The sequence below is a fragment of the Dunckerocampus dactyliophorus genome, chromosome 3 (genome assembly GCF_027744805.1).
Source record: "Dunckerocampus dactyliophorus isolate RoL2022-P2 chromosome 3, RoL_Ddac_1.1, whole genome shotgun sequence".
NCBI lineage: Eukaryota > Metazoa > Chordata > Actinopteri > Syngnathiformes > Syngnathidae > Dunckerocampus > Dunckerocampus dactyliophorus.
Window position 1 is genome coordinate 24,387,614 of NC_072821.1, and position 72,089 is coordinate 24,459,702.

Sequence of the window (72,089 nt, forward strand, 5' to 3'; positions counted from 1 at the left end):
ATTGGCTATAATACCATCTATAACGCTATTAAGTCTGAAGTCCAATAGGCTTCTCAGATTGTAACTCAACGCTTATACCTAAAATAATATATCTTTGATCACTTTCAATGGTTGCAAAAATGTGTGTTAATGCTTCAGAATTTCTGGAATGAAAAAATGACAGAAATATTGTGTCTTTTGTACTACAAAAAAACAGCCTGTAAGAATATAATAGCTCTCTTTCAAGTCATACTGGATAAATACATACCTGAAAAAAAAAAAATAACATTAGCTATATTAGCAAATCCAGCTTTAACAAAAATCCCATTTTTCCCAGCAGTTTTTTTTGTGGCTTAACAAAAACGTATAAAAGTCAGAGTGCCCTAATTCTGGTCAATTTAATGATCCAATGAAAATGAGGACACCTTCATCACAAAAACCAGGACGGCCAGGGCAGGATGTGACAACAGGCAGTCACGTGCGGTAAGGTTCATGGATGGTGTAGCACTGACTCATGTGGAGTGTTTTTGATGTTAATACGAGGGCTGTCAAAAATAGCGCTTTAATGGCGGTAACTAATTTATTTTATTAATTACGTTAAAAGTTTTTGCACGATTAACGCACGTGCATCATGTCAAGCCACACTTCTCTGTTACGACGGCAGATGGAGCCACAATAGCATCGCCACAGAGTCACACAGCGTCTGCCACCCTCTAATAACTTCATTCTGACCTGAACACATCAACAGTAATGCAATTCCAACACCATATATGTAATGTAATGTATCTCCAACTCACAAACATGTCTCGAGTCAGCTCGTCCTGAACGACACGGCCTCATTGTCATGGGACGACAGCAAGGTGAATTCAATGACACTCCTGTATGTGTATGCGTAAATAAACAGAAAGACAAAGAAAAACATTAAGTGGATATTCTTCCCTTTCACTAGTGTAACTCTTACTGTGGAAGTAATATATCCAGAAATATATCTTAGAAAATTCAACTTAAGTTATGTGGTGTCTTTGAACGCAACCCTATATGGCTCATAATAACGTTAGTGTGATTCAAATGTTCCTGTACTAGCGTTAGGCAAATACATTTTTAGACGTGTAGTATCTTTTAGATTGATTGCAATTTTCAGTTCATTTGGAGATGTTAATACATGTGCGTGTGTGTATAAATATATATATATAGTATGTACCTGTATATACATATGGTAAATGGTCTTTCACTTGTAGAGTGACCTCCAAGTCACTCAAAGCGCTTTGACACTGTTAGCACATTTACCTACTGATGACGCAGCATCAGGAGCAACTGGGGGTTCAGTATCTTGCCCAAGGATACTTCGGCATGATCACAGTGGGATCGACCTCCAACCTTAAGGTTGAGAGACGAGACTCTCCCACCTGAGCCATATCGGCCCCTTACAGCCTTCTGCCCGCTATAGTGTTAAATTGAAATTATTGTGGATATACTGTATCTCTTTGGAGTGCAGATTGTGAATGTCCCATGTTGTTTCGGAATGCTTGACAGATCTAGTAACAGTAACTAAGAGAGGAGGGTCCAAGCGAAGGTCAATTAAGCACAACATCATCAGCCACGTGGGGAAAGAAGTAGCAACAAAAGGCAGGTATTTAAACAATTGTCCAATTAAAGCACAGCTGCAAGGCAAGACAAACAAAAAAAAGTGACATGATTCAGACTACTATCTATAAAAACACAGCCGTTTATAATCCTGGCGGCTATGCCAAAGCATAGCATTCTTTCCCATCATATCACTGAATTCAGTCACACCTGTTGGGAGGTGGCAGATGGTGCAGCAAAACCACACATCTCATTTGACATGCAGGAGGGCCGCAAACTTCAGGTTGAATACGTGTATATATATATATATATATATATATATATATATATATATATATATATATATATATATATATATTTTTTTTTTTTTTTTTTTACACATGCATGTCAAATGAGATGTAGTCTCCGTAGTCTCATTAGGAGCATGCCCCGACGTTGTCAGGCATGCGTACAAGCACGTGGGGGCCACACAAACTACTGAGAATCTTTTTGAGTTGCTACAATGACATTTTAGCAAAATGGACCAGTGTGCTGCATCATTTTTTCACTCTCTTTTTCGGGTGTCTATGATTCCCCCCTCTTTTCATTTTTATCAAATTATGTGGCATCATTTTGTTACTAATACATCACCCACTTATTATCACGAAAGATATTCAAGATCATTTTTCCCCCAGTTTAGATCTGATGTGTTTTCGAAGAGTTCCTCTAATTTTTTTGAGCAGTATATATATATATATATATATATATATATATATATATATATATATATATATATACACACACAGTATATATAAATGATTGTGTCCTGTCATTTATCTTTCTGTTAATAAAATACAGCAAAATGGGCATATTTCACACATAGTGGCAAATGGTTATTCATCATGATTAATTAATTTGAAACCAGATTAAAATGTCTTAATCATTTGACAGCCTTAGTTAATACAGGTTGCTCATTAAGAGGATAGGAAAAAGGAAAAAGAAGATAATAAAAAATGTTTTCCAATTGTTTTCAAATTCTTTTTAGTCCCATTTATTGATATTTTTTCTGCAAAACATTTGCGCTACCTGTTATCTGTATATGAAGTACAGTAATCCTTGAGGATTCTTTAACAGAAACATGCACGTTCAGTTAGTTGGAGAATACAATGACCCATGGATATGTGCAGTATAACCTATGGCACCCAAAATCAGCTGGGATAGGCTCCAGCTCACTCGTGACCCTGAACAGAATAAGTGGTAGAAAATGAATCAATGAATAAATAATTGACCTTGCCACATTGGGACTTGAGAGTCAACTCTGCATAACTCACTCTTAACATGATGTATATTGTAGCATGTGGGTTTTTTTTCCATTCTTCACATCTATCTTGCCAAACGCATCTAAAGCCCTGGTTGCTATGGAAATGAGATTCAGTCGGAACAGGCAATATGGCTGGTTTTGCAAAGTGCACAATGAACACATTTAGAATGGAAATCTTGTAGCTGCTGCACTGGTGAACAAACTGTGTCAGCCAAGATAAGACGCGGAAGATATCTTTCTGAAAGCCAGCAACTAACAAGGCAACTGACATAGCGTTTACTCCAAAATGGCGTCAAAATTAAAATGAAGCATGAGAATCAGATACTTCTAGCAGCACTCACAAATGTGACATTTATAAAGTATGAGGAACTCCAAAGAAAAACTTAAACACAATGTTAGTTTTATTTACAGAACAAAAAGCATACTAAAGATTGTCATCAACAGGATTCTTCGATGACCCCATAGTAAGACAACTAATCACGCAAAAGAGACAGACATACTCATGACTTTTTAGGTTTCAACAGAAAAGTTACCACAAGGAAAACTGGCTTGGGGCAGCCAAGCGTTCAGAGCAACGTCGCTTTTTAATCCTTCGATGTCAGCTCTTACTGTCATTGTGAGGGGAGGAGGTGGCCGGTGGCCGGGAAGTTTGGGCTTCCCTACTGAAACTGCTGCCCCCGCGACCCGGACCCGGACCCGGATAAGCGGAGGAAAATGGAATGGAAAAGTGGTTCTGACAGTGTTTAGGCCAGCAGGAAGGCCTTGCTGGCCCTGACTGTACACCACCGATATGTATAAAAATAGCATGTTGTGCTGAAAACATTTGGCTTAAAGTTGAATGTAAAAGGTTTAGAAAGGACAGCACAGTTTTAGCTTGCTCCTTTTTTAATAGCAAAGAAGTGACTCACATTTTCCTCTAGCTGATACCTGCTGAACTATTTTCGTTCAGTGAGTCATAAAACCACTGCTATGTCTGAGTACTATTCCAATGTAACATGTGAAAATTCACTGTACACATTGCAGTCAGCTCCATTGTTATGTCTATGTAATTTGATTGATGTACGCAAGGAACGCAAGGGTGGTGGTGGTCATTGTGGTCATTTCAACTCACTGACAATCAGAGGTCTACATTGTTGTACTAGTGGGAATGTTACTCCAGGTGGTGAAGATGGCTTCAGGGAGAGCTTCCACTGTCTGGAACTGATTTCCATTTTGTCAATTTCCCTTGTCATCCATCCCCAAATGTTCTCAAATGGATTCAGATCGGGGCAACACGCAGGATGGTCCAAAAGAGTGATGTTATCCCTCTGAAATAAGTCCTGTGCCAGGTGTGCGTTGTGAACTGCAGTGTTGTCCTGTTGAAAAATCCAGTCATTACCACACAGACGAGGGCCTTCAGTCATGAGGGATGCCCCCTACAAGATCTCCACATAGCCAGCTGCCGTTTGACAACCTTGCAAAACCTGAAGCTCCATTGTTCCACTGGTAAAAGCACAAAAGATTATGATGACGCCACCTCCACTGTGCTACGTGGAAAACATCTCAGGTGGGATCTCCTTGTCATGCCAGTAACACTGGAAGCCATCAGGGCCATCAAGGTTACACTTTATTCTCATCAAAGAATGAAACTTTCTTCCACCTTTCATTGGCGGCTGTTCGGTGCTCTTGTGCAAATTCCAAATGGACAATTTTGTGGCGTTGAAAGACACACATTTGAAGATGTTTTTTCTTCTAAAACCCTTCTTTCTCAGATGTCGTCTAACAGTAATTGGACTGCACTCGGCATCAGTAACAACCTTCATTTGGGCCAAGGATCATACCATGTTTTGATGGACAGTCAATCGTATCCTCCGGCTCAGGGCTAGTGAAACTGTTTTGGGTCTACTACTTGAGTTTTTTGTTCCATAATCCACAGAACCTTTTAAGAAGTGTAAAATGACTGTCTTACTGCATCCAACCTCAGCAGCAATGGTAATGGCATCAGATTACCTGACTGAAAATCACATTTGAATTCACATTTCTGCCAAGATTTTGGCTTTTAAAGGCTGTGGTCTTAAACTTTTGATCGGCTGATGAGCAGTCGATTTCAGTTCCATGGTTCTTTGCAATAAATTGCTTAATCAAATTGTGTTTTGTCTCACTCCCATTTCTTATTTTTGCATTTTGAAGCTCTACTTGGAACCTTCATATGATGCATATGATGCAATTTTTCAACTGGTCTTAAAATTTAGAGCAGGACTGCATGTATTTATGCATTCTTACTTCACTGAATAAAGTTTAGTTTCAAGATGTTGCTTGTGGATGGTTTTCTCACCCACTGAAATATATTTATTAAGAAGCAGAGAATACTCTGAGAGAGGGGGAACAGCAGGTGGGCGAATCGTGTGTGTCAAAAATAGACATTTTTATGTGCGTCTCACAAAGTTTTGCCATTCGATGGTGGTCCCAGAATGTGGGGATCAGCAAGAGGGATCTGGTTTCTGGTCGCATGTGTATGTGTATGTGTGTCAATGAATCCATAAACAGTTGAACACAATCCAGTTAAGATGTTCACAAGCATTTTGAAAAGCTGGTTTCAACCAAATTGCTATAATATGCGATAATTTGGATTTATTTAGTGTAGGCCTATGTAAATGTATTGCCTTGTGTGTTACTCAGTAATAGTGCATCCTGAAGCCCTTCCTATCATTTCATCTCTCTATCATTTTGTCCTTTAAGACTATCATAATTTCTCTCAAACTTGGCAGTCGAAGTGCCCCAAAGATGTCTGAGTCAGTCGAACAGTGTCCAGCAGCCAAAGGCTAGGATGATATTTTATTCTGTGGGTTCTTGGTGTACGGTGGACCACTGTGACCACCATGTTTGTTTGGCGCATTGTGAGGCTCTCTGTCCATTCACACACACACACGCACACACACGCACACACACGCACACACACAGTAATTCAAACTTTAGAAGGAAATGAAATACCAAGGGAACCATGCTTCCTATCGTGCTCCAACACTACGAAGTGAAGAAAATGTATTTCATTACAAAGACATGACTACAGTGGGATTGAAATAAGGTGACATTGGTTATATAGCTGTCAGAGAACATAGAATACTTGCTTCATTGCCGACCACCAGTGTTGCAGTGTTTGAGAAGCAGTGAACTGTTGAAGGTTTAATGTGCCCTTCGCCTGAGCCATAGTGCGATACGGACCATGAGCACTGTGGGGCTCGCAGAAAACATGACTGTCGAGTAGGAGCTCTTATTGCCAGTGAAAGGGACTAATTATACATGACAGCAATTATTAATACAAGCATGCTGTTGAAAACAAATTACTCATTGTGTGACACCCAAGGTTTCTTGTACAGAAAAGTAGGAAATTGGTATGTAAGTTAGTATGTAAAGTGTTTCTTTCTGTATTCCTACAGCTGCATACATGTAAATAATAGGCCTTATAACCCTATTTGTTTTTCTTTTACATGTTTCGTATACATACACAATGCTTATCCACCACTTCTCCTCACTAGGGTCGCAGGCTGACACAAGCAAGTAACCATTGATGGTAAATTTATTGACCTTCTTCCAACATAAAGTAATTTTAGGAAGTTACAAAAGCAAAACCAAAGTTGTGTTGTTTTCTCGAATGTACTGTATGTCTGCAGTTCTGGCCCCTGTTCAATAATGTAATGAAAACCATTAAATTACTCCTTTATATTGTGGTATATGAACTCACTGATCACATAATAAACGCTTCAAAAACCCAATCCTACAGGCACGTTCAGATTACACTCACATAGAGAAAGTGAGAGAAATCTGGGGAAGTTTCAACTGAAGCTCAGCTGGAGATGACTTTGGTCGTTCAGAGGCCGTGAACTCATCCAAAGGAGAAAGGCACCTTGTGCAGTTTGTCGCCACCTCTGCCCACCAGGGAGTCACTGAAGAGAGACACAGTGCACTTGTCTACTGCCCTTACTCATCAGCTTTGAAGTGATTTGGGGGAATGGTGTAAAAAGTATATCCCAAGGGACGAGAAGTGTGGTACTGCGATACTGAATTCTGATACTGAATTGGTGTCATACTCATCAGGGCAAGCTTTTTTTCCCCGGGTAGTTTTTAGTTCTACAGTGTTATGCTATATGTGTCCAGGACACATCAGAACTCCAGAAGCCTGCAATCTAGAGCAGAGGTTCCCTGCATATTAATTTTATAACAAATTGAAGGGGGAAGTTAAACAATTTACACCAGTATCCAAAGAACATAAATACATCCAACCAACGATAAAGCCTCATTTTCACCCTCTCATCCAGACACACACATACAGTGACAGGTGACAGTGCAGGGATTGGAACACCAATCTTCAAGATTAAACACTTTTAATGCAAAACATAACCATCAAATGTACTTATTTGTTTATATATATCATGCAGAGCAATGGAACCATTTCCTGTTCTGTCTCCTTCCTGCTCTGTGCTGTCTGCACTGTGCAGGTGCTGTGAGGCGTTCAGGTGAACTCGTAATTGTGAGTGTAATTGAGTGTAGATCTTGTGCAGGTTCACGGCCGAGACCGGAGACATTGGTCTCAAAAAGGTTGGTGACCACTGCTCTAGGATCATCCCAGAATCAGCTGAGAACTGTCTCCCTCCAAAGGGATGGCCCGTGTGTTGATGATGAATAAAGTATCTATCTCTGAGCCAGTGGTTCTCAAATGGTCTCAACTTGGGACCGACCTACATTTTTGTTAAACTCGCCTATATCATCTTTTGAAACATTACATGTCCAAAGTGCATTTTAGAGGAATTTATTAAGGCATTTTATTATGGAAATGAGGAAGAACATAACTGCATGCATACAGATAATAAATACATTAAAATGAAATAATAAAATTGTACTAAATAAGAGCACAAAATCTAACATTTTACTTATATTACTTCTCATTACTGTAAATGCAATATACCAAAGAGGAAGATGGCTAAAATATTGCAAAATTTTAATTGGCTAAAATTGGTTGTATATTACATTATTTTAATGTAATTTCTGTCTTGCTGTCTGCAACCCATCCAGAATGGATCCGCGACCCACTCCCAACTCACCAGTTGTGAATCACTGGACTAAGCCATTCGACTGTTTATCATCAAGGATAAAGATCACATGTTGGAACATGGGATCTCCTCCTCCCGGTAAGCCTGTCTCTCCCTCCCTTGCAACGCCCCTTCCATTGCGCAAGACAATCACAGGGATAAAAGTATGAAATGTTTTTTTTAATACATTTTTCATTTCATTCTTGGATTTAATATTTTTCTTACTGTATTTTATATGTCCTTCATGTGTTCAGTGTGAGTGACATAGGTTGGAATTTAGGTATAATTTAGGTTGCAATTTACACTAAATCTCGACTTACGCTGTTGTAGGAACAAAACTCGTTCGTAGACCGAGGACATCCAATCAGGAGGATCCTGTAGAACAGTGGTCCCCAACCCCGGGTCGCAGCCCGGTACCGGACCGCACAGAAAGAAAAAATAATTTCCATTATGTCTTTTTTTTGTGTTTTATTTTAAAAAGTGGCCGGATTCTCTCTTTTACATCCATCTCACTTGACGCATGTCCATTGTGCGTGTGCTAACTTTATCTCATGCCGCACAGATAGACTACTACTGTATTTTTACCATTTTTCTTTCACCTCATATTTGTTCTCAAATGCTGATACTATGTGGGAATGCATAAAGGTAAGTTTGGATGACTTATTGAGTGCTAATGTGCACATTTGTCTCAAGTTAATTCATGCTAGCGCACTGCCTTTTACCACACACGTCAAACAGTGATGTAATAATCTCTCTGGAAAAACTTGGCTGGAACTTGAACTGGTGGATGGTGGGTCGGCATTCATTTTGTGCTTTTAATTTGGTGTTATTCATGTCTTAGTTTTACACAATACATAATAAATAAGATAAATTAGATCGCTACCCCCCACCCCCCACCCCGGTCCGCGGGAGATTTGTGGGAACACAAGCCGGTCCGTGGGTCAAAAAAGGTTGGGGACCACTGCAGTAGAATACCTAACTATAACAATATCTATCTCAGATAATGTCTGAAAACCCACATTTTCTAGTGGGCAGCTTCAAATAGCTGCAAAAGTGGGAAGTTGATTTTTGTAAATACCTTTTTCAATTATTACCCTAGCCATAATATGTTGGAAATTTGTCATAACAAAACGCTGAGACACACTGATGTAGTTTTGGGTCAAGATGGCCAAAAGGGAGAGTTAAGGAATATGGAATGTACCAAGAAAGGACATGCTCTGATTGTGTTAAGTGGCCAGATAATTATCTTTTAAGGAAACCTCAAGACACGTGTGTCAGCAACTATTAAATTCAAAATATTGCCACCACCCACCTAATGAGGGACTCGGTAGTGAAGTCAACAGACACTTGCACCTGACACATTTCTGCATCATTAAAGCTTGTGAAATTGTGTGTGACTGTGAAGATGCTGTTGATGAGTTGAAACACCACAGAACGAACGTCTATATAATATGTGTTTCAAGGTGCTAGTGTGATTAACATGTCAGCAAGGTGGTTCTGTTTTGAATCCAGCTGAGACGCTAAGTTAATTGAAGACAGGTGCCTCAAACTTCCATCACTCTTTCACGAAAGGAACAGAGACATTTAAATTGTACTTAATTTAGTGTAGATCTCCACTGAAACAGTCTGGACATTGGACACTTTATGCTAGTTTGTGGTAATTTGTCACTAAATAGAAGCATGTTGTCTTAATTGAAGAGTCATACAAATATTAAGAGCTGAAGCATTCTTTGACTCTTTGGTGATATCCTCAAAATCAGGTGGCGAACTACTGATAGCTCACAAGCTACCTGTTGAAGACCCATGCTCTAAATTGTTCCCCTTTGATTGACTGGCAGCCAGTCCAGGGTGCACCTGGCCTCTCACCCAAAATCGGTTGGGATAGACTCCAACTCAGTCATGACCCTGAACAGGATATATGCTGGAAAATGACTGAATAAGACAATAATATGAAAGTGTGGTTGCAGAAATGTAATAATTGTAATTAAATTCAAATTAAATTAAAATCTGGCATGATAGTGTGTCTAAACAAATCATTTTTAATCATAAAAGTAGTTTAATTAATTAATACAAGGCCTGGGTACACGTACTATATAGTACAGGAAGTTACTGTTCAGTATCCTCGGCACTGATTGGCTCACCCTCATGCAGCATCCACCCACATGTTGTGTCTCTCACATATGCTTCCTACATTGTTGTTACAGAGTATCCTTGCTCGTGTAGGTGAGTCATTTCCGAGAACATTTATGTAAACTTCACAATGGCTTCTAAATGTGGTGCCTTTTCTATAGTCTTGTTTATCTCTCATTTCTGCCATATTTTCTATTACAGTACAGTATTATGTATATTGTTATATTTGTTATATGAGTGTAAAAGTGATTATTTGGTGTCATTTCATGTTTATAGGGCTCTAATAATGTTTTTAAAAAAGTATTTAGAAAGTTTTAAACAGGTATTCTATGCTCTAAGTACAAAAATATTCCATTTATTAACATTGATTCATATGTCACTGAAATTAATTTATCATGGTTGGCTCTGGAACCAATTAACCGCGATAAACGAGGGATTACTGGATTGTTTATGCAGTCATCCCTTGTTTATCACGGTTAATTGGTTCCAGACGCCGCCGCAGTAACTAAAGTAGGATTCAGTGTTAATAAATTGAATATTTTTGCAGTTAGAGCATAGACAACCATTTTATGACGTTCTAAATACGTTTTTTTTTTTTTTTTTTTTTTTTTTTTTACCATTATTAGAGCCCTGTAGACATGAAATAACACCCCATAAGTCACCTTTACACTCCTAATTTTCTTTGTCTACGCCCCACGGGATCACTGCAGGGATGCAAGAGACGGCTGCCGCTCATAGCATATAACAAGCTCCCAAGCAAACTAGCCTCCAGTTTATTTGTTCTAAACTTAAGAAAGTGTTTCAAACTGAGTGGGGAAGAAGGACAAAGTAAAAAGCCAAAAACAGACCACTTCCACACGGAATGGGAACCTCTTTTTCACTCTGTCATGTCGGACCTGCCAAGGCTGATTGCATGCAGTGTGAAGGTTATGTAATATCATGTCATGCTCTCATCAATGTGACATTATGATGTCACATTGACGCTATCATGACACTATGATGCCTAGTGACCAGAATACTACATATAAATTGTCTTTCAAAATTTTTAAACTAAAAACAGGCCATAGTCAATACAAAACTGCAGTCATATATTAATTATTTTTTGAAAAAACACGATAAAGCAAGGGAGTGATGTTCAAACTGCGAAGTAGCGAGGGACGAGTCTATATAAAAATCCATCCATCTATTTTCTATGCCGCTTATCCTCTTAGGGTCGCTGGAGTATGCTGGAGCCTATCCCAGCTGACTTCGGGCTAGAGGCCAAGCACAGGGCACATCTAGACAAACAATTCACTCTCACATTCATACCTATGGACAGTTTAGTGTCGCCAATTAACCTAACATCCATGTTTTTTTAATGTGGGAGGAAACCGGAGAAAAGACACATGCACGGGAGATTCGAACCCAGGTCTTGCCGATCTCCTGACTGTGTGGCCAACATGGTAACCACTCAGCCACTGTGTGGCTATATAACATATCATCATCATGTTTTCATCATTATCATCATTTATGTTTTGCTAAACACGGAATTCCTGGAAAATGATGCTGTGTTGTGAACACATACATACTACTAACAATGTCAATCAGCCATTGGATTCCCATACCTTCTCAATATTTGTTTATCTCAATTTGAACTTGCCTCTCATACATAATAAATAGCTTTTCATTTTTAAATTCTCCCCAGTGATCTTAAGATAGGTACTAAACGGAATGTGTAGAGTTTTCACCCGATCATCCCCTCTGTGATGGAAGTGTCTAGTGAGCAGGTGGCTCTTGATCAATAGTTAATTCCCCCAAATAATCAAGTGACCCCTGCAATTGGAAGGTGTTGAAGGCGTGATAATTGATTACTTTTGCTCAACATTCTCCCCGGTGGCTTGACTCTGTATGTTATTCCACTACATTTTGGTTCACAGGAGAGAAACAGGAGGTCACATTTGGATAGAGCTAACACAATGATAGAATTTACTGAAATGAAAAGTGTTTGGTAAATATTGCTCAGCAAACCTGCAGTGGCTTCCTAACTTTCAAAGAAAGGTCGATTGGTTGTGATTTTGTGTTAAATTAGACTATAATATACTTGCAGACACATTAAAGGGGACAGAAAAGCCTCGGGATCAAGTTCTTTGGGTGTGTAACCACATTTGACCACACATCCCTCGATCTCTTAAATCCCAAGAGCCAACATCTTGACTGTGAATAGAATAAAATGTATTTCCAATGGAGGATTATGTTTAAGAACCAGAACGAATCTATAAACTCACTATCAAGATGTGCAATAGAATACTTTGGATGCCTTTTGGCATGAAACAGCATTGTACACATACATGTTCCTTACAAAAATGTTTTATTGGCTATGTAAAGTAACTTTCAAAGTTTAAAATACAACAATTTTACAGCTGATTAAATGTGGAATTCAGGGCTCAGCTGTTCTGTGGCGGCAAAGAGCAAAGATGAAGAGAACCAGAGGCAAGTATTATGCCTTCCATGCAGTTCCCATTCCTCATCTGTGTGAGTGTGTGTGCGCGCGACTACGTCAATGCAGTAGAAACACTAAAAAGAGCAGAGAAATATTTCACCTTATTTCACCTGGGCCACCAACATTGTCAGAGGGACAATACATTCAAAAATGTTCTGGGCCTGCATGCAGTCACACAAAGGAAGCTCACAATCTTTTAAGCAAACTTGCGCTGAATTATTTGAAGACTCAGAGGAAACAATGGCTACATGTCATCATTTATCTATATGTAGAGATGTATATTAAACACATACTTATATCACTTTTTTGTTCTCAATAAATCATTACTGTATTTAAAACATAATTTATCAGACTAAGGCTGGCCAAGCATAAGTCAGGACATTTTGGAATCACTGTGCACATTCTGCATGTTCTTCCTGTAAAATATGCATGTTTGGTTAATTAGAGACTGTAAATTGTCCATAGGATGTAAATGGTTGTTTGTCTATACCGTGGTATCTCCGTTTTCGTTATTAATTTGTTTCAGACAAGTTCCAGACAACCAAATATTAATAAAAACACATTATATAAAGAATAATTATAGTTTTGATGAATAAAATGGATAAATGGACATTAAACATCACTTTTAGCTTTATTGAAGACCCTTGTTGGGAAGACAGCGAGGAGCGGCTAGAGAAGAGGGGAGGGATCGGAGAGGAGGGGATCCACACCAACAACAGCTTCTCTTCACTACGACGTGCTGCATTACATGAATGATTGGATTAGAACACGCCAATGTCACTGCACACACCGGAGCGGTACTAGCCACCTGCCATGGCCGCTGCCATGGAGCTTGAGAGTATAGAGCGGGGGATATCCACCCGCGGTGGCCGAGAAAGGGGGCGATTTAGTCGGACACAAACATGGCACTCTCTCGGCCAGTTCTGTAATGTAGATTCCCCTCGCTAGCGAGTGATTTATTTTAAATACAGTACAACTTACAATTAACATGCTAATGTGGTCGATATCTAATCATTGTCTAATCATTTATGAAGTGCAGTAGATTGCAGTGAAGTCAGATATCGGTGTTAGCCGGCGAGTTCTAACTCACGAAAACCAATTCAAAACATGGCGACGTGAAGCAGCAAATGATTGACTATATAATATGAGTGACGTTACTGTGAAACTCAATAATTGTGCATAATTACTTACATTTATATGTTTCTTTCGGTCTCTGTGCTTCCATCTTCTCCGCCTACCCCTCAGTTTCAAGTGTGGTCAACGACCACACTCATTTCCAAGGGGTGTATACCCCTTAGCATTTATCCCTTACCCCTCACTTTAAGTAGAATTGGGACACCACTTGATTCTTGTGAACACGCACAACCTAGGGGTAAGGGACAGATAAGGGATAAGGAGTAGAACTGTGATGCAGCCTTATTGTTCGTGCAGCAAGGGGGACTAGCCTTACATTATACCATGGTATGGTGTAAACCAGTGGTTCACAAACTTTTTACAGTTGCGTACACCTTCAGACATTTGACTTGAAGCCATGTACCCCCAACTGCAGCACACTTAAAAAGCATAAACCATTTTTACATTAAATTGAAATATTAAACATGATCAATTGGTTAATACATTTTATAGTAAGTCATTCTGGTTCAAAAATATGTATGGTGCATGGTCAATTTTGATAAAGGTTTTACATGAGCACTGATAAATAGATAAGATGTGAATTTCTCTTGGAGATGAATAAAGTATCTAAGTATTCATCCTACATATCTTTTATTTCAGCCGAAGTTGGGATCCTTCCCTTTGAATGGGTTAAACTTCAGCTTCACTTCTGTCCACTTGCAATCACTATGATTTAAATCTGCATTTTAATTTGATACCATTGAAAGGAAAAGTTGAACAAACATGATAAAGCAGTATCCTAAGTAGAAAAATACATCCAAGCAGCGATAAAGCCTCATTTTCATGTGAATCTCCACTCCTGACACGCACATACATTGACAGATTTCATAGTGCGCGGATTGGAACACCAATATAGATTAAACCTTCAAGATGAAACACTCTTAATACACACCATCATCATCAAACGTACTTACTAATTCATATACCCCACACAGAGCAATGAAGAACTTCATGCCGTGTCTCCTTCCTTCTTTCTGCTTTGATGGTGCACTCTGTTATGCTCGCAATTGTCAGTGTGTAATTGTCAGTGCTAGTTGTTTTTCATTTTTATTCACGTACCCCCAATGACAATTGCCGTACCCCTGGCAGTACGCGTACCCCACTTTGGGAACCTAGGGTGTCAACTAAGTATTGTGAGATTTGGTGTTGGGTGTGTGATCCAAACTGGCTGAATAAACAAGCAATGCTGGGAACAGACTGTCCACATATTTATTAATATCACAAAATTTCTCATTAATTTCTCATTAGGGTCGCTGGGGAATGCTGGAGCCTATCCCAGCTAACTTCGGGCGAGAGACGGGGTACACCCTGGACTGTTCGCCAGCCAATCGCAGGGCACATAGAGACAAACGACCATTCACACCTTCAATTTAGAGAATCCAATGACCCTAAAATGCATATTTTTGGAATCTGGGAGGAAGCCAGAGTACCTGGAGAAAACCCACGCATGGAGAGAACATGCAAAGTCCACGCAGAGATGTGAACCTCGATACAAATATTGCCTGACTGTGTGGCCAATATGCTAACCACTAGGCCACCGTGCGGCTCCAATATGGTGGTTCTGAGCAATATTGATATGTTACAATACCAGAACTGTGGACAAGAACCAAGTCAAAAAAGGACAAGCAGTATGAAAAAATGCTGCATATCTGAGATTTTCATGGAGGCAAATAAAAGCAATACTGGTGTAAATACTGCACATTTACAACCACATTGCAAACATCTGTCTAGATTATGCTGCTCAAGCTGCTCGGGGAAACATGATGGACAGTATTGTGCCTTCATCTAGAGCTATGAACAGACTGATTACTAACAGAGGAGCAGATCTGAGCTTTCTATTCTGGTTTTATTACCTGACGCGCTGGTTCATTTCACAAAGAATTTTGCTTGACAAACCTCTTGTCGACCGTAAAATTGATAAAACACTCCGACCTTGATAAAAACTGCAACTAGCATTGGACTTGACCATTATTTATAGTCAATGTTCCTTGCTCAGTAGTAAAAAAGATCTTTCAAGAAAAGCCGAAAGTGCTGATACTGGCCGTCAGACGTGCACACTTGTAGTCGCACACCTGTCCAAAACTGAGAACTTGAGGTAGGCCAACTTCCATTCTGTAGTATTTTGTATATGAGTGGGTTCAAAAGGTCAGCAAGGCCTATTTGACAATGTAGCTTTCTTTATGTCAACATCAGACAAAACAAGTCGAGGAACTATCTCATCCATTTAATGATCTGAAACACCGAGTTCATCATTTCATTTTCCATTTATTTTTTTGTTTACCATTTATTTTGTTAATTTTTTGTTTACCTTTATTTCCTTATTTCCTTTCTGTTTTGCAGCAGCATGTTCTGGCACTTTTCCGTTCTGGAAATTTACTTAAAACCGATGTCACATTTGCTCATTAATACAAATAAAATTTAAAAAAATCTCAACTGCAAAAAATAACCACCTAACGGTCCCTTTAACATCACTTGGGCAAACTCGGCGAAACACTTCCTCTATCCGGTAAGTCCGGCCATCAAAATAAAAGCATGCCAGTACCACACATACCGTTAAGCCACACATTCAATCCACACTTTTCACTCAAAAACTGGGTCAGAGCAGTCCTTTCTCATTCGAAAAAGAAAAAAATCTCACCCAGATTCAACTCTCGTTCTTCTGTTCCACATACCCTGACCGCCAGTCCACCTTAAAATACCTTTTTTCTTTTGTTTGTCAAGTGGATGTGGCACTGTCATAATACGGGGTTAGCAAGCAAAATGTAGCTCTTTTAACTCTGCTGCACCAGTAGCTACAGTATATGCTGACCTGCAACACAATGGCATGTACTGTTAATTGACTGATTGGCTGCATAAGTAAATATGTACTGTCATTATCTCATCTGTACGAGAAACGCAATCAGTTCTACACATGTGCAGAACACATCTACGTCCGGCCGACCTATTTTTCGGCAGTCACGTGTTGGGCAAGCCGATTTGTACTACTACTCATGTGAAATCTACGTTGATCTATTTTACAGCAGTTACAGACCGCCACCCCTCACCCCCACTCCCAAAAAACATTATTAATGTTGAGAAATTACAACATAATTGATCTTTTTTTTAATATCATATCCATTAGTGCTGGGAATCTCTGGCCATCTCACGATTCGATGCAATTACGATTCAGAGGCCTTCGAAGCAATAAAAACGATTATCGACGCATCTTTTTTTGTGATCGATAGTTCGTCAATTTTTTCATGCATAACTTTTTTCTGTATATAATTTCTTTTTACTCACTGTGTACTACTAAAATAAAGCATATCTTTAATGTTCCACAATTAAAATAAAGATTAAAAAGATTAACAGCGGCTCTCATACAAGAATAAAGCTTGCAGATGTCAGTACAGTCAAACTTGTCTATAGCGGCCACTAGAGGGAGACTGCAAAAGTGGCCGCTATAGACAGGTGGTCTCTAAAGACAGGTTGGCGTCCAGTTTGAATGTTGACCAGTTAAGAAAAAAATAAGAAAAAAAGGGGAAAACAAATTTATGTTAACCAGTAGAGGGCACTGTGGGACTGCGGATAAAAGTTGTACAGCAATACAGCTTGTTATTATCCACGACCCACAGAACAAAACTGTGCTAGTAATGTCTTACGCTTGTTTTTAATATTTTACTTTTTATACGGCAGAGTGTCATTACAGCTTTAGTTCATCAGGAAGTGACGGGAAGTGACGGTGGGCCTCCCGAGCAGGAGAGCTAGGCTCAGTGCTAGCTGTGAGTTTCGAGAGAGTTGGGAAGTGTGTTTATGTTGGCGTGGATGTAAAGTCCTGCAGTGTTCTCCGCTGTTAATAAAGCCATTAAAGTGCATCGGCGACGTGAGTCTCTCCTTCCCCACAACAAGCGGCATTGCAGTATTGACCAGTGAACACCAGGAAATAAACGGTGTCACTTGTTACAGGCATTGCCTGGACAGCTATGTAGTGGGGCTTGTTTAACCTTTGCCTTGTGGGCAAGCAGGAAGGAGAGACGATGCTGAGAGATGTGTGTGTGTTCTGAGCTGCTGTCTGGTGGCCGCGTTCAAGAAATAAAGTTGGCAGAAGCAACAGGAGAAGTTTCCTTCTTTGCTTCGGAGCTGAATAACACTGACAAGTTAACAGACTAGTAGCGGACGGAAAAGAAGACGGCTTTGTTTGTGTCGAATACAGAAGATGAGGACTTTGATGGATTTGTGGATGAGGATTGATCAAAATTAACGTGAGTACATTCTAAAATACTTCAATTAAGTACAACCGAACTCAGTTTTGCTCCCGCTGCCGCATGCATGCTAGCGTATGTTTTTTTTTTATTGTAGCGTCGCTGGGAGCACGTCCTGTTCCCAGCCTACTTTGTGGTAACTTTTTGGTGCAAATGCTCTTAAAGTTACATGTTTGACCAGGAAATAGCAAGCTCAAAAGAAGACGGCTTTTTTGTGTGGAACAACTGACAGTTTGTGTGGATCTTGTGAATGATTGTGACTGAGCTAGGACTCAGTAATTAAAGTCTACACACGACGGCTTCATTGATTGAAAAACCAATCTTTTTCGTGCATGATGCTTCTACTTGAGTCGGTAATTTGGCCGCTGTATGCGGTCAGATATTGACCAAGGGAGACAAAACGGGTGGCCGCTGGCCGCGTTGGACAGGTGACTGCTATACACAGGGTCTATAACATGTAAATTTGCTGCGGGGGATTTTTCAGTGGCCGCTATAGGCAGGTGGCCATTCTATAAAGGTGGCTGCTAAGACAGGTTTGACTGTATATTATGAATAACCAAAAAAACTAGGCTGCCCTTATTCACAATTGCAGTGTCAGTGAAATAACGTTGCGATGGGACGTTGTATCTGTTGTTGTACATGTTGTATCATGGACCATAGACGACAGATGACAAATGATTAGTATTTTAGACGATGAGTATTTTAATAAGAGTCAGTAATAAAATAACCCCCCAATATATTTCATACATGAAGTATGGTTATTGACCATTTATGTTCATACATTTAAAAAGTAATAACTACCACAGCATGTGATGTCGCAGAAGCACTGTCGTAAAAATTTGCAAATGGAGGAAGTGACAAGTGTCTTGCGCATGTGCAGAACAGATCGTGTTCCCAGTACAAATTTTGTAATGACACTTACCAAACAGCATCTCATCATCGGCCGGACAGCGTTCGCCCTGTTCGTCATGGTGTTGTTAACCGCTTGCTGGCACCTGTCACTCACGGAGTTTAATTTCAAAATGGTACAGAATAAATTATGTGTTTATTTTATTTGCAGTTCAGGTTGGATTTTATTTTGTTGCGCTGCAATGATTTGCTGCGCACTGAGAACACAAGATGAGCAGAAGTATGGAAAATGGAAACTCAAGTATGGAAAGTATGGAAATAAATAAATATTTATGTTTCCAAGACTGTTTACCACTGTTCTGTTTTCTAAGAGTTGAAATTATGAATTTAAAAAAAATGGATTGATCTGATTTTCCGATGTGCTTTCTAGGGTAGTTAGATGTTTGCATGAGAGCACCCAGTGGACGATGCATTCCAGAAAACATTTGGGAAGATTGACAAGTTAAATGGCTAACCCTCTTCTTTTATCCACCTCCAATCCTTTCTATGAGCTACATTACCTAGCTATAATCTCCTGGAAATTACAGTATATGATGACATAATGGCATACATATTCAGAATAATGAAAACAAACGATTAATTACATAATTTTTTTACATGATGCCAGGGCTGCAACTAACAATTATTTCTTAGTCGATTAACCCTAAACTTGTTGTTGGGATTAATTGAGTAATTGTCCCTAGATGGAGCAAAACAATATGAACTAAACACAAACAGTTAGTGGTGTGATTCTCAACGTATCATAAAAGAGGCAATAATGTCGAACACTGTTGTCCAAAGTCAAAGCTGATGTGTGTGAATATCTTGTTTTGCTGAAAATACAAAGAAAATAGGTCTGCTTTCACTAATGACTAAGGAAATATAAAAAAAAATGTAAATAAATATTACAAAAATATTCACATATGCGAGGCTGAAATTTGAGTATATTTAAACTTTTTAATTGAAAAACTATTAATCGAAGACCAAAATATTTGTCAATTAACTGGATAATCGATGAACGATAGCAGTGCTAATGATGCACATCTATTTACTGAGTGTGGAGAGTGTGGAGTCTGGAAAAAGTAAAAAAAAAAATTAAATGTCAAATCCTTAGGAACCCTGTACTGGCAAGACGACAATTGAAAAAATAAATATATATAATATTCCAGTTTTAATATTGTTTTGTATGAGCTCTTTGGGGTATGAAGTATCCTTTCACCTTGTAGCTTTATCTTTCATGCAGCATTTCAGGCAGCATTCACAAGTGCACTCAGCTTTGAAAACTCTCTGTAACCCAGTTTAGCAGAGGCCTTTTCAGTATTCAAAGCCTGTCAATGCAAATCTCCCCCCCGGTCATATGAATTTGGAAACCTTTTGTGCTTTGTTTGTCTTTCTCAACTGTCAGAGGAGGATGCTGACCTTTCAGATCCACACCAGTGACCCGACAGCAGCACCAGTGTGGAAAGATCACTGACACATACTATATTGCAATACACTGTTAGAACTGCAGACAACAACGTTGCAGTGGTGTATTGACTAGGAGAATGTTAACCTGGTGTTTAGTGTAATTTTTCACGCTCTATAAAATATGCTACTGAGATGTGCGTATTTGAAATACAACCCAGGAACATCTTCATTGTCAAACCTTTCTGAAGCGTAGGTGTTTTCTTATCCACAACAATAGCTTCAACCTACTTACACATGCACATATGGTATGTTGGTTGGACAAACTTTTTGGAAAAAATACCCTTACCTAAATTCTTGTTAGATTTCCTTCTCAATATACTGTATAGTGTTCCAAATAAGACAGACGACATGATTATAATAAATTTGCATGAATTCATTAACACTATGTTGGTGCCTGGATGGAAATTGTCTCTTTAATCGACTGGGCTTTGTTAATCATGTTAATTCCAACTCTATCACAAGACAGAGCGGCATAACAACAAAACAAATTGACCTGATTCTTTTTACTAGATAAGGGATGATAAAACAGAGATACCCAGAGTAGCGACCACTTGTGCCACACAAACACAGCAATCTCACAGCAAACAAAATGGTTCAGTCGCTTCACAGTCGCTTAACTTGCATGCAGGGGTAATGGAATGTACCCTACCCCCTCAAGATCATGCTCACTAACACAAAACACACAACAGATAAACAAATATTGGTGCAACAACCAAACCAACCCTTTTTACAAAATAAATTAAAACGGTAAATCAAAAGAGGAAAGAATCTCTGTCCTGAATCAGGGATCGCACTGACTCAAGTGACTCAAGATCACTCCAAGTCACTCAAGCGACTAGTAACCCAAATCCATAACATGAGGAATTTATCACCAGTAATGCTGACGTCATGCATAATGACAGCGATGACATTTAATAAGGTATATTTTTAGGTCAAACTCCAAGTTGTAGAGTTGAGGTTCCACTGTATTTGACACTTACAAAAAGCATGTTTCCTTTCTTCCTGCATGTAAAAAGAAACATTCAATAGCAATAGCAGGGTAATCACAGTAACAGGGTACAACAACATTATATCTGCTATTGACACCCCCATCATGTCAGCATGTCGTCAACTGTGTTTATGCAGACAAGCGATATCAAGGCACTTTGCACATTGGGCAAGTCTGGAACCGCCGTCATTAAGCAAGCACTCGGTGACGGAGGCAATGAAATACTAGAAGGAAGAAACCTCAAACAGAACCCAAACCTCGAGCGGTTGGGTTGAAATAGACAGACAGATAGAGAGAAAAAAAATGGATAGACAAATTAGGGAAGGATGTATAACAATAACTGCATCAATAATAATAATGGTAGTTTTGCTTTAAAAAAATCATAGAAGATGTCAAAGTTAGACAGGGGCACTAGCGATGTGCGATACCACTGATTTTGTTCAGGCCGGTATCAGTGGTACTCTGTGCAAATTCACATAATTATTATTTCAAAATTATTAATTTAAATAAATTAATAACTAATATAGCCAAGCTAATAAAATTGAGGACAAAATAATCTCAAATATGTGAAAATTGTATTTTAAACAAAAAAAGAAAGGTAAAATAATAAAACCATTAAAATAATTATGAAGAACTACTATAAGAATGAAAACTTTATTCACAATTCACACCTGGCTCCGTTTACGATTGATCATCGTTTCAACAGGCAAACCTTTCGGACAAACATTACCTCAAACGACTGAAGTATCAAAGGTATATTTTGATTCGAGTATCGATTTTAGCGCATGAAATGCTGGTATCGGACATCTCAATCGACACATCACTAGGCATGGGTCGTAGTGAGTAAACAGTTTATACCACTTATCCTTGACTCCACTTATCTCCACATTTGGTGACCCTCGACATGAGTAAAATGTTGACCCACAACAATGACAACACTTACTAATGCTAATGGCGTACTGCTAATGACGCAGCTAACGTCAGTGCTATCTATGTCCAACTTTTGCCAACGCAGCTCACAAACAGCCCAGGTCCGACTATCAGAAATAACACACAACATGACAAAGCATTTCCACGTAGTGGCCACGCTGGACCTCCACTTTATACCACAGGATCAGGATGACGGACAATTTCAGTAGTTTTGAAACTGTGGTATACCTTGAAACCAGTAACAGGCCCATGCCTACTTATAGTAGTTGTGGTCTCTCCACTGCTCTTCTCCCTCTACATTAATGACTGCACCTCAGGGGACCCTTCTGTGAAGTTTGCAGACGACACGACACTCTGGTATGGTCAGAACCATCTGGAGCTGAACCTGCTCAAGACTGTGGAGATGACCCTCCTGCACCCACCCCACTATCCTCAACAGCACAGTGTCTAATGTAGACACCTTCAGGTTTCTGGGAACCACAATAGAAGTAGTCCACCCACATCGACACTGTACGTAAAAAGGCTCTGCAGAGTTTGTACTTCCTACGACAACTCAGAAAGTTCAGTCTGCCCAAGGAGCTGCTGATCTAGTTCTACACCGCAATTATTCAGTGTGTTCTGTGCACTTAGCAAAATGTGCCCCCAGTCTAAGTATTCAACTAATGTGATTGTTATTATGTCATTTCCAGGAGGAAAACACGTTTTCCTTTTCAAAATCTGTCTCATTTAATGCATCTATTAATGACCAATCAGGTTTAAGAACAAACAACGAATGTGTGGATTACATTTCTGTGCACTGACCAAATCTTGAATGCTACAGTATGTCAGCACTGGTTTTAATGACTATTCTGATCACAAAAGTCTTATGATAGTTTATTTGGTAAACACTAAACAGAGTTTATGACTTGCAAGGACTCAAATTGCAAGCCAGTGACTTGAGACCTGACTCAACCTGTCTTGTCTTGACTTGAGACTAAAAACATGGTACGTACTTGAGACTTGTAAAACACTGACAACACCTATGGGGATGAGAGAACACGATACCTAAACAGCTGTAGCATTGCCGACAAGTTACTTCTACTACTAAAATCATGAATTTATTAGCAGCTATGGAGGCAGGAGCACCTAATACAGGAGAGAAGACGGGCTATAAATGTAAACAGGTAGCGAAGTTAGTAGCATACATAAACACCATATGGATGTAAACAGGTAGCTGTAGAGAGGAGGGAAGGGAAGCTCAATGCATCAGCGGAGCTCCCCCGGCAGTCTCGACCTACGGAAGCATAACTAAGAGATGACCCAGAATGTGCCTGAGTCAACTCTGACGACAGGCGTTGTCAAAAAGGACGGTCCACTCTTGAATAGAGAGAGGTTGGGTGTTGGTTTCACTTTTAAGAACTGCAAAAGTAAGTTTGGCAAAAGCTTTTCCCCACCTTGTCCTTATTGTGGCTCAGTGCCCTGCTGACATGAACAGAAGGATATTACTGAAGGAATGTAATTACCTCTTGTGCCAATAGTGGCCTCTGCTAAGCAATAAAAGATCAACAATCTCCGATCTGAAAGAGCTAAGTGAAATTTGACATCTGGATGTTTTGTTTCATAGTTGTTGTTTTTTTGTCATGATACAAAGTTGCTGATTTAAGAATCCAAATGACACATATGTAGATTATCCTAAATTTCAGCCAGCGAACCAATAAAGAAAACTCCGAACACAAGGCTTACTTTTCTTGCTTCAGTGACGCTTTCTTTGCCGTGCATGCATGCGTGCAGTAACTGTAACATATAAAAAATGCAATTACTGTCTATAAATGTACATTAATATGCTAAACACAAGCAGCTAGCTAAAACGCAGGGATACATAGCTAACAGCTACATCGCACCGTCAAGTTTACAAACACATTCAAATAATAATTCATGAACTTTTGAGATCGATATTTTAAGTGCTTTGTACATATAGATACTCACAAAGGCTTAAGTTTCTCAAAGCTGAAACGTTTTAGAGCAAACAAAGCTTGTTTATGAGCTATTTCAAACTTCCCTTCTGCTGTCGGTAGCTTGTGCTTCACAGAGAGAGGAAAAACGTCAAAGATTGTCTACTAACGAGCACTCACTCTTGCCATCACTAAAACGATTCTTTTTGGAGAAGAACCATAGCTTTTTAACCATTTTTACTATACATTTTAAACGTATTTATTTACCAACTATGAACCCGTTTACACATTTTAAGTCACAAATCACATGAAACCGCTGTCTTTTTACCCAAACACATGACATATAGACTGTAAAAAAGAAGTACAGCCGTTCCTCACCACTTGACAGTTCAAATTTTGCAGAGTCACTCTATCACGGTTTTTCAAAAATCTATTAATTAATAAGAAGCGTCTTTGACATAAGCGTCTTCAACCCGAACAGCAGTCGAAAGCTTGATGCTTGCTCTTCTGTGGTTACATTGCCGCATAGTGGCCTAGTGGTTAGCATGTTGGCCACACAGTCAGGAGATCTGGAAGATCCCGTTACCCCATTTGGGCGTCTCTGTGTCATCTCGCCGTGCGTGCGAGCGTTTTCTCAGAGTAATCCGGCTTGCTCCTTCATTCCAAAAAGAAACATACACGTTAGGTTAACTGGAGTCCATAGGTATGAATGTGAATGTGAATGGTTGTTTGTCTATATCTGTGCTGCGATTGGCTGCCGACCAGTCCATAGTGAACCCCGCCTCTCGCCCGAGGTCAGCTGGGCTCCCGCATACCCCATAAAAAAATAAATGAATGAATGAAAATGTGTCTTAATCCTGTATCTGCACCGTTATCCAAATCTCCAATATGTAATGGGTTCCTCCCTGGCCCCAGCTCCACTCTTCACGTTTTTTTTTTTAATTAACAAAACATTTGTGTTCCTACCTAAAAAATTGTAGTTGAACAGCCTATTAGTAAAAAAAATATGCATAGTGAAGAAAATCTTACTTATTGTCAAGCATAAAAATTACTAAAAGAAATAAAATACCAATATAAGGCATTCAAAAGGCGTGATATGTAGTGTAATATCTGTGACTTGTTGTGTGCGTCTTTAAAATATATGTAGTATCCTACACTGGTCACTAGGTGTCAGTAATGTTACTGTAATGTTCAGTGACACACACACACCAGACTTGATTGGCAGGCTTTTATTGCAGGTTTGAATTATCTCACAACAGGCACAATAATCCCTAAAAAAAAAGTCCCTCATAAAAACACGAGCCACTGTTGCGGCCAAGCCAAGCTAAAACTCAACTCTGAATCCCTGACGTCGCTTCCTGTCTGCATGCCCTTCGGGAACACATTTAAAGCAACACACATAAGCGTGAGTCTTCTTTATGTCTTTAGTGGCTTATTTACTCTTAGGTCAACTATATTGGGTAATTCAAGTGGAAAGTACAGAATGTCAGTTCATGTCTAGAGGGCTCTAATCATGCTAAAAACGTTTTTACAATAGCTTTAATTTAAGAGATTTCAACAGCTTTTACTATTTAGTAATCGCAGCCATTTCATACAGACTTGGTCTAGCAACATGTATATTTGCTTAGATTTAGGCCCTGTTCAAAAAATTTGCTTCCACACTGTGTCGGACTAAAGTACGGACTAAATACTGTAGCTGCATCCAGACGGGAATGGGTCGCTAAGTGAAAACGATGTAATACACAAGGCACACGTACGTGTGGCACTGTGAACAGACACCAAACTGTCGAAGAAAGGACACATGCGCATAAGTTTGTCATCCTCCGCTTTCCAAGGCTCAGCTAGACTAGAAGTGGAATTACGTCTGCGAGTCATTATGGAGTAGAAGACAAGAAAATATCAGGAGAATGTCAACTGAGGTGAGTCATGTCCGTTAAAATATTTCCATATTATGTTGCCGACCATATTCATTGCACATGTTCAGGTTGGGTGGGGGGGGTGGGGAGGGGGGGGGCCTGTTGTTTCAGTTCTTAAAGCAAAATGATTTCCTTAGTGCAAGCAAAAAGAAAATCACATTGATTTTAGCCAATAAAACATTTGGCATAACCTCGGTTTAGATAGCATCATTTAATTTCATTCAAATTTATTTGTTTCCGTAAGAAGAGAGAATGAACCTGTCCAAACCCCCTGTTGAAAGATGAACATTTAATTGCAGGGATGTGGTGTCTTTAATTGATTTTAGAGCCCTGCCAAACTCATCTCATCCAAAACTGCTGAGGCTTCTGGGTGGATCAAAATAAAACAAAGAGTTTATCGAATTGTAATCCTTAACGCCTGAGTGTGTGAAGCACTTAAAACACCTCCAATAGTGGTGCAGCGGGGGGGTGGGGGCATGTAATCTCATCCAAGGAGAGTCATTATTGCACAACTAATCTACATCACATGTGACTCTGTTCAGTTGAAACGATACAAAGAGAGTGAAGGAAAGTCCAATCCGGAGTGTTTCTTTTTTCTTGTCACGTCACACTGTAGCTAAACCGGATCTAAACAAAAGCCACACTCAAATCCCATTTGGCTTCCATGAATGACAATTTTCTACCAGTAGTTGGACAATCTTTCTTTTACTTGTTTTACATAAAAAATAAAAAATGTGTTCTGCAATTTATTAACATAGACAACGTAAACCAAGCAGTGTTCATTTTCACCCTCAAGTCTGAATTTTGGAAATAGAAAATCAATGAACGCAACACTACTAAATGAACTGTAAGATCACAGTCACTATTGGTGGTAAAAATGTACAAAACATGCATCAGGAGTGGAAACATCAGGGCAGGTCACAAGCATCAAAAACATCTATCATCAGTCTGCAATGCATAATTAGTGCAGAATACAGTGTTTTTCTTTTCTTTTTTTTTACTTCAACACCACCCTCTCTCTCATCACTGTCGCATAAAGTGCTTTTTTTGACGGATTGGTGTCAGACTCTAGAACAAAGCAGAATTACAACAAAGCTGACCTGCCACCGGCATTTCAAATTGTTGCAGGCAAGTTGGTGTGCATATCAATCAAAACCTGGAGAACATATTGATTTGACTAAGTGCAAGTGGAATAAAGATACAGGCAGATAATGCGGCCATGTGCTTTGATTGGGTGTTTTTGTTTTGTTTGTTATTGCAAAAGATATGGATGCAAACATTTGCAAATTGAAAATATCGGGGAGAATAATTTCCATTACTCCCCGTGCCCAACAAAATATAGTCAGATTAGAAATACTTGCTGAAGGTTGTCACTCAAAGTCAGAGAAAGCTCATGAGAAGAATAACAATGAAATCATAATACAAAAGTTTAAAAACAATTGTGCATTTTGTACAATCTCTACTCAGTATGCAGAAGGTGTATGCTGTGTAACTCTCTAAGGTGCACCTCATCACTGCAAAAGAAAACCTCATATCTCTGTTTGGACACCTAGAGGTCACAGGATTTCAGAAGTTTGATATGATAATGTAGCTTAAGCAACTGAGAAATCCTAAAACCAAATACATAACTCATTCGCTGAATACCAAGCACTCCGCTGGGTTTGACAGTCCGGTAGCTATGGTCCTCGTTAACTGGAAGAAGCTCAGATTTTACTAGCTACTGCCCTCAGCATATTATGACTGATGTGATTGTTCACAGTGGCTTCTGATTATATGTTTTACAAGCAAAAACCTTACATGCGTTTCAGTTTCTTACAATATTATTATCTACACAGGTCGTACGTTTCTTGGTTACGAACGTTCTACCATAAACTAATTAAGAACTTCATTTTGGTCCCTAAACACGAGACTCTATTGAGAAGAATACAGTGCGTGCCTGCGCAGCACCGAGATGGGATAACTTTGCTGGTTAGTTAACTTTGTGCGCTTCGTTCTCACAAGCGGCAGTGTGCCAAACAAAAGGAAAGCCATCACCATGGAAGTGAAAATGAACGTCATTAAAAAACTCAGAAAGGAGAAATGGTGCTCTTTTGGTCTCAACCGCTCGACTGTCACAACCATGATTAGGGATAAAGGTTATTGAATGCTACAGGGGTCATGGTTACAAGGAGATGTGGGAGGAGAAGAGGTCATCTGACTTGACTAGCCTGGGGCTATATTTTAAGAAGGGATTATGACCATAGAGATAAGAGTAAGGAGATGTTCTCTTGCTATTACTGTTTCAGGTAATTGTATTTATTTTTATTGAGGTATTTTATGTGGTACAGTGTGAGTGACTTAACTCAGTGTTTGTAACCCAAGGACCACCTGTACTATTACGAAAATAAATTCTCATGCGATATTGATATGCCCTCATTCACCATCAACTGATAAGCATTTATTAATAATAGTTTTATGATCACGTGTTACATTATCTAAAGGACAGATAACTGTTGGCTACTAAAAACAATGAGACACAAACTCAAGTAAAGTTTCACGTGGTGAACGGTCAACCAACTCATTTGTAAATTTCTCCTCCGAAAAGTCCGGCCAGTCTTAGTCACAAAACTCCTCATCAATTGTTCTTTTTTTCCAAGGGAGTGTGTGAGTAATCCGTGACTCTTTCTAGTTTGTCTTGCGTCCTGGTATGTTGCTCATTTGAATGCTGTCTCCTTGAAGTCCTGGGTTATAATAAGCTGAGCCACCAAAGTTCAGATCCAGTGGTTCGCTGTTGTCCAATCTGAGAACTGGAAAAGAAACATTTACATATAGAGTTTACAGTTGCACTATCAAAATCATACTGTTATGTTTGAAGCAGACAAGAATGTTTAAGAGTTACATATTTGTTGTAGTTTATTGCCTTTGTAGTTGATGTGGTTCTGTTTTGAACCCACACTCTCTAAACCAAAGTGCCATTGAACATTTGTAACCTACAAAAAATACCAGAATTGCAGAATTGTCTGCTACAATGGGATATTTCACCCCCAACCACAGATCATAGTAATCTTGGCAAAGTGAAGGTATAGTAAGTGGGCACACCAAGGAATAAGGACACTTGAAATAATGAAAGAACTTGTACAACTTTGCCTGGAAGAAGCTGATAGAATAAAATGATCGTAGAGTGGAACCTCTAAAAGCAAGCACAACATGTTCCTGGAAGCTCGTCAGCCTCCTATTTTTACAGACTTACAATTATGATTAGAATCAATATTCTGCAAATAATAGAGGAAATCAAAGCATCCTTTCCAGAGGGACAATTTCTTTTTACAATTTTAACACTCTTAACTGTCATACAAGTGTACAAAGTAGATCATTACTGTTACAACAACAAAACCGGCACCACCAGTGAATGACACATATTTGCAAGCAATTGAGGAGCTCGTAAAAATGTCTATTTTTGACACTCGCCTCCAAACCCTCCTGTTAATTTCACACTATCCTCTGATTTCGGATGAAGATTTGCAATAAGAGTAATTATTCGATTCGATTCAATTTGATTTGATTCGATTCGATTCGATTCGATTCGATTCGATTCGATTCGATTCATGTCCAGAACCCTCCCCATGTGTGGGGATCAATTAACAATACTCTAATACCTTATATAGAAAGGTGTGTCTCATTCCAAATCATACCCAATCAACTCCATTTACCACAGGTGGACTCCAGTTTACACCTCAAGGCTGATCATTGGAAACAGAATGCACCTGAGCGCAATTTTGAGCTTCATGATGTGGAATACTTTATATACATGTGGTTTCTTAAGTTTTTTATTTTTGTTAAATGCTATTTTTGTTGTTATTTTTTTCTGATTACCTGTCTGGTGACTACTAACACGGCTACCACTACCGCTAAGAGCTTTACTTTTTCCACATTTTCATGCGTTTCAGCCTTATTCCAAATATTTTACACACCGCATCCCTTAATGATGACATGAAAATACTTTTTTTTTTATGTTTCCAAATTTAGAAAATAAAATGAAAAACCTAAGAAATCACATGTAAGATTTCCTAAATATTTCACACCATGAAGCCATGAAGCTCAAAATTGCACTCAGGTGCATTCTGTTTCCAATCATCATCCTCGAGATGCATCCTTCTGCTGCGAAATTGGAGTCCACCGGTGGTAAATTTAGTTGACTGGGTATGAATTGGAATGGCACACACACCTTTCTATATAAGGTATTAGAGTATTGTTGTTTGCTTGCCTAAAATCTTTGTCTACTGTGTTTTTATTGTTATTATAATAATCAACTAATTAAAGACAAAATTGCAAAATCCATCAAACCCTTCTTGAAAAATGTCATGTAAAAAGTATTGTATTGTAAAGTCTTCAAGTCTAATTTTCCTGTACGTTTTTATTGTCCACTTTGGCATTGCACAGAGTAGCCAGGACATACGTCTAACTTTTGTATTTCAAAATAAGTTCCTTTTTGGGTTCAAAACCACCTTTTTGTGACTCAATATCATTGATATCCGTCTGTGGTTGCTTTTGGAAAAAGTATAACAAAAAAACACAAAGCTGAGATCTCCTTAACCCTATTTTTCCTCTGAAATTTGCTTAAATTTCATATTTGCTGACCATGAACCACTTGACTTTATTCCGCTTTCCCAGAAAACAGTTAAAGATCGGCTCATCATTTGATATGTTACAGATGTCACCTTAGAATGATTAAAGAAAATGGATGTTTGCAATGCAGATGGGGAAAAGAACATACTGTATTTCTCTACTGAGACCCTACAAGTCATTTCAAATGGACTTTAAGAGGAAGGTTAAGTGTATAATCCAAGAGACATTTTTCTCTAAATTCATGGTGAGAATTTGACAAATTGACATCGTGCATGGTCGATTTACATGACGGGGTGAGCTCATTACAGCAGGATGGAGAATCATCTCTTGTGTGTTCATGTGTGTCTTTCACTTGTCCACTTATTGTATCATTACTGTTACATTATAGATGTTACTGTTACACATAATTACTCCTATAGTGCAACTACATACCTGGGTCAGCGGGGAACACCTCAACCAGTTTCCTGTGAGAAAAACCTTTCTGGTGTTTCCTTTTCAAGATGATGTATGCCACCAATCCCACAATGGACACAACCACAGCGGTTCCCAACACGGCCACCCACGCTTCACTTCGTTTGCTCTTACTGGCCTCTGATGAAAAACCTTCATTAAAAACAGAATGGAAGGGTTCAAAAGAGAGGAAAGAAAGGATCAACAAGTATTTCTATACATGAATAAATTTTCTACCACCTGTTCAGCGTCAGGTGTGTGCTGGAGCATATCCCAGCTGATTTTGGGCAAGAGGAGGAAACCTCTACTGACCACCAGTCAACCGCAGGGCACATACAGTATTAACAAACAATAGTTCAAACTCACATTCACACCTGTGGTCTTGGACCACAGTGGGGAGGCTCTGAAGTCCCTGGCGTAAACCCACACAAGCATGGGAAAACCAGATGTGCCATTGTTAAATAATTTGGGATGAAACATGCTTTGAAAATTGTGTTTCAAGTGACAGAACTCCACCCAATATAGCTCAGTATGGATTTACAAATCAGTGTTATCAAATATTAAAGAAAATATCACCTAATCATTAGTTAAGTCAGAATGATTCAAAAGTTATGAAAATTCTTCGTCCCTCACCACATCGTAGATTGAATATCGTACCCTCAATCAATCGCGTCTTTAAAAAAAATTATTTAATAAATGATCGCTGTTTCCAGGTTGAATACAGCCTATTATTAGAAAAAATATCCATACATTTTCTTGGCCTAAATTAAGCATTTTCAAACATAAAAATGGCTAAATTAATGAAATAAATACAAATATAAGGCATTAGTGATGGAAATATTGTCTCTTTTTAGAAAGAGGTGGCTCTTTTGGCTCTCAAGTGGCTCCTCTGATTTTTTTTTTTGCTGTCTTAAATTAATTTATTACCAAATTATGTTTATTGTGTAAAATGAATTACTAATGTAAAAAAAATACATGATATCAAATGTTTATTATTTAAATAGATTTATTTAAACCTCAATGAGCAGCTACAAAAATATATTATAATGTTATATTATAAATAAAATACAAAAACAAAGACCCGTCTCAGACAAATTAAGTCAAAATAGGTCAGTTCTCTTTAGTCAAATTTCTCGCAAACGAATCGGCTCTAAGAGCATCATAGCATGTGATGCTCAGAGTGGACACAGACGCCACCACACATATTGACCAATGGCATTTGGCTTTAACAGAAAAAAGACAAGGAAAAAACACATAGGCTCCCAATAGGCTCCCGACGACGCAAGCCGGCTCACATCGTTCATTTGAAAGAGCCAGCTCTTAGAGCTGATTTGTTTGTGACCGACACATCACTATAAGGCATTCAGAAAACGTGATATGTGTGATTATATGTTTATGACTTAGAGGTGACATCAGTTAGCTGGAGTTGACTGTTTTTAGCTGAGTGTTAGCATCGTTAGCAGCAGAGTGTAAGTGACTGGCGTGAGTTTGTGGCCGACAGCAGCTCCTGTGTGAATGTTCACTGCATATGTGTTCCCTGCTTGTTAAGAAAGCGATTGAAGTGCATCGTGAGTCTCTCCTTAACCACAAACGGCATTAACGCAGTAGCTTACACTGGTCACTTGGTGTCAGTAAGGTTACATTGAGGCAATAGCCAGTGCAGGAAGTACTTATCAGGTAGCTTCCCCACTTATCATGGTCAGGTCTGGTAGGAATTATAATAATATGTAATAGGTAATAATATTAACCTCATTTTATGCTTTGAAATTGTTTTACTTTAAGGTATTAGGTGAATGTCAGTAAATCTGAAATAAATATGATTTTTTTTTTTTAAACAACCCCTTTTTAGTTCAGTTTTGAATATTGTGCTGGAAATAATTTAGAGACAAAGAATGCACTCTTAACATTAATCAAAAATATTTTCCTTAGGATTGTTTTCTCTTGATACAATATTTACTTTACCTTAAATGCTTGGTAAAAAAAAAAAAAAAAAATTACATGGATTTGTTATTGCTTTCATTTTAGTCCTTGCTGATGAAGTGAAGCAAAAATCTTTCTCCAAATCCACTGCTGCAGTGCAAAAATATGCCTACAGAATAAATTGCAAAAAAAGTCGCAATTGCATTGGACAGTATATGTGTCATACAGTATCTGAGACCAAAAAACAGTGCTGTCTGCTGGATTGCATACATTTTCGGGACCCACGGGAACTTCACTCCGTAAGCGTGTTCACTTACTCACCCCTGATAGATAAATTATAAAAGCAAACCAGGTAACGTGTCACTAATTGTGCACCTGTTACTATAAGTATATTTGTTTCAACACATTAGCCTCGTGGAAAACCAAGATCAAGGGCCTTACATATAAAGCTTGCGTACGCACAAAACAGGGCCAAAAATGTGCATACGCCGTTATAGTACCTACAGTATAAAAACACAAATTGATGTGAGAATGTGCGCACCGCTACGCCACCTTTTTTAGTTGGTGTACGCACTTTTTGGAGACATGGCTAAAAGGCGACGCACATTTTAAGTGGTGAGGTGAAATCCTGTTATAAATAAACATGGAATGGAAGCCAATAAAGATTTATCCATTATTGCATGAAAACATCAAGCGACGTACAAGCAGTTGGTGTTTGCAAAATACAAGGAAGAAGAGTCTTGAATGTATTATGTTTATATGCATTTATTGTAATTTATTTATTCTTATGATCATTATTATATATGATTATTATTATTATTATTATTATTATTATTATTATTATTATTATTATTATTATTATTATTGTGGAAAAAAATTATATTACCATATTGTTAAATTGCCTTATTGCCTTCCGACTCCTGTGGAACTGTGAATTGTATTATGTGATGTATTCCATTGCAACTTGTATGCATGTGCAAATAAAATTAAACCATTACCATTACCAAGTTTACAAGACACAGAGCTAAATACAGTATGTCCTTAGTGCTCAGTTTCGCTATATTTTTTTGGACAATTTATGAGACAGTTTTTCATTGCATATGTCAAGTATGTCATCAATAGCAACACTGACTATGTTTACATGCAGTCAATACTCGGGTTATGGTCAATATTCTGGTTTCTGAAACATTCGGAATAACCGTTTACATGCGTGACGTTGACAAAATAAAATAAAACTGCACGGACAACGTCTCAAAGCACGGAAAACGTCATGACGCCCGGACATTTTTGAAGATGCGTTCGTACAAACCCTGCTTCGCGTGACTGCTTGCTCACCTTCTGATTTCGCTATTGCAGTACTTTCTACCATCCATAAAAGACATAATGTTCCTGTCTTTCACCATTGCTCCAAAAGTGTGGGGTTTTGCGTGTTGTCATGTTTACAAGTAGTTCCTGCCAAAGGTACAAGATTCCTTTCGAATGGAACATGCGCAGAACACAAATTAATGTTCCTTTTGATCGGCATATCCCGATAGGTGTATACAAGACCCGATTTTCATGTTAGAAAAGGAGTAACCCAGGGTAATATTCGGGTTTTTCAAAAGGGTTATTGGTGTTTACATGGCCGTGCATTAGTTCCTCATGAAATAATTATTAATATACCTAATATTTTGATGGTGTTAATGTCTCTACCATGGAGCGCCCCGTTCCACTGACGCTACTTGCTGCCACTCGCTCATCTTCCTCCAGCTGCAAATATTATGTTTTTACGGGCCTCCAGCTCTCCAACTAAGATTTCCACCTCCGTTTCGGTGAAGTGCGCTCCTCAGTACGTTTCAATGCACTAACATAGTTGGCTTACCAAAATAGTTTGGTTTCTCCCTTTTTTGCTCTTCGGTGTGAAGTTCTATTAATGCGATTGTTGGCCAAATGCTGTGTGGCTCCGAATGGCTAAGGCGTGTTGTTGAAAATATCTTTTAGCACCAGTGGAAAGAACTCAAGCAGCCATAAGTGTCCCAATGCAGGATGGCACAAAAGTACAGCATTAGTTATACAATCTTTATCAGGTGCAAGGACGTATTCCAGGTTAATCACAGCGTGTTGTCATGGAAACGGCATTGGAGAAGCTTTTTTGGAGACAGGAGGTTGCTAGCCTCGAGCAGATAATCATAGCAAATCATAGTTTTTCTAGCAAGTCAGTGTGACATTGTGTATATTAGCAAAAATACATATTTATGTTAAAATGAAACGGAATCATGATAAGATATAAAATGACCATGACAGGTGTGATAGTGGTAAGTGGTTAGTGTGTAAGAAGAGGAAGCGACACGAGAAGAGCTGTCACTCCAGAAGCCGTCGGTATTATGCATAATCTAACTTTCCATAGCTCTTTCAAGTCGTCTGTAAAGTTTTAGTGTGTGTTTAAACGGCAAAAAATCCAGCCAAACACAATCTAATTAAGATGTTCACACGCCTTTTAAAAAAGCTGGTTTTAGGCCAATTTGTGCAATAATTTGTTGTTTTAGTGCATGCAAATGTACTGACTGGGTGCAACTTGCTGGGCATGTGTGAGTTCAGTACCTGATTCACTTTAGTGAGTGACTCATAAGAACTTGAGTCAGTAAAAGAAATCGAGTTTCCAAACACTCGTATCTAACTGTTATATATTTGTTATTTTAACATAGATGCATGTATTTAGTCGGTCAAATTGTAAACAGAGTTTGTTCTTAAAAGGGTCTCAGTAGACACATGTGGACCGAAGATGCATGGCATTTGTTTCTAGTCATATTGCTTTTTTTTGTGGTCTCGCGCTCCTTTGTAGAGGTTTAACAGGTATCTTTGACCTCAGTCTCTGACCGTCTCATTCAGGTTTTTTCCACTATAACAGTGTGTCATTGTCCCTGTTGAGTAAGACGTTATAAAAGGACCCTTCAAGCAAAGTACACAGCTGAAACCCAAAACCAAGCTTTTTTTCATGTGACAGAAGGGGTGTTTGTCCTCTGCCTGTGGAAATGTGGATGTAGGTTGGTGGGAGGGTGGAAAAAAACAAAAGTTAAATAAGAAACAGTGTTGTATATGCTTTGGGTTTCGTGTTACTTTCAAATTTAAAACCTGAAAATGATCGTCTAAGGATTATGTCACCGGTAATGCCCCTATTCCCTTCTGAAGTCTGTTAGTTTGTGACAAAGCGCAAGTCAGGCAGCCTTGCTACACAATTAGAGAATTGGTCCTGCTAACATGAAACACACAGATATTTCTTAAACAACTTTACCCACTGTGGTCTGTCTTCAGTGTCCTTAAACAGAAGTCTCTTTCACACAGGGATTCTGCAAAATTGGTTCATCTTGATAATCAAGCAGTATTATTTTGAGTATTAGCCTATGTCTTTTACATAAAACACAACAAAGCGGAGGGTGTAATATATGCAAAACTTGTCAAACAGAGATAATTGCTTTAAACACAACAGGGAGGAATTTAACCGGTCCAGGAGTAGTGGAATCCCTTTTCAATCAGCCAGTGTCCCACCTCTGTTGCACCTCTGACACTACATCAGAAATCAGAAAATATCTAACTAAACATCCACCCATCTGTTTTCTACTCCTTTTCCTGGCTGGAGTCGACCCCACCTAACTTTGGGCATAAGGTGGACTACACCCTGGAAGGTTTGAATGAAATAATACTTTGCAGTCAAAAATACTATACAACTGTACCTCTTTCTGAGCTGCTCCCAGTGGATGCCTGTTTATCTGTGAGGTTGCCCTCAGGTGTTTCTGGAGCAACAGTTGTCGTCACCTCAGGAAATAATTTGGTGGGATCAGAAGGCAGCACTTTTGGCGATGATGTTGTAGATGTTTTGTTTATCTTGGTTTCTATTGTGATTGTCACAGTTGTGGTTGCAGATTCCGTTACATTGTTTGGTTCTGCATCGTTTCCTGACGTTGTGTTCTCATTTGGATTATTAATCTCTGGTGACAAGGTGGTCAACTCTATATCTGTGCGATTGGACATACCACGATTGGTGGTGGAATTATCATTAAATGGATGACTAGCTGGCGTAAGAGGCTGTGTGGTTAAGGAATTAAACTCCTCATTTTGGGTGACGTGGGTGTGGTTTGATTCTCTGTTCTCTGAGTTGCTAGTTCCATTTGTCTGTTCAGTTTGCTCTTTTGGGGCATTTGGGGATGTGGGAGGCTCAGTAGTTATGGCAACAGGCAAATCATCTGTTTTATTTTCACTCTGCTCTTCACTGTCCATGTGATTATCTTCATTATATGTTACACTGCTGACATCATTGCTTGGTTCCATAGGAGACATGTCTCCTCCTGGTTTATTTTGTTCTTCCTCTTCAGCATCAGAGCTCTGCTCACGCAGCCAGTTTTGATCAAATGTGTGCCTTGGAGAATCAGTTGAATTTTGGAGCAATACCAAGTTAGAAGTGTGTACAAGCAGTACCAGATATATTGTGGTTTTAAAATGATGTTCCATTGCTTCCTTTTTTGGTTGGTTCCCCCTGGAACAAACAGCACATCAAATTTTAAATGGAATTGCACAACTGTTTTCAAATTAAACAAAAGGAGAAAGTTCATCCAAGACCAACAGTTCAGGTTAGAAACGCTTAAACCGAGGGCCAAAGCTAAATCATGTGGTGTTACAGGTTGCTGGAGTTCAGGTTGCTAGTCCTTTAGACCTGCATGTACCGTACAGTGGTGTGAAAAAGTATTTGCCCCCTTCCTGATTTCTTATTTTTTTGCATGTTTGTCACGCTTAAATGTTTGAGATCATCAAACAAATTTAAATATTGGTCAATGACCACACAACTGAACACTTTATGCAGTTTTTAAATGAAACTTTCTATTAATAAGGCAGAAAAAAAATCCAAAGCGACATGGCCGTGTGTGGAAAAAGTGATTGCCCCCTAAACCTAATAACTGGTTGGGCCACCCTTGCAGCAACAACTGCAATCAAGCCCTTGTGATAACTTGCAAAGAGTCTCTTACAGCTCTGTGGAGGAATTTTGGCCCAATCATATTTGCAGAATTGTTGTAATTCAGCCACATTGGAGGGTTTTCCAGCATGAGCAGCCTTTTTAAGGTCATGCCACAGCATCTCAATAGGATTCAGGTCAGGACTTTGACTAGGCCACCCCAAAGTCTCCATTTTGTTTTTCTTCAGACATTCAGAGGTGGACTTGCTGGTGTGTTTTGGATCATTGTCCTGCTGCAGAACCCAAGTTGGTTTCAGCTTGAGGTCACAAACAGATAGCCAAAGATTTTCCTTCAGGATTTTTTGGTAGACAGGAGAAAATCATGGTCCCATTTATCACAGCACTTCTTCCAGGTCCTGAAGCAGCAAAACAGCCCCAGACCATCACACTACCACCACCATATTTTACTGTTGGTATGATGTTCTTTTTATGAAATGTGGCTATACTTTTATGCCAGATGTAATGGAACACATATCTTCCAAAAAGTTCACCTTTTGTCTCGTCCTACCACAGATAATTTCCCCAAAGGTCTTGAGGATCATCAAGATGTTTTCTGCCAAAATCGAGATGAGCCTTAAAGTTCTTTTTGTTCAGCAGTGGTTTTGGTCTTGGAACTCCGCCATGCAGGCCGTTTTTGCTCAGTGTCTTCCTTATGGTGGAGTCATGAACACTGACCTTAACTGAGGCAAGTGAGGCCTGCAGTTCTTTGGATGTTGTTGTGGGGTCTTTTGTGACCTCTTGGATGAGTTGTTCCTGCGCTCTTGGGGTCATTTTGGCTGGCCTTCCACTCCTGGGAAGGTTCACCACTGTTCCAACTTTTCGCCATTTGTGGATAATGGCTCTCACTGTGGTTCGCTGGAGTCCCAAAGCTGTAGAAAGGGCTTTATAACCTTTTCCACACTGATAGATCTCAAGTCATCTCAGTTAAGTTATGTTTTAACGGGGGGGGGGGGTGCAATCACTTTTTCACACAGGACCATGTAGGTTTTGTTTTCTACCTTCATAATAAAATGTTTCATTTAAAAACTGCATTTTGTGTTCAGTGTGTTGTCATTGACTAATATTTAAATTTGAAACATTTAGGTGTGACAAACATGCAAAAACGTAAGGAATCAGGAAGGGGGCAAACACTGTACATGTAAAATGTCCGCTAAATATTTTCATATCATTCAAAAGTGTATGTTGCTACAACATGAAAATCTGTGATTTGACCTTCAGTCAGATTACTGTATTTTCAGGACCATAAGTCAACCTTTTCTTCATTGTTTGGCCGGTCAAAATACATACAGTATATCCTTTAACATACAGTATGCCTGCCGCCTTTTAAGTTGCAGTGGGGTGGTGGTTGTTTTTTTGGCGACACCTAGTCCCGCAATAATTAATTGAGTTGAACTTGTAACGCAGTTAGGCACACTAATTGAATGATATACAGTAGAGCATACTGGACGCTTTTTGTTACAGAGTACTTTCTAATACGCTTCTGCCTTGGAGACTATGAGTCTGTGAATGATGCCATCCATCCATTCAATTTCTATGTCGCTTATCCTTACTAGGGTCGCATGGGTAGGCTGGAGCCTATCCTAGCTGACTTCGGGCGAGAGCCGGGGTACACCTTGGACTGGTCGCCGGTGTATTAAAAGCATCTACTAGGACATTCTGACATTTATTAAACAGGTATGTTTTTACTGTATCCATATACTTAAAAAATGTTTTACTTATTTCAGCTTTTGTAGCTTTAGTTTGTCTGCTTGTTGGTGTGAACCAGGGGTGTCCAAACTTTTTCCACTGAGGAATGCATACTGAAAAGTCAAAGTATGCTCTGCTATCTGTATATATATATAGTAAAAAGGTTGAACAATACGTACAGTATAATTAAAGACAAAGCTTTGTGTTATTATTTGTTAACAGTGTCAACATTCAAGCTTTTTCTTTTTACATAGTGCCTTGAGCTCTACTTTCCACATTTTTCTGTTTTTTGCAGCACATTTCTACCACATGCCGCGGCCCAATAAAAACAATCCGCAGGCCGCTAATGCCCCCCAACCACACTTTGGACACCACTGGTTTAAATGAAGAATGAAGAAATGTACCACTAAAAACTGTTGTAAGTGTTAAGCATTGATGCACTGACTGCTCATTGAAGTGCGAGTTATTGAATGATTAGCATTTTACATAAAGTGTTGCTTTTGTTCCCCAAAGCATGCGACTTGTCAGTGTTGTGCGCTGCCTGTGTCTCTGCTACTACTACTACTACCACTACTACTACTAGTACTACTACTACTACTACTACAGCATTGACTATAGTGCAAAATGTTAGCTCAGCTAATTAACTCCAAGCCAAGCCCCTCTGTTCAAGCTAATGATGTCGCAGTACCTACCTGACTCGACATGTCACGCTTGAGCAATCGCCCGGTGGAAGGGGAGTAATGCCTTTCACTGATTCAGCTTCAAAGAAGCATCTCCACGCATATAGTGCCCTTTTAAACTCATTTTACCCCCGCAGAGTGTGCTTTTTGTGTGAGTGAATAAAAGAGACGGTCAAAAACAGAAACAGATGTAGCTTGGCTAGCTTGTCTAATGGGATCAGCCTCTGCACACACACACATCATTACAAAATCCTCAACAAACTGTAATGCCTGTGCTTGTGGTTAAGGAAGATGGAGTTGCGATGCAATTCCAATCGTTTTAATAACAAACAGCAAACAACACAACACGTAAACACACTCATACAGCCTGAGTTCCACTCCTGCTCGCTGACGAGATGACTCACAATGAGATTCTGTAGATTCTGTTTTTATTGGCAAATTCCGCAAGTCCTTACGCAGAAATCACAGGCCCCTATGCATAGCACTCGCTTGCAATCTTGTCTCTCTTAGGTTTTGCCATTTCTGCTTGCCCGGAACAATTTTTATTCAGTGATCACGATCTATGTGGAGGCACTGCCTTGTTCAAGACAGTAGATCCACCTAGTTTTTAAACGAAGAAGTACAACAGTTAAGTACATGTTATATGCGCGCCATACTAAATTTAGATTTTTAGACTTTGATACAGGCCAGTTAAAAATGGATGGCGTGGGCCACAGTATGGACACCCCTGGTTTAAACATTGCCCCCTCCGTCTGGCTTTTTCTTCTTCTCTTGTGCATTTAATGTGGCATCATGACACTCCGAAAAAAAAGATGCTCATTGTATTGTATTGTATTGTATTGTACTTTATTTATCCCACAGCGTCTTATCGGTATTCGACTTATCGTCCAGTAAGACTGATATGTTTTTTTCGTCTTCATTACGCATTTTTTGACTCATGCACTATACTCCGGAAAATACGGTACTGTGTTTACATTCAAACAATACTCATTGCAGCTATTTGTCCCACCCAATGTCTTTTTTCCAAAATGAGTTTTTGACAGTACAATTAACGCACGTTAACGATTATGACTGATAATTTGAAAGATGATTTTCAATATCTACACACTATATATAATTATTTTATGACTAGTTTGCCTTTTTTAAGGGACTTTAGCTGCCCAGCCCTCAGCTGCACTCAAATGAGAGGTACTTTGTTGATTATAATACTAACTGGAACAGACACAAGCAAATCTGGCAATACTGAATTTCTGGATTTACTGGTAGAAATATCATACTGCAGTTAAGTGGTTGAAAATGTACATTTTGTGTTTAATTCATGAAGAGAACTTGGCTCTACTTTCAGTTGAATTTTATAGTGAAAGCTTGGAACTGAAAAAAAACCACCCATTTTTACTGAAAACATAATTTGATGGGCATTATTTAATTGCAATATAATTTGTCACCAGTGACCTGGGAAAGTCTGTTTATTTGGGAGGGGTGTTTATTTTGCACATATATGCAATGGGCGGGGCTGCTAATGATGTCTCAAAGCTTCAATCTTCTTTCGTAATACAACACAGGGGATGCGGTGTCTGTTACATCTCTTTGAGCACAACAGTGAATGCTTATAAGCTTCACATTAGCTGCCTGTTGCACTGTATGGCCATCCCAGTGTTGTGACAATGTGAGTATCATTAGCCCAACAATGTCTTTCTTGGGACATTTAGTTTCTTAATTATAACAGCCAGGCAATCCCAAGTGACGCTGTGCATGTGCTGTTTTTAAACAGTCTGGGATTAACTTGGCCTGCCTTCATTCCAGAACTGACACCTGTTAATTGGCAAAAAAATATCAGTAAAAATACGCCAACATGTTGCAAAGGTTAGGTAAAACTGAATAAAGTTTGGAATGTATAAGCAGACTTCTACTAACAAGTGTCAGAGACCATTCTCACTTTATTGCCTGGTGAAAAGATTTCCAACCCTGCGAGCCTCTTCAGAATCTGGAGCGTATAAAATCCCAGCTGTTCTGTCAGGCATGACTTCATAGTGCCTCACATAAACATACTCTCAGTCAGACCTCTAAGGCTACCTAAAGCAACTAATCTTCTGACATTTGTTAGTTTGATACGTCCTGTCTCATCTTTAGAGAGGCAATTTGTTCAGAACAGTACAATGTCTGAAACATCAAATTAATTACTATATACGGATTTTCACATTTGCGGATCACCATTCACAGCCAAAAAAAAAAATGGTCAAAAATATATTGTTTTCTTAAAATTAAGCCAAAAATACATGTTATTCACCATAAATTGGCAATAATTTATAAAGAGATGATAATGTACAGTATGCATGTACCACTGTTAGAATGCCCACAATTTTTACATGTTTATGTCTTTATGCCGACCAGTCCAGGGTGTACCCCGCCTCTCGCCCGAAGTCAGCTAGGATAGGCTCCAGAATACCCCCCAACCCGAGTGAAGATAAGCGGCATAGAAGATGGATGGATGGATGGGTGTCTTTATGCTCCACTGATAATGTTCTTTCAGCTAAATCTAATCTAATAATTATAACTGGTCACTTTTAGTGCAAACGTTCTTTTGAAAACGGAGGAGAACATCAACGTCAAGCTAGCAGGAAGGTTTATAAGTGGCAGGGGGAGCCATGTGTAAAGAAATATACTATTTTTAGGAGGGTATCATTCACCCGGGGAACTACCGGATTCATACCTTCAACAAGTCTTATTCTGGTGTATGGACAATCCCTAGAATACATGTCACGTTAATTGTGTAAGTGTGATGAAATATCGATATATCAAACAGTTGCGATGATTTAACTCAATTTAACTTGATATGCTCTCGCCGTGTATCATTTAAAAATTATTAATATATAGCCGTTATAAACTTCCTTCACCGTTCCTCCTCAGTGAGTCGAGTCACCATTTTATGTCATCCAGGAGGAGCTCCTCACGAGAATGGCAGCAAATTGGGCGTAACTCACAGATGACGTGCAGTATTGATGCATCCTGAAGGGATCGGGCGTGCATGAGCTGGAAGTTTCTTGTCAATTGCTGTCCTTGAATAGAGGAAAAGCTACAAACAGTAGTGCCGGCTAGAGCTAGCTTTTAAAAACCATTGAAATGCAAGATATTGTTATGCTCTGCTGAACGAATGCATGAATTTGACTGCTAAAATTGAGGATTATATGCCCAATCTGAACAGGAGGTGATCAGACTTTTACAACAAAGTATCAGAACTTTTCCTGGAGAAAGAGGATGCATGTACCGTAAATTCCGGTGTATAAGCCGCTACTTTTTTGCAAACTATGAACCCTTCGGCTTATACCCCATACGGCTAATATATGGCTAAAAACTACATTTCCCATGATGGTGTGGTCATGTTTTAATCTTGTGACATCTCCTATACATCACAACTACTACTAATCGTTTTAAATTTGTATTTCAGGAAACGCTATTACTAAGATAGTCCATCATAAGGGCAAAAGAAAAGTTCAGGAAACGACCACAAAACGCTGAGAAGCCACAATTCTCGGCGTTTGCTAAGCCTGTCGCTCTAGTTGAGTGTATGCAGACGCTGCAGTTTACAGTGAGCAACAACAAGCACAATTGATACTAAAATCAAATGTAAAGCATAGTTGGATTTGGATTATTCAATCAACACAATAAATACACCGCCAAGATCGCAAAGCAGAATGAAAACAAAAAAAAAAAGAGGGACGTCTTTGTGCAGCGATGGCACTGACACATGCCTGCATCTGCCAGATCCACGCACTATGATGACTCAAAGGCAGCCACAAAGGTGCCACTGTACCGTGGTTCTTATGAAGTCCAAAGGATAACTCCAGCAGAAATAATGTGTAATATCCAGCAATCTCACAAGTGACCCTATGTAAACCTTGCGCAATGTACGTAGTGCCACAGGTGTACACGTCCTATCTGCTCACGTATCCTATGCATCAATAAAGAGAAATACAGATACAATAAAGCATATAAAAAAAACATAAAATGCTGTGTCGTTTTCTTGGAGATGAATAAAGTATCTATCTATCCCTCTCACACTGACTACCAAAAATAAGTAGACCTTCTTCTTCATCTTCTTGTTTATGGCGGGTTGCAACCAACGTTTAGGTGTATATTGCCACCTACTGTGATGGAATGTAGACCTGTTGTGCACATTCGCAGTGACAAACCGGTAGTGACAAGCTTCCATCATACTGTAGAACATACACAAAGAAATGAAATTGATGCCGCTTTCAAGTTAAAGGTAATGGCTTTGAGGTGAGCGGCATAGATGATGGATGGATGGATGGACGGCAATGGATTTGGCTGTCAAGACAAGAAAACATGGCTGCTTCGCATAGGACTACTGCCTGTTGAAGACCATTACCATGCTGCTACATGACCACGGCACTCACAGACACCCCACCTCGTCTCCGTTCCTCATCAGCTTGCGAATTTTCCTCCATCTCCACTGCATTTCTCCCAAATGTGCTCCTCCTCCTTCACCTCACTTTCGCCACCTGTTTCAGTCCACCTTCTCCACCTTCCCACACCGAAAGAGAGAGAGAGCCGACAACCATGTGTGACGAAGGAATTAGGACGCTGTTCAATTCTGACAGGGATAGGCTATTGTTATCTATCTTATTGTTACATGCACTGTTCGGCACTGTTTACACAAGCTGTGTACTGTTCTGCACTGTTTGTAAAAAAGCATTTATTTTATTAAAAGTTTGGAAAATCTTTCTTGTAACGTCTTTCCGTGCACTAAATATCCAATGTTATGATGTGCACACCTGCGGCTCATACGCCGGTGCGGCTGATATCAGAACAATCAGTTTTTCCTCTAAATTTAGTAGGTGCGGCTTATACACCAGTGCGGGCTATTTGCCGGAATTTACGGTACTTCATATACATTGGGTTTTGGGTTAATAAAAAAATTAATAAATGGAATTAAGAAGTTTCTGAATTTTTTTTTAACCAAAGTAAATTAGTCTTTTCTTTCTTTTGATTATTATCTTAGGGGCCCGTTCTCTCGTTTTAAAGTGTTATTCTATGTGTTTGGAGTTTGCGCGTTTCCCTTTTTCGTATTCGCTCACACAGACTCCTGACATTCACGGAACATGGAGTTTTCCTAAAAATTGTGATTGTCATTGAAATCCATGAAAACGATAAAGCACACAAGGCCTAACCACTGAAGGATAATGCAACAGGTTTAACTGATATGTGCATTTCACCAAGAATCATATTAGGCTACACTGTGTTCCGTTGCATAGCCTTCTTCTTATGCTTTTGAGCGCGTGTGTGTCATCATGGTGATGCGGGCTTGTGTGTGATGTTCGGAGTTCTGTCAAGTCCAACTGTTGCTGTTAACGCGTCACAAAGGGCTTTGGGTTTGTGTATGTATGTGTGTGTACGTGTCTGTGTGTGTGTGTGCGCGATCGGGAAGCGTGACAGTTAGTTGACAGTTGGCTGCATTTGTATTTGCCTGCTACGTTCTTCCTAATCCTTGTCGCATGGTTGTGGCCGACAGCAACCTGTCGTGTTGAATAAAGCGATTGTTGATTGATTGACTCTGGTTAAAATAATGCTGCAAAATATAAACTATGAATGTTTATTTTTTGTTTCACCCTATTGCCGTACCTTGATATTATCGTGAGCCATGTGTCGCAAATCACATATCGTGAGGTAGCCTGAGATTCCCAGCCCTACTACTACTAGGCTACTACAGGTATTTAATGAGTGATGAAACTGACATATACAAGTACAAGCCTTAAACTTGGATCACTCACATATCTACAAAACACAAACTATATATTAGATGCTTGCAGAGATAAAATTTAAGTCATATTCTGTGTGTATAAGCACAGATGTTTTTAGGAACAATAGAGCTGAAAATAGTGTGGAAGGTCTCACAAGGTTTTCGAAGAAGAGGGACAAAAAACAGGGGTATCTAGCGATGCAGTACATTTTAAAAGCAATGTCATGTTGAGTTGTTTTCAATGGATCACCAGCCTGTTGCCGATACCATGGGAAAGTGGATGCTGTGCACAAACTGGAGTCATGTGCTAAACATTAAAGATCATTTAAAATGTATTTTTATCAATTGTCCTGGCATTCATTCTTCAGGGATAGTACTTTTTATACCGCTACGCAGCAATAACAAATTGAAATTTATACTAAAATGTCCAAATGAGTCGCATTGACATACTACTGTACACAGTGACATGTGGTGAGGTTCATGGCTGGTGAACCTCCTTTTGGAGTTTTTTTTTATGTTTATACAGGTTGCTGTTTAAGAGAATAACCAAAAGGAGAATTATTCACCTAATTATTATTATTATTATTTTTTATACATATATAATTTGAAAAGCATTTGTATTCTTACCTTTTATTTGTATATGAGGTACAGCAGCCTTTCCTTCTCCAGGAAAAGTTCTGATACTTTGTTGTAAAAGTCTGATCACCTCTTGGTTGTTATGGGTATATAATCCTCCATCTTCATGCAGGCAAATTCATTCAATCATTCAGCAGAACATAAAATTATATTGAATGATTTGATTTTCTCATGCAAGCCCCCACCCCTTCAGGATGCAGAGGTAATACAAGGGCTTTTCATATCACATTTTTATGTATTTTATTGCCTGATTAGCAAGAATAATGATGTCACACTTATATTAAAGACATTATACAGGCTGTAGAAAGCCTTGGTGTATAATAAATGTTTCTGCAATATTATATTACTGGCCACATGCTGCTTAGGTTTCTTCCCCGTATTTGATCAAGAAAAATCTGAAAATCTGAAAAATCTGCTATTTTTACGTTTTTAAATGACTGGAATCATACAGAGATTACATTTATCATACAGTTCAATGGAAAAATATTAATATTTATTTTATGTTATTATTTGTTTTTGTATTTTTCATCATCATTGCCTCCGCGACCGCACATCATTCACTGTACATTTTCATCCTTCTAGCATGTAGTATGTTCACTACTATATAAAACATATCTACTAGAAAAATAGCAGCTTTGCCTTTTCAATGCGATTGTTGCTCTTTATAAATAACTTGACTCCTTCGTCTTCATTCCCTGACGTAAATGTCAGCACTAGAGAGTTTTAAGAATATGTAGCAGCAGCATGAGATGTTTTAGTCCTTTCACATTTGCAACATTTACGTCCTAAGTTGGAACCTCTCCAGAAACTGCGAGGTAATGCTCACGTTGTGTACATTTTGTCCAGTCGATGGCTGAGAACATTTTCTTTAAATGCCTCTATAAGGATAAATTTGAAAGGTTTTTATTTCCTTGTTAAAAAACACTGACGCACTTCACGAGTTATTGACAATGTCCACAGTCAGAAAAAATTAATAGACCACTCTTGTTTCTTCACTTTATTGCTCCATTTTAATGCCTGATACAATTAAAGGTACCTTTTTGTTTGGACAAATATAACATCCATCCATCCATTTTCTATGCCGCTTCTCCTTTTTAGGGTTGCGGGGGCCAACTTCGGGCGACAGGCGGGGTACACCCAGGACTGGTCGCCAGCCAATCGCAGGGCACATACAGTATAGACAAACAACCATTATCACTCACATTCATACCTATGGACAATTTAGAGTCGCCAATTAACTTAACATGCATGGTTTTGGATGTGGGAGAAACCCGGAGTACCCGGAGAAAACCCACGCACGCACGCGGAGAACATGCAGACTCCACTCAGAAATGGCCAAGGGAGAATCAAACCCAGATCTCCAGACTGTTACTGTGTTGGCCAACATGCTAACCACTAGACCACCATGCAGCCCACAAATATAACAATGACAACAAAAATAGCTTATAAGAGTAACATTTTTTGGCAGTACGATGCTATAGCTATTCATGTAAGAACTTAAGTGATTTTGGTTAAGTTGCTAGATATCAGCTCTTAAATTAAACTCTTATGAGCTATATTTGTTATCATCATTATATTTAACCAAACAAATGTACCTTTAGTTGCATCAGGCATTAAAATCAATAAACTGAAGAAACAAGGGTGGTCTAATCATTTTTTCCATGACTGTATTTCCTTAGAGTCTGACATTGACCTTATACTCTCCATGAAAATTAAATAAATTGAACCTTCCTCAATCAGTGCTTACCTTATTGTGAGGCTGTCTCAGATGAGAACAGGTGCACAAGCGACAAATTTCTTCACTGACTGACCAACTTGAGTGATTCAGCAGTCACCCAGCGAGAGGAGGGAGCACTCACGCAGGGAACAACCTGCTCAACCTGCTTCTACGCCTCTCAGCAATAATGACACACCCTCAACTGCCGTCATGCTATGAAAGTCATGGAGATGGAGATAAATAGGTGCACCCAAGAAGGGGAAAAAAACACTGTAAGGGTTTAACTTGAGTCACTTAACTGTTAAATGTCACATTCACATTGTAATAGCTTGGTCGTATCCGTTTCTGGGTTTCCAGGCGATATCTGTGAATTCCCACAGTGAGCAGAGCTTCTGGCTACAGGTCCCATGTGTCTTTTCTTCCCTTGTCGAAACACTGGAATCGGCTGCTGTCGTCATAGCAACACAAAGGTGCCTGGCGAGCTCAGGTTTCATGCACACACCTTTGTCTATCTAGCGAGTGACATGTGACTTTCAGAGCTCACCTTGATGAGTGTCAAATGAACCGTGATTGTTTTTTCTTTTTTGTTGACTGCGTCACAAGGTGGCTGAAATTAGATTTTAGTGGTTGAGTGAAGCGGATGAAGTGGCACTCAGTGCCGCTGTACTTTCCTGCACAAGTTAACGTTAAGAGTGTATCGTCTTTCACTGCTTAGGAAGTGAGCATTTCAAAAATCAGAGCAATGGACACACCAAAGTTAGGTGTGACTGCTCTGACATAAATACATACAATACAGTAAGAAACTAAGAAACTCCTCCCTAGGTGGAGCCGCCTCAGTGAAATATGATAATATGAGGTGAAGCGCAGTCACGAGAGGACAAACATGCGACCTCTGCCATCCAGATGAATGAATGCCAATGGGGGTGAAGAGACATTTGTTATTATTATCTTGATTTGCCCACGTCATTTTATGTGATCAGCGAAAGCCTGCATATGATGTATGTCATGCTAAATGCGCTATGGACACGCTATGTATTTAAATGACAAATGAAGCGGAATGTCAAGATCGCTCATCCTAAATAAAAATGTTTTGGCATCGGCTGTGAATATGACCAGTTTGTTTTGTTGTTTGTTTTAAATGTGGCAGTTGTCTACGCTTTTTCGGGAAATGCATTGAAGTGAATCACTCTAGGCTACAGTGTGTCTTCACAACAAAACCATGTACACACAAACATGGGCGTGTATAATGGAAAAATGAACCTCAAGAGAATCATATTAATAAATAAAAGGTTGTTTTGTTACCTGACTATTACTGAGGGGCATAGAACACATATCTTAAAGAAATATGTTTTATTTATTTTTTTAATTTTAATATTAATCACTAAAGTAACGTCTATAGTGTTCGGGTCAATTTCAACCCATATATTAACATCAAGAAAAGGCAAAAAAGTTATTTTTTTCAGCAACAGAACTTTAATATAAACTGGAAAAAAAAAGAAGAGCAGAACACGTCATGACACAAAATTGATTTCCATGGCCAAATACAAAACAACCAATCAAGCAAATCAAACGAATAGAAATAAAATACTAGTTCCAAAACAAAATCAGAGTAAAATCTTTTGTGTGCAAGAACATGCTTGTGTATGTCTGTGTTTAGATGCATGTGTGGCAAAAAGTGACACTTTTTGTGTCTTCTTTGCAGAGATATTTCTTGCAGTTGAAACACAATACATACAGTACATCTGTCTTTCTGTCCTTACTGCTTGGGCAGACCTGACATGTGTTTCTTTTCCAATCTGGTGGCCTGAATGGGGTCGGGGCTGTTCTGATAGGTGTTGAACATTAGCAGGAAGAGCTGCACCCATCACTCCCAAACATCCCTGACTGGAGCAAGCTTTTCAGATCTTGCTCTGGTCTCTCTGTTGTCAAATCTGAGGATTCTTTGTCATTTGAAATATCTGAAGTGACATTGTTGACCGGAAAATAATATTTCTGCCTGTCGATGTGTCCAATAGACTATCAGTGGCCTCATTGCAGGATCTGTACACTCCAGCAAGAAGAAGAACACCAATGAAAGCATCCAGGAATTCCTCATCAATTTCTTTCCACATGTCGCCATAGACATTTGTTCCTTCAGTGTTTGTTATCGTAATGATGATTCTTTTCAGTGACAGTGGCATAAAAAACTCAAAACATGTCTTAATGTCACTGACTCTGGTCTGTTACGCTGCGATGTGTGGTTGGACACCATATGAAGAGGCGAGAAGCAGTGGAGGTGGTAAGAGTCTTTCATGGTCCAAAAACGTTAACCAAAACCAATGCCGAAAAAGTTAGACCATGAGAAATAAAATTTTAACCTGGCTGAGGCAAGCAGCTGCTGGAGACACAACGCGAGAAGTGTAGAAGGGACTAATAACGAGGCAAAGCTCTACTGTAGTGGTAGTTGGTGCAATAATCTGGCATCTCACAGCTGGCAGTACTGGGCATAAATAGGCAGGTGGTGACAGGAGACAAGTGCGTCCAGCAGCTCCGCCTCCAGCCGGGAGTAGGGGATCTAAAGGACAAACAAACACAAGGAGAAGGCAGGAAAACAGAACAAGGACATGTGAATGTGACAGTACCCCCCCACAAATGGGCGCCGCCTGGCAGCCTACCTGGCAGCCTACCTGGCTTCTCCAGGAAACAACCGTAAAAGTCAAGAGAGCCAAGTGGGGTCTAAAATAAGGGAGCCAGAGACCCAGGAGCGGTCCTCGGGGCCGTACTCCTTACAGTCCACTGGGTACTGGAAACCCCTGCCCCTTCTTCTCACGTCTAAAATGGCCTTGACCGAGAACGCTGGGTGGCCGTCAACGAGCCTGGGAGGAGGGGGAAGCACCTCGGAAGGGCTCAGGTCGCTGGAGGTGACAGGCTTGAAGAGGGAGTTGTGGTGTATGTGCTAATGTACGTGGGCTGTAGCTTTTTGGGCTCTATGTGGAGAGGCTGATCTTGGGAGGATAGCCACACCCTCTGTCCAGGCTTATAATTCGGAGCCACCACATGATGCCGGTTGGCCAGGCGTTGGTTCCGTTCTGAAGTTGGTGCCAAAACTGCCCTGGTGTTGTGCCATGCCAGGCGAGAGCGGTGTAGGTGGGAAAACACAGAGGGAACTGTTGACTCAGATTTGAACGAGGGGAAGGCCGGAGGCTGATACTCAAAGGCCCCGTGGAATGGGGAGAGGCCGGTGGCAGAGCTTACAAGGGCGTACTCTATCCAGGGTAGGTTGAGGGCCCAAGAGGCAGGTTGCTGATGGCACACGCATCAGATGGCAGCCTCCAAGTCCTGGTTGGCCCGCTCCATCTGGCCATTTGGAGAACTGTGGCACCCGGTCCGAGACCACATCGAGGGGGATGCCATGGAGCTGGAACACGTTAAGGCACCAGCAGGTCCGCCGTCTCGAGGGCGGAGGGGAGCTTGGGGAGGGCGATGAAGTGGGCCAGTTTGGAAAAGCGATCCAACATCGTCAGGATGACAGTGTTGCCGTTGGACGGCAAAGTCCAGAGCCACATGAGACCAAGGACAGGAGGGAGTGGGCAGCGGCCGAAGGATTCCAGCCGGAGCCTGATGAAACAGCTTGTTCCGGGCACAGACGGAGCAGGCCGCCACAAACTCCTTAGTGTCCGCACGAAGGTAATGCCATCACAACCGCTGGAAGAAGAGGAACATGGTGCGCGACACCCCCGGGTGGCACGCCAACTTTGACCCGTGTGCCCAGTGCAGTACGTCGGAGCGAAGTCCCGGGACCGCAAACAGACGTCCGGCCGGGCAGTTCTCTAAGCAGGGGCAGTCCTTGCTGGCCTCCACAACGCGCCTCTCAACATCCCGTTGCAGGGCCATGAGGATGCGGACTGAGGCAAAATGGGTTCCTGGTGGGCCACTTCGGACGGCGGGGAATGCGTTCTGGAGAGGGCGTTTGGTTTGCAGTTCTAGTGCCTGTCTGGGGTTCAGCCTCTGTGTAGAGCGAAGGTAAGGATTTTGGATGTGCTCATCCAGAGTGGCAGAAAAAATTAAAATGTCATCTAAATTTAAAAAAAACAAAGCAGCCGAGCACATCGCGAAGAATGTCATTGATCAGACTTTGAAAAACTGCAGGGGCGTTTGTGAGGCCAAAAGGCATGACAAGATATTCACAGTGACCAAGAAGCGGTCTTCCATTAATCCCCCTCCCGGCTACGAACCAGGTGGTATGGGTTACGCAAGTCGAGCTTGGTAAAAAAATTTGCAGAGTGGAGGGAGTTAAAGGCGGAGTCTAACAATGGGAGTGAATATTTGTATTTTACAGTGATGTCATTAAGAGTACGGTAGTCAATGCAAGGGCAGAGGGAGTTGTCTTTTTTTTTTCCACAAAAAAGAAACCTGCTGCTAAAGGTGAGGAGGATGGGCGTATGAGACCGGAAGCGAGCCAGGTGGAAATATACTCTTCCCTCTCTGGTCAGGAAATATTATAGAGGCGTGACGCCGGCAGTGTTGTGCCCGGCAGGAGGTCGATGGCGCAGTCGTAAGGGCGGTGGGGGGGGGAGTAAGCGAGCACGGTCTTCACTAAACACCTCCTGGTGATAGACGGAAGGAACTACGGATAGGTCAATAACTTCAGGAGTGGCGGAATGGGTTGAGGCGGGGCGAGGGTGAGAAGCCTTAAGGCAAAATGCGCTCCAGTTAAGGATCGTGGTTTCAGCCCAGTCCATATGTGGGTTATGTTTGAGAAGCCAGGTGAGCCCCAACATGACAGGAGCAGAGCCTGAGGGAATAACAAATAATCTTGCGGATTCGTGGTGATTACCGGATAACCGGAGAGAGAGGATGTCAGTCTGGAGGGTGACGTCAGCCAGAGGACGTCCATCGAGGGAGCGAACTACTTTAGAGGTATGTAATTGAGTTACCGGAATAGCAAAACATTTAATGAAGGCTTCATCAATGAAGCAGTCGTCTTCTCCAGAGTCAGTAAATGCCATAATGCTAATGTTCTTGTTGGAACAGGAGAGCGTACCTGGTAGTTGAAGATGGCTGGCCGACAGCACCGATGTTGGGCGGCTGGGTGCAGGGACCTCCACAGAGAAGCTCCTACGCGGCGGGCTGGCTGCTGGGGAGCGATGACGGTCCGGGCGAACATGGCAGCGAGTGATGGGCTGATCAGCTTGGCCGCAGTACAGGCAGAGGTGCAGGTGGTGGCGTTGATTCCTCTCCGCCGGTGTGAGGCAGCTGAGCATGGGTTCGTCGCCCGGGAAAGCGGTGTGTGACTTGGTGTTGGCCAGTGAACAGATGTTGAGAAGGGGCTTGCTGTAGTCCTTCATGGCGTGAGTTGCTGTGAGGTGCGTCCGTCGATGGCTTTAATCCTCCTCTCTGCCGGCGAGGCGCTTATCAATGCGGACAGCCAAAGAGATGTGGCCGTTGAGGTCCGAGGGGGACTCCAAAGGGATCATGTGATCCTTGATGCCGTCAGATAGTCCAGAGAAGTACGCATCCAGGAGCACTGAGGGGTTCCAGCCACTCTGGGCTGCGCGAGCACAGAACTCTATGGTGTAATCAGATACGCTGTGCCGCCCTTGGTGGAGTCGAAAAAGCGTACGCGAAGCCTCTCGGCCTGGCGGCGTCTGTTGGAAAAAGAATCTCCTAAAGCTTGCATGATTAGAAGAGGAGCTGGCTGTCAGTGTGTTGGATGACAGTGCACTTATGATTTCAGTTTTAGCTCTAATTATTGCTTTATAATCATACTGTATTATTATCACCGGGTCAAAACTGACCCTAACAATACAATGGTCACAATTTCAACCAGAGTGTTTTAAAATGTTGTGAAAATATTGTTGGGGGTTTTATTTTGTTCAAATAGAGTTTACTGACAAAGTCAAAAAGCCTTGATGCAATTAACAAATTTAATGTGATTCTTTATGCATTTAAAATGAAAAACGGGTCGGTGCCGACCCTAACACAAGACAAAGGTTGAATAAGCACTTTTTTTTCTGCAGAAAACACATCTCATTCACCCAAAGTCGGTCATAATTTACAAATATGTGCTAATACAGGTAAAATGTACAACATACATGTACCACTGTTCAAAAAAATCCCACAATGTTTACATGTTTATGTCTTTGTACTTCACTGATATTTTATCATCAAGCGTTGAGATTTCACACTTGAACAGACCGTAGTTGCTGTGGGACGCAATACATTTGTTCATCCATCATCTTACACTATAATTTATTAGTGACGAGTATTTGATAATTGAAAATGTGTTGAATAAGTGTGTGAGGCATATTGAAGAGAGATGGGAGAGGGTTCTGGAGCTAAATCTAATATATTGATCCGAAATCACTAGGTGGGGGAAAAGCAAGCTGGGGGGTTTGGAGTAGGGAGGATGAGCGTGCCGAGTGACAAAAATAGACTCACCGATTTTCAAATCATATCGAAAATGCAGTGGATTTACTGTATAAGATTTCAACAACCATTTCTTTGATCCAGCAATTTGTTTATCCTTGTATTGACACACTGTCATTGGCTGAGAAATGGTCAGCCAAGTGAACCACTACAGCAGAGGTTTTCAAAGTGAGATGGACCAGAGAAGCGCCAGAAGACTTCATGTGAGTCGCAGAAACTTGAAAAGAAGGACAAACTTTTTCAAAACTGCTAAGCTAACTTCAATTTTTCAAAGGCAAAAATTATTTCTTGTTCCTCCAGTGACAAACCAAACAGAGTCAGGGATGAGAAGAAAACGACACAAAATGTGCTCCAGAAAATCATTTTTTGCAAAGTAGCCAAGGCCACAACCATACTGTATTATATTCTCTGAGGAGAGGCCTGCTGTGTCAGCCTTTGAAAAACCCTGCACTACACTATTAGTGATGTAACCTCTGATTTTCTACTGGTATTGAAAAGAAACCGAAAGTCCAGTACAATAAACGTATTTCCAGCTGAATTCCCAAACATGACCAAACTTAAAAGCGAGATCAGAAAATACAGCTATTAGAGGAAGGGCTATGACAAATAATTATTTTTTAAATGTTGCCTATTATAGGATTAATATAAATGTGAGAGTGAGTCAAATGTTCATACTTACTTATGAGACAATACACACTCCTGAGCAACATCTTAAGACAGAAGAAAGTTGGAACTTCAGGGTGAGTAGTGGCAGTCAACAAACTGTTGACTAGGTATGTGGAAACGTTGCAACGGGCATCCCTTTTTCACTGAGTCTTTGCGGTGATGGCCTGGTCTTTCAACAGGACAACGATGCAACATCACACAGTTTTGGTAATGGTAATCGTTTAATTTTATTTGAACATGCATACAAGTTCCAATGGAATACACCACATAATACAAGTCACAGTTCCACATGTCCAACAGGAGTAGGAAGAAGCAAAGCTTATTTAATCCTACGCCCCCATCCGTTTCACATCTGTTGCTGTACATTTATTCACTTCCTGTATTTCATATGTGATATTTTTAATACATAGAAGAGTGATAAGGTAATGTAACAATATGGTAATACAGTATAATTGTCAAGGTTTTTCCACAATCATAATAAATAGTAATCCATGCATCCATCTTCTATGCCGCTTATGCTCACGAGGATCGCAGGTATGCTGGAGCCTATCCCAGCTGACTGGCGAGAGGCTGGGTACACCCTGGACTGCTTGCCAGTCAATCGCAGGGCACACAAAGACAAACACGCATTCTCCATTCACCGTGCGGCTCTCGTGATCATGTTACGTTATGTTTATTTGTATTTATTATTGTATTTATTGTAATATTATATTGATTATTATAGACAGCGGCCAGACAGTGGCCTAGTGGTTAGCATGTTGGCCACACAGTCAGTAGATCAGGAAGATCTGGGTTTGAATCTCCATTGAGTATATCTGTGTGGAATTTGAATGTTCTCCCCGTGCGTGCGTGGGTTTTCTCCGGGTACTCCGGTTTCCTTCCACATTCCAAAAACATGCATGTTAGGTTAATTGGCAACTCTAAATTGTTCATAGGTATGAATGTTAGTGTGAATGGTTGTTTGTCTATATGTGCCCTGCGATTGGCTGGCGACCAGTCAAGGGTGTACCCCGCCTCTCACTTGAAGGCAGCTGGGATAGACTCTAGCATACCCCCACGACCTGAATGAGGATAAGCGGCATAGAAAATTGATGGTTAACATGTTCAAGACTCTTCTTCTTTGTAGTTCGCAAACATCAACTGCTGTTTCTTGAAATCGCTTATCTTGGTGCTTTGTTTGAGTTCCTTACTCAATCCAGTCCATAATTTGAGTGCACATACTGAAGTGCTGTGGGTTTTTAGCGTTGTTCTCGCGTTTTAGTGTTTTAAGTTTAATTTTTCCCTGAGATCATATTTCTCCCCTCTTGTAGAAAAGTATTGTATGACATTTTTGGGTAGCAGGCTATTGTTTGCTAATTTTAGCTGTTTAAAAATGTACAAAATCAGCAAATTTAAATATTTGTGATTTTAGAAATAAAGGATTTGTATGCTCTCTATACGCGGCATTATGGATTATCCTAACTGATCTTTTTTGCAGTACATATAGCAAGTGAAGATTGCTTTTATAGTTATTAGAGCAGTAAAGCGTATGAATGATTTTTGGTCAAGGACAAATTTTGCTTTATTCAATATTGAAGTATTTCTGGCCACCTTATGTTGTATACTTTTAATGTGAGAATGTGAGAGAGCTAATTTTTTCATCTATTATGATCACTAAGCATTTATGTTCATTCACCCTTTGAATGTAATTTGTATTTGTGCGTGCGTGTCCTTCTGCTATTACCAAATAGCATTATTTAAATTTTACTTAGGTTCAAGGATATTCTATTTTTATCAAACGATGTTTTCAATATAGCAATTTAATCTGTGACGTTTTTTAACTCTTGTGTGCTTTCCTCAGAACAAAAAGCAGTCGTATCACCTAACTTTAAGTCTTACATCACTTTACATATAGCATCAATATACAAGTTGAACAGTTTTGGTTCCAGTATTGACCCCTGGGGTACTACGCACGTAATATTTCAACTTGCAGATGTGTATTCTCCTAGCTTCACATATTGCTTCCTGTTAGCTAGGTAGCTTTCGAACCAATTCAAAATTAACCCTCTGATTCCATACCGTTCTAATTTTGTAATTAGGATGTTGTGATTAATTATATCTAAGCTTTTGTCAGATCCATAAATACTGCAGCTACACACTTTCTGTTGTCTACAGCGTTGGCCATTTTTGGGGTTGCATTCAGCATTAATGTACAGTAATTTTAGGGTTGTGGAGATGCTTCTTCCATTGAAGATGCCCATTTTTGAGGGCAAAACAAGGACAGACCTCAAAATAATCATTGTAAATGCACAGTAAATACTGTAATGGCTCAACTTGTGGAACTTCTTTGTTATATTTTCCTCATAGCAGTTTACTAAATTGTCTCTGAAAAAGTCAAAGAGGCCCTGCAGTACGGCGTGCTTATTTGTGTCCATATAACAAGACCTATTTTCTTCAATATACAACTGCAGATATGTCATTAGTTGGCAACGGCATCACACTCTAGCTACTGTATATTATAAATCATAAGCACTCTCTCTGGTTCTATTTCCGAAGGTGGCTGGAAAAAGGAATGCGAAGGTAAACTGAAACGTACACATCACACATTGCATATGTAATATTTTACTGTTGCTACATTTCAGCTTGTCCTTTATAGAATACATGGTGAATGCATCCATGTTTGTACATATTTTTGTCATCCTTTTAAAAACAATTTCATTACTGCTGTATGCCCGGTAGAAGTAATAGTAATGTTTATGTATATGGAATGAAAACATCCTTTTTCTCCCCCGCATTGTTGTTTTTGTCAACTTTAAAAGAGCATTTGTTTATCAACCAAGTTACTGTGGACAAGATTAATGATAGTCACCTTGAGACTTGAGAAATATTTTTGGATGTTGCTCATTTGTCCTACTTTCTGCCGCTAAGGTGTCATGTCTGTGGGCAGGTGTTGCTTCATTGCACTGACAGGACTCTCAGGGACTCCAGACTGTGTGGCAACGGTCTCACGACAGTACAGTGCAGCCGAGCAAGCTTATTCTATACAGCGTAGTAAGGACATGCTTGGTTTATCCATATTTGATATGACGGTTATGCTTTCAGTTTAATATACAATATGCTTTGAATCATTCCCCCACTCAAGGGTATGATAACATCTTTTTAAGTTGCCATAGAAACTTTTAAGATGCATTCATTATTATCTTTTGATGTCCCCTTTCTTTGCTTTTGTCTGCAAAGGCTGCGATATTGCAGACAATTCCTTTCTAAATATGTAAGCCTCAGGGGCATGTAGACACACTTGTGTTTTTGGTAACAACAGCCCAGTATTGTCGGAACGTTTATTCATGGGAGCATTACAAATATAGTAAATGTGTCACAAAAGAAGCCAAAGGGGGCGAGTTGGGAGGAAAATATTCTATTCTTTAGGTTTAGCAACAGAATACTTAATAATAATAATAATAATGCTGACATAAATGTTTTAGATCATCAAATATAAATATTAGTCAATTCAACATTCAAGATTCAAGAGTTTTATTGTCATATGCACAGTAAAACAGGCAGTTATACTATGCAATGGAATTCTTATTCTGTTCATTCTCCCAAAAAAGAAAAACACAAGAAAATGAATAAGAACTTCAGAAACATAAATACGAATAAATTAAGAAACAACAACAGAAGAGACATTAATACCAATAAATAAATAAATAAAGTGCTATGAGTGTGTGCGTGTGTTGCGTGTGGTGTGTGTGAGTGCTTCGTTGAGAAGCCTGATGGCCTGTGGGTAAAAGCTGTTCGCCAGCCTTCAAACTCCTGTAGCGTCTGCCTGACGGTAGGAGTGTGAATAATGAGTGTTGTGGATGTGTGCTGTCCTTGATGAGGTCGTTTGTTCTTCGTAGGACTCTAGTTTTATAAATGTCTTGCAGTGAGGGGAGGGCTGCCCCAACAATGTTCTGTGAGGTCTTGATCACCCGCTGGAGTGCCTTCCTATCACGTGTTGTACAGTTACCGTACCAAACAGTGATGGAGGCGGTAAGGACACTTTCGATCTGTAGAAGCAACTCAGGATTGTGGTGGACATGCCAAATTTCCTTTGTGTGTTGTGTGTGTGTTGTGAGACCAGGTGAGGTCCTCGCTGATGTGTTTGCCAAGGAACTTGAAGGTTTTCACCCTCTCCACCTCAGTCTCATCAATAAACAGGGGTCTATGCGGCTCCTTTTCCCTTGTTCTTGGGTCAATGATCATCTCTTTAGTCTTATCTGTAATGAGATGGAGATTGTTATCATGACACCAAGATATGAGGTCCGCCACCTCTCTTCTGTATGAAGTTTCAACACCACCAGTGATCAGTCCAATGACTGTAGTGTCATCTGCAAATTTAATGATGCTGGTGTTGTTCTGGGAGGCCACGCAATCATAGGTGAAGAGCGTGTAGAGGAGCGGACTCAGCACACACCCCTGATAAATCAGATCACTACAATGTACGTATGTTACGTGTGTGTTCACAACATTTCCCGGTAGTAACGCTAGCGAGAGCCACTGTCATCGACACAAGCCCCAAATAGCTGTTCTCGGCTATGCCTGCCCGGAACTAGTAGCTCCCAGCCAAATTTTAGCTCGCAGTTCAAAGCAAAAATCCGCCTAGAGACGGTTCGCATTTAAAAAAAAAAAACACTCGTTAGTTGGGACACTTGTATACCACGGCACCACTGTATTATGACAATTTCAAAAATACCTGCAGTGCACCAGTATCCTCTCTCTTCTTCCGGCGACGTACTTTGTGACAACTCGACTCACAGCAACACAAACTTCGGTCTTGTTGAGAGAGGTATCAGCCAGGGCTGTGAAGCTAAACGTACCATTCAAAATACCCATTTCAGATCAATATTTGTTCTCTCTTGTGGCTTCACATCAGCTGCCATGCCGCTGTGTTTCATCAGCCGAGGGTCAAACAGGACGTGTGCACGTTAATCGCACATCAAATAATTTAGTGGTGTTACAGGACACGTCAGACTTTTGACGGCCCTAATTATTATAAATCATTATTGTTTACAATGGTCATAAGCAGCGTTGGGAGTAGGCCTAACAGTGTTAGTAAAGCCGTTATTGTTTTCCACTCATGGGTAATCTAATTACGATTTCAAACGGTGAAATGTGGCACGTTGTTATGCACTGATAGCTATATCAGTTGCCATTGTTCACTACTACCACAGCGTTGTAATTGTTAACATAGTTGACCTTGGACATTTTACTTTATAGCATCACTTTTGTAAGTCTTTTTCGCTTTACTGTGAAGGACAGTGTTTGGATTTTTATGTCAAGCCCACACGGAGGCACACCTTTGTTGATTGAGCTGGTATTTGGCTTATGTGTCAACACAGATGATGAGTGACAGGGGTTAATACACCCTCTTTATTACTTAGATATTTGTTTAGCCTTTATTTCATCTTGATGGGCAGGAAATAACAAGAATAAGGAGCTTTGATTTACTGTGCTAAGTAAGCATCACAACAATAGGCTCCTGGCAATATTTTAGCTGGAGAGTTTTACCCAAACGGCCTAAGTGATGGAAGCAAACACAAATAATTCAGATTGAGAAATGATCAGGGAGGACACTCTGGGACACTTCAAGGAAATTCAAAATGTTGTCACTCGTCAAGAGGTATCCACACATTTTTTTTTTTAAAGTAAGAAGAGAAAGTGGCTTAGATGTGACACATGAACCCAAAGATAGATAGATAGACAGACAGACAGACAGAGATCAATTTCAACGTGGTCATGTATTTTTCACCACTAGATGTCAGCAGCAAACAACACCATCTCCTCAATATGCCTCCGCAGTCAAATGGCATTTTTTGAAGTGTTGTTGCCTTTTGACTTGTTCATGTTAACAAACACCGATTAACTTTGTCATAGCCGTCATTTTGACACATTGATGGTTACGGTCGAGTTTATTTTGAACATGCTTAAAGGTGTTAAATATATCACGTGGTGGCAGTTGCGCCATTCAACATGTCCAAAAAAAAAAAAAAAAAAAACATGTCCATAAAGGCGTAGGAAAAAGCAGAGTTTAGTTAATCCTACCCTTTCTCCATGTCTCAGCATTTACTGATAGTCTTCTTCACTTCCTGTGTTTAACATGTAACAGGATACCGATTTTAAATAGGGAAAGAAAAGGATAAGAATCTGACAGACAGTTTGATCCTAACTCGTAATGATAGCCCTCCTCTGTTTGTCACCTTCCATGAACCAGGAAGTGGCCTCCGAACTAACAAACAAATGGACAAACACAAACACGCCACATTTCTTTCCAATTTTCCAAAGTGATACTTGCTGGAGGTCTGTGCTCCACCAAGTGACATTCTAGTCATATATGGTCATTAAACTATTGCTAAAAGACATTCACGCAGTACTTTATAGTTACATTTGACAAAAAACACCCTTTCTCGATACAGGCTTACACCATATTGTAAACGTATAGTCGATTAGAATGCATGTGTCATTTTCAAGCAAAAGATACCTATTAAAGATACCTATTCAACATAATAAAATTCACTTTAAATGATAATTAAGTCAGAGTATGAATAAATTGGGGCTTAACTTCATGTTGTGAAGTAATTAATATAATGCTCTGAGGAACCTCAATTCTGCATGCAAATTAGAATTTTGCATACTCCAGTGACCTGTGAGATACCAGATCGCCATGAATTAACATGATGGATTTAAGGCGAAAAGAAATATTTGTTGCACCACTTGTGCCATATTTGGTCAGTAAGACATGGGATTGTGTGAGAATTTTGTGACTTCACTATATCACATAAAAAAAAAATAAATTAATTAATAAATCCGGACTGTTTCATGGGTGACTACGGCGTAGTATTCGTCAAAAAACGTTTTTGCATGAATTGAGCATTTTCAAGCATAAAAATGGCTAAATGAACTATACATCCATCCATCTTCTATGCCGCTTATCCTCACCAGGGTCGCGGGTATGCTGGAGCCTACCCCAGCTGACTATGGGGGAGTAGCGGGGTACACCCTGGACTGGTCGCCAGCCAATCGGCTAAACAAACTAAACTACAAATATAAGGTATTCAGAAGACGCATTTGTGTCAGTAATGCTACATTAATGAGACAATAGCTACTGCAAGAAGCACTCGGTGTGACTCTCCCTATGTTAGAGTCATGGTCAGGTCTGGAACCAATTAACCGTGATAAAGGATGGCTGTATACAATTTTTGAACAATTTTTTAAAAAGTCTCAGGGGTCCCACAATTGTATATTGGAAGTATGTTGCACAAAATGTAGCCTTGATGCTGGAATTTAGACAGTTTAAAAGTGTTTTAAAGCAGTGGTCCCCAACCCACGGGCTGCGGCCCGGTACCCGGCCGTGGGTCATTTAGTACTGGGCTGCACAGAAAAAAAAAATTCCATTATTAAATTTTTTTTTGATGTTTTGTTTTGAAAAGTGTTGCATTCGTCTCACTTGACGCATGTCCATTGTGCGTGTGCTAACTTTATCTCATGTCGCACAGATAGACTACTACTGTATTTTTACCATTTTTCTTTCACCTCATATTTGGTGTCAAATGCTGATACTATGTGGGAATGCATAAAGGTAAGTTTGGATGACTTATTGAGTGCTAATGTGCACATTTGTCTCATGTTCAAGCACTGCCTTTTACCACACACGTCAAACAGCGATGTAATAATCTCTCTGGAAAAACTCTGGAAGAACACAAGCCGGTCCGTGGGTCAAAAAAGGTTGGGGACCACTGTTTGACATGCAGATGTATGACATCCCCCTCAGCTGTGTAGTACATCAACAGTGACTTACCCCCCCAACTGGCCCCGTGAGCCCAGTTCTGGTCGGAGAGCCGTGATGAGAAACGTAGTTCCGCCATTTAAGTAAAGAGTTTTCCTTCTCAAAACAATATGCGATCAAAAGAGTAATACATTTGCATCACAACAAATGCCTGTTAAAAATAATCAGACCTCATGCATCGCTCTGTGTTATATTTGTCTCCCACTGTATTCCAGAGCACTGTCGCCTGCTCAGCTGAAGACAAAGAAAATAATAAAACTTGCAGCTCCCACATCTGTAACTGGTAGATATTTGACGGAGCGCCATGATTTATTTTAAAATGTGTAGCGAAGGCTATTCTTGACAAAGCTTTCAACTGCTCCATATTTATCTGTTTATTATACAGTACAGGTTTATGCCAAGTATATTCATTATAAAATGTTCAAGTCAAATTTAGTCCTGTACTTATTTATTCTTCATTCCTTTATAATTAATTATGGTGTGATTACATATTCTGTACTCATTCATCACCGATCATTCTGTGAGTCATTCATTCATTATTCGTATTACTTTAAAGGCTATCTAAAAATGTTTCAATTATTACACATTTTTATCATTCTCTTTTATCACTGTAATTGGTAATTGCTACATAGTGGAAGTGAACAGATTATTAGTAACTGCTGTGTGATGGAGAAGGGGTAGGAAGGGGTGCCGTATAAAAGGGAAAAGTCAGGTCCCTTGACTGCCAAGGGACCCAAAAATGGGTAATTAACATGGGTAATGGGTAATTTAATATTTGTAATTATTAATTAATGGGGGTGTTGGCCTGATTTTTTTTTTCATGGGACCCAGAATTCATTTATGCTCCCCTGCTACTGGCTATATGATATGAAAAAAGGATCCATAAAATCACCTTCATTTAGACAAAAACATATTTTACTTACTTTTTGAAGACAACATATGTCACTGTGGAACTTCCAGAGGATGACACGACTTCTTTAAGGAGACTTCAGTGAACTCCGTGCCTTCCATTGCAAAGAAAGGCTGCTCATCTCGTTCGATGAATTCATTATTTTTTAAGGTTATAAGCCTAGCCGTCTGACTGTCCCACACATACGGGCGAGTGTTAGCCACATGGCTGCGTTAGCTGCTGTGACCGTGAGCCTCCAAAAGTCACCGTACTCGGTGAAGTGTTTTTCTTCAAATACCGTATTAAAGCTTTTTAAATGTGCTACCCCCATCAGGTACTTTTCTTGGCGTGTGTTAGCAGTTCGGGTCCACACGGCAGACATGATTGCTTTTGGTTTGAAGGAAGTGGGAGGACGACACTGCCAAAGACGTAAATTAGATCAAGACACTACGCTGCACAAACTGTAACAATGCTAGCCATAGGTGATCGCCTTTTGTGATGGGTGTTGCCGCCGTTTAATCGGCATATTCCGATCATGCGATTTTTTTACGGAAATCAGCCAATACTGACCAGTGGCCAATCGATCGGAGCATCCCTATAAACCGTACATTGAAATGAGGAAAAAATGATATTTGCATTGTGACTGCAGCATGTGATGGTTGGTGAACGAAGTTTTGCCTTTTTAGAAGGACACTGATGTTCCTTTAAAGAGCAGACACACAGCAGCCTTCCAAGGCAATGACAAAACCACCAAGACTCACACAGATCATGAGACAGAAAGAGAAAACAGAAAGAAAAGGAACCATGATGGGTATTTGTTAAAGACACACACAAAACAATCTATGAGGTGCTCTTGGATGTTCATTGTCTAATCTGGGTTTTTTTTTTGTGTTTTTTTTTACAAATTAGGTTAGGATAAAGTCTGTGAAACTGATGTCATTGCCTGTTCTTCTTCATACAACGCAGACTTTGACTTTCTCCATCCAAAGAAAAGTCTGCGAAAGGACTGATAAAATGATAACAGACGTTTGTTTTTAAAAGCAGTCTGGCAGCTTAAGGCTTGCCTACCTATCTGTTTACTGTATTTACAAACTTTTTTTATTTCACTGAGTCACAAAACCATGCAGGTGTGTTTTGAAATGTTTATTGTCCCACAAATGTACGGTTAAAGATATCGACCAAATAAACCACTGTTGTGATAATATGTAATAATAATAAAAATGCTCACTGTTTTTTTTCTTATCTACTGTCTTTGTCTAGTTACGTCATGGCTGTTCAGCTGTGCTTTGATATTTCTAAAAATAATGGCCACACAGTCAGGATATCGGTAAGAACTGGGTTCGAATCCCTGTTGGGCGTCTCTGGGTGGAGTTTGCACGTTTCCCCTGTGCGTGCGTGTGTTTTCTGGGTTTTACTCTGGGTGGGTTTTACTCCAGTTTCATCCCACATTCCAAAAACATGCATGTTAGGTTAATTGGAGACTCTAAATTGTCCATAGGTATGAATGTGAGTGTGAATGGTTGTCGCGATTGGCTGGCGACCAGTCCAGGGTGTACCCCGCCTCTAGCCCAAAGTCAGCTGGGATAGGCTCCAGCATACCCCCACGACCCTAATGAGGATAAGCGGCATAGAAAACGGATTGATGGCTAATAAAATAACATTCCACACATATTTAAAGACAAACCTTTGTATTTTTATTCGTTATTAGTATCAACATTCTAGCTTTTTGTACAGTAGTTACATTATGCCTTTTTACTCTATTTTTTCACTTTTGCTGGTTTTTTTTTCTGCAGTCACGTCACACAGATGGCCCCGTTGCCACACTTTGAACACCCATGCGTGTTCAGTGTCTGCATGTTCCTCTCATGTCACTCTGTTCATCAATGTTGGTTACATTGACCGATTATCACCCAAGTTGCAATGTCACACTTGTGAAGTCATTTTAAGGCATTATGACTCTTTTGTGCAGTGTTTGTCAAACTGAAAACAATACTTCCCGCATGCCTTTTGGGGACATAAACATCCCTTGGAGACATTTTGAGCAATGCCTCCTTGTAAAATTAAGCCAAATCCACTGCCTTCGCTTGAGAAAATGTGCACCTACAGCTTTCCCTTCAATAAAAATGGTCATGATTTGTCAAAGTGACCACACCAGTATTTAATAGGAGTCAGAATCACTGATGCCTCAGTTTAAAGCAAAAATACCGCATTTCATTTGAATTTGTCTAACAAAATTAAAGACAGTCAGACAGTTTTTCCATGACAAAAAAAGAAACACCCTTTACAATGATTTTTTTTTAATAGCTTTCATCGTGAACTTTAAATAAAATATGTCTCATTAAGGTTACTATTTGGGGATTTACGACTAATAGAACGATATTACTCCCTCAGTTCTTGCATTAGTGGGAAAGAAAGACATGAATAATACAGGCTTTCAACTCAGCATAGAATAAATTAGGTCACCTAAAAACTTCGAATGCAATTGAGAATAATAGCAATAAAGAATAAGACACGAGGACTAAAATATAATGATTAATTGAAAATGACAACGTAAAATAAAAAGAGCGTGTTCTAATTTGATGTTTGACTTCAGCCATCTTGTGTTCATCTTGGTTAAATTGTGATGTCCTTTTTGTTTTTTAATATGTACGGACTCTGCTTTTCTAAGTCTTGGTTAGAGAATAAAGTTATTCATCATATCATATGTAGAGTACACAAAAAATGTATTGATGTTCTACTATTTTTCTAGAGCCCTTGTCAGTCATGAGCCCTTAGAATCATGACCTTTCTCTCCTTTTGACCATAATCTGTGACACCCACATTAATTAGACTGCCCAGTCTTGTGTCCTTCTGTTACGAAATTGGGTATATTATATACTATGCTCTGATCCAGAGGCGGGATTACCATTAGGCAAACACAGGAAAACGCCTAGGACCCCGCTATTTCCAGGGGCTCCCAATGTCTCATAAAAAAATGCTTTATTGTTTTTTTCTTAGATTTCAAGTCCATATGACTGTTTTAGTCTTAATTCACATGCTTAAACTACATCCAAATGCATAGTCTATCATTTGGACCGTTACTGCGCATGTGTAAATTCCGGAAGATGGGAGCGAAACAAACTTGTTGGTGCGGAGTTTCCCCAGTGGAACAAAGAAGAGGACAAGGCGAGAGGGAGACAAACAGATTTTATCAAAACTACCGAAGGCCCCCAAATGGCTAAACACAGGCCTGCCCTGAATTCATTGCACACATTGTTCCTATTGTCACCATAAGTAACTTACTGCCTCTAAACAGTATTTAAAAATTGTTACCAGATTGTGTAGCCAGCAGGACAATCTGTTCCGGGATGCACAACAGCCTCCGATTAGTTTGGATTTGGGAACAATTTTCTCCCTAGTGAAAAATGGAAATATAAATAATCCATTCCAGGGTTAATCTGTCATCATAATAAACCCTTTATTCACTACCTTAAGTGACATTTTACCATCCCTAACTTTCATCCGAGTCCAGAAATAAGGTAATCACTGTTGATGAAAATTACGATATCATTCTAATCTACATAATACGTGAAAAATATCAGCAATTGTCTGTGCAGTTGCAGTGGAATGTGTTTTAAGAGATAGAACTTGCAAATGAATTGCACAAAAAAAAAACCTGAGTTGATAATTGAAAAAGACGCCTCTTGCATGCACCAGAAATATGTCCCAGTCGAGCACAGTGTGGACATTAATGGTGTCATTCACTAGGATCAGCTCCCTTCTGTGCCAGACAGTCAGCATACTCGCAAAGCCTCAGCCATCATTCATGTAGCGGCACGATCCAAAGATTACCGCACTGGTTCAGCTGTCTTGCCAGCTACCACAATAGCTTACAGCATGTGGAAAGCATGCACACACACACACTGAGTTTATATGAGTGACCATGAGGCAGAGTTTCAGATGAACTACTCCATTGTGCTGTCGTTGAATGGATTTTGGAGGATCTGCATGACACATACAGTATACTGCATGTCTGGAGTTTAAACACATCTGATGACTTTGTTCCAATTGCACAGTAAGTAATGACTGCACATGCTTTTCAATTATTTTGTCATGTCCTCCCAGGGTAGAGACATTTTTTTTACTGCTCCCCTGATTTGAAATGCTACTGAGAACCCGATCATTTTTATTTATGTATCTGTACATACCACTGTATAAGTTGCTGGCACCAGCATCATTCATTTCTGAATAAACACACAAACAGACTTGCCAAAATTGAAGACATTTTGTGACTAGTCCACCCTGCATCTCACTCAGCATCCCCCCCAAAGGGAACCGCCACACCCCTACAAAAATAATTTAAAAAATAGAGAATGATTTGTATACGTTGAATGATATACTAAGAATAAACATTCTACTAGGGCCAAAAAGTACACAAACATTTTAAACTCTGATTTCATTTGGAGGAATATTGATTCTCCACGAATGCACTTCTTCATGTGGAAGTAAACCAGTCACAGTTCAAGCTCATCACACGCCGCCACCTGTGTGACCTTTTGCAGAGGATAATAAATGTTTTGGAGCAGTAACACACTGCAGACTCTGTGCCAAAGCCATAAAACCACAACCTTACTTAAAGGACAGACATGGTTTGTTTCAGGGCTGCCTGCCTCTCTTCCATTATCACTGGCCAGACAGTGAATCCTTTGACAACATCCAGAGTCAATCCAGGATTTGAGCAATGTGGCTGATTGTCCAAAGCGCTGAGTGGCCAAATACAGTTATTATTGTGTCATCACCTGATTGTGCTTAGTTGTAAGTCACACTGGCATATGCATGACTTACTATCACTCACTAAAGACAATTACACTCTACTACTACACATTTTCCATCTTCTAGTCCTACTTTCAGAAGTCATTTACAGGAGACATTTTTTTTACTATGAGCTGCATGGCGGCCAAGTGGGTAACAAGTGGGTTTTACTCCACTTTCCTCCCTCATTCCAAAATATATGCATGTTAGGTTAATTGGAGACTCTAAATTGTCCATAGGTATGAATGTGAGTGTTTGGTTGTTTGTCTATATGTGCCCTGGGATTGGCTGGCGACCAGTTCAGGGTGTACCCTGCCTCTCGCCCAAAAGACAGCTGGGATAGGCTCCAGTATACCTCTGCAACCCTTGTGAGGACAAGCACAGTAGAAAATGGATGGATGGATTTTTGACTATTTAGTATTTTGCCTTTATGTATCTCCAATGTCAGTGTCAGTACAAAGAATGTGAAATAACCAGATAAATTGAAATATCTGCATGATAAAATTCATGTCACAAGGTCCCGCGAGATTAAAACGTGACAAGATTCCTCGTTCAGATAAAAACTGCCTCGTGGGCACTACTCGTGGGATGATAATAAATAAATCAATTAATCACGCAATAAATTCAAATGAAATCGATCATTTTGCTGGCTTCAATACATCGCCGTGTGCATGCGTGTCTGTTTTCCTCATCTCTTGCCTCCAAACAGGCAGGAAGAGAGTTCACGCTGTTCATTGGTTTCAGCACCATGGCTCGGTTGTTCCACAGAACAACTGCATGAGCGGAGTGAGCCCTTTTATCAGTCATACAGTCTCTTTGTCTCGGTGGGTGGAGGCGGGAACGGTAGCATACACAGAGAGTGCAGAAGATTGTAACATAGTACAAATTATATTGGTAGACTGAAATATATTGTCATCATTTTTTTTTCATCGTATTTTTCTTAAAAGTAAAGTTAAAATTGAGTCTTGTTCTCGTAGACCCAATCTCGTGTATCGGCTTGTCTTGTGAACTGAGTGTCTCGTGCCAACCTTAAAAATCAATCATGTGTGCAGTATGTTCATATTATGCCCTAAAAATGCAGTTTAATCACATGGGATCTAATGATGTAAGCTATTTGAGCATTTGTTGCCTGAGACTTGAAGGATTTTTCCAGCCCCGTGGCTGTCGCCAAATCAATTTTTTTCCAAGTTCACTTCAACTGCACTTTTTTGGGTCCTTAAGGCGAGGGAAACCTACCACGCTCTCGTCGTAGGTTCTGCAAAACATTCAAAAATGGCAGAAATTGCCTCTTTTTTGAAGCGTTGATTTTCGACAAAAGTGGTCATAGGGGGATCCTTACACAATGTTTTTTTTCAACTTGCTTCAACTTCAACTGTTCTGGTTCGGGAGGTGGTGGAAAACTCCGACACTTCCATCGGGTTTCCCGGCAGGACCCAAAAAAGGCACAAAATGCCACTTTTTCCAGGTGTGTGTTCTTGAAGTGGGAAGGAGGACCTTTGCTTATTTTTGTTATTTTCAGCTTGCTTCAACTCTACTTTTCTGCTCCGGGAGGCGGTTGAAACACCACAGAAATCACACTCTTTCATCATTTTCTACCTAAAATGAATTCGCAGAACCACTGTGACCACGTTAGAAAATCCAATGGCCTCTAAAAAGTTTTTATGATCATACTTAATGTCAAGCTTAATGATTTTACCTGGAGCCCATTTACTCTATGGGACTTTTTAGAGAGAAAGGGACAGAGTCAAAATAGAGAGAGCATGGTGTTGATAAACAATCACAGTGTCCTCCTGGTGTTTGCTTCCTTGTGTCCCTGGGGACAGCGCTTAACAACCAAAGCAAGGTGTTATACAAGCTGTTGTGACTGGGATGACTCTATCAGTCTCTCTTAAACAAATGCAAGCACTTTGCATGCAAGAAGAGTAAGGCTAATTCAATGGCTAAATTCATTTTAGCCACTGTCTCTCAAAAGGTAAACAATTCTTTAGATGCATTGAAGCTTTGCAATGATGGAGAATTTGGAGCAGGGCACTCTGGGTTCAGTTTCTATTGATCTTGTGTGTTGTTTATGGATTCGGTTGCCAGAAAAGAATCGTCTCTGTGTTCTCTGTTTTGATCATTTGTTACACAGAGATACTGTGTTCTACTGAGAGGGAAAGATAAAGAGTTATTGGTGCCACCGTGCAAATGTTTTGGGGCCTTGGATGTGGGGATAGTTTAATTCATTAATTCGTTATCGTCATTAATTTCCCCAGTGATGTAAATCTAAAACTAAACTAGCTGCATCTGTTATGACTGAAAGAAAGAAGAATGCTAGAGGATAATAACTTTATTTCCATATAAATTAGTTTCCGACCTTTCAGTCTATGAATGTGGGTCAAATCTGGTCGTGAAGAAATCAGTAGTTGTTTGTGTGCTGTTTGTCTGTCCGCCTGCCAATTTGCACATACTGCAGTTTTGGAATGGTTCCTGCCTCTGTCTCTGTTGGAGTCTGCGTTTTACACAAAGCTCCAGATAAAATAAGGTATATCAATCATTTCGTTTGTGTGTTTGTGGAGTTGTAGGATACTTACAGACCAATCACTGTGGTCAAAATGAATAAATAAATACAAAAATTGTCCGGAAAACAACACTACTTTTTCGAGTCAAGGATGGAACACATAGCATCAACAGTGTCACTGTTACACGATGCCACATCGCACAAGTAAAAAACTAGTTTAGAGGTTTCTATGTAAAATAAGAGAGAGAGAAAAAGGTGTTGGCACCCAAGCATGCTAGTGATGTGCAGTCATGGGAGGCAGGAAAAATGAAAATAAAAGAGCAAAATAACTTAATATTTTTCCATTGAACTTTTGTGAAAGTATTTTCTGTATGATTCCATTGTTTTTCAATAGTTTTTAACATTTTCTACAATAAAATTCTTTTGCACATTTGCACTCTGAGATGAGACCGCAGCGCAGCATGAGTGCACGAGCTGAGACTGAGTTTGAGTTTGACTGTACTTAACTAAGTGCCCTGGATTGCCTGTT

At 39.8% G+C, this 72,089-nt stretch overlaps 1 protein-coding gene across 2 annotated transcripts; it reads right to left on the reverse strand.

Moving 5' to 3' along the window:
- Positions 1-26,802: 26,802 nt before the first annotated feature.
- muc15 (mucin 15, cell surface associated) lies at positions 26,803-48,678 on the reverse strand. 2 transcript variants are annotated; one of them, XM_054771612.1, is made up of 4 exons: positions 48,536-48,678; positions 36,755-37,554; positions 31,107-31,277; positions 26,803-28,855 (listed from the first exon to the last, which is right to left on the reverse strand). In XM_054771612.1, the coding sequence occupies exons 2-4, from the start codon at positions 37,527-37,529 to the stop codon at positions 28,734-28,736; spliced, it is 1,068 nt and encodes a 355-aa protein (XP_054627587.1). In that variant the 5' UTR covers positions 37,530-37,554; positions 48,536-48,678; the 3' UTR covers positions 26,803-28,733. The 2 variants fall into 2 exon arrangements, with proteins under 2 accessions (XP_054627587.1, XP_054627588.1); XM_054771613.1 differs by lacking the exon at positions 48,536-48,678 and adding an exon at positions 44,821-44,937.
- Between the last annotated feature and the right edge of the window lie 23,411 nt (positions 48,679-72,089).

Coding starts and splice junctions, on each gene's coding strand:
- muc15 (XM_054771612.1), bottom strand. CDS start 37,529: ATGGAACATCATTTTAAAACCACAATATATCTGGTACTGCTTGTACAC. Junction 31,278..36,754: donor TGGGAGCAGCTCAGAAAGAG/GTACAGTTGTAT, acceptor TTTTTAATGAAG/GTTTTTCATCAGAGGCCAGT. Junction 28,856..31,106: donor GGTGTTCCCCGCTGACCCAG/GTATGTAGTTGC, acceptor TTTCTTTTCCAG/TTCTCAGATTGGACAACAGC.